This window comes from Gymnoscopelus microlampas (assembly GCF_963454915.1).
Source record: "Gymnoscopelus microlampas genome assembly, chromosome: 1".
NCBI classification, from domain to species: Eukaryota; Metazoa; Chordata; class Actinopteri; order Myctophiformes; family Myctophidae; genus Gymnoscopelus; species Gymnoscopelus microlampas.
The window spans coordinates 7,621,947-7,694,035 of NC_139962.1; the positions used below are offsets into that span (position 1 = coordinate 7,621,947).

The window sequence follows — 72,089 nt, forward strand, 5'->3', positions numbered from 1 at the left end:
CAGGCTGGGATTGTCGGGTCTCTTCTCTACATGTAAAGTGTCTTGAGACAACTTGTTGTGATTTGACACTTTCAATAAAATTGAATTGAATTGAATTGAATGTGTTGACTTGAAGAGGCTGAACGAGTGTGTTGAACGAGAAAAGTTCATCCTGCCTACTATTGATGACCTTCTCCCCAAGCTAGCACCTGCTAGCTTGGGGAGAAGGTCATCAATAGTACAATAGTACAGTGTTCACAAGCCTGGATGCGGCCAGCGGATTCTGGCAGATCCCCTTGAAGGAGGACTGTGCCCTGCTGACTACGTTTATCACCCCGCTGGGTAGATACTGCTTTAAAAGGTTGCCTTTCGGCATCACTTCAGCGCCCGAAATATTTCAGAGGAAAATGTCGGAGCTGCTACAAGGGCATGAAGGCGTAATCGTTTTTGGAGAAACCGCACAGCAGCATGACATGAGACTCAGCAAGGTGATGGAGTCCATAAAAAAGTCTGGCCTCAAGCTCAACAAAGAGAAGTGTAAAATGTCTCAAACTAAATTGGACTTTTTGGGGCAGGTGGTAAGCAAAGATGGCATTAAACCAAACCCAGCTAGAGTTGCTGCTATCAGAGACATGAGCGCCCCAACGAACGTTCCAGAACTCAGACGGTTCCTAGGAATGGTAACCTCCATAGGTCGCTACCTGTCAAACCTGTCCACCTGTCTACAGCCATTGAATGAACTGCTAAAGTCTGACAGAGAATGGGTCTGGGGTCCTCAACAAGAAAGAGCATTCACTGAGGTGAAATCACTGATCTCCTCAGCACCAGCTTTAGTCTACTTTGACCCCCAGAGGCCCACCGTCGTCAGTGCCGATGCAAGCAGCTATGGCCTGGGAGGCTTACTGATGCAGGAGCATGATGGGACACTGAAGCCCGTGGCATTCTGTTCCCGTACTCTATCTGATGCTGAACGACGATACGCCCAGATCGAGAAAGAATGTCTGGCGGGCGTGTGGGCATCAGAACGTTTCTACCAGTACCTGTGTGGCCTAGAGTCATACAAGCTATACACAGACCATAAACCATTGGTCTTATTGACTAATTCAAAAGATCTGGATACGACACCCCTCCGCTGCCAGCGTCTCCTCATCAGACTGATGAAGTTCAACCCTGTAGCTGTGTATGTCCCGGGGAAGAACCTCGTCGCCGCTGACGCGCTGTCGCGGCAACCGCTACAGAGCACAGAACCGGACAGCCTGGAAAAGGAAGTCCAGGCATACGTTAATGCCATAGAGGAGAGAGTAGGAGTCAGGAGGCCGGTCTTGGAAAAGATCAAAGAGCAAACAGAGATGGACAGTGAGCTCCAGTGTGTCCTTAGCTACATAAAGAGCGGCTGGCCAGGTCACATCAAAAGCGTAGCCATATTGGCGAAGCCATACTTCCACGAGCGTGGAACACTGAGTGAGCTAAACGGAGTCCTGAGGCATGGCAACCAGATTGTTGTCCTGTGCAGCATGCGTGACGACATGGTTCAAAAGATCCACCAGGGTCACCAGGGGCTGACAAAATGTAGACAGCGCTACAATGATGCCAGATGGTGGCCAGGTATTGGAAATGATGTGAAAGAACTCATACAGTCATGTCGACACTGCAACATCAACCGACCCAGTCAGCGCAAGGAGCCCTTAATCACTACACCACTGCCGGAGCTGCCTTGGCAGATAATCGCAGCTGATCTCTGTGAGTACAAAGGCCGACAGTACCTTGTCATAATTGACTACTTTTCCAGATGGCTGGAAATTCTCAATCTGCCAAAGACAAACTGTGAAACAGTCATTGGGAAGCTGAAAAGCACCTTCAGCCGCTGGGGGGTCACAACGGAGGTCCGAACGGACAACGGGCCTCAGTTCTCTGCGGAGCTGTTCAAGAGGTTCGCGGCAGAGTTCGATTTCCAACATGTCACGTCCAGTCCCTATTGTCCCCAGTCAAACGGCATGGCTGAACGCGCGGTTCAGGCAGCCAAAGCCATCCTCAAGCAGGATGACCCTCACCTGGCACTCCTGTGCTATCGGTCAACACCAACAGAGCCAACAAAGGAGAGCCCTGCCAAGCTCATGATGGGCCGGAACCTGCGTACAACCCTGCCGACCCTCATAGAGAATCTGAAACCTGCCTGGCCCGACCTGGAAAAGGTCAGGAGCAATGACAAGCAAGCCAAGCGGTCCTGCGATAAGTTTTACAACCGCAGGTACTCAACAAGGCCACTCCCGCCTCTTACCTGTGGTGATCGGGTTCGTCTTAAGATCGACGGAGAGAAGACATGCATCAAAAGACATTTTTGATGCACACGTTGATTTGTATTGAAAAAAGAAAAGAGCTGATGTTAATTTTGATGAAGGTTGAAAAACTGTTTTGAATGTTTTTGAGGAGATATTGCCACCTCCCCTCTTTACTTAAGAGGGGAGGTGTCACGTAAAGTGAATTGTACATGCATATTATACCAAGTCTGCTATGCGCATGCGTACAATTTTTCATTCAAATTATCATTATTTTTTAAATCATGTTGCTATATACTGTTGTCGGGTGGAAACCTTGTATGTCCAAAACCGTTTTTTATTATTATTTTAAAACCAATTTAGAATAGTGAGACATCGCGAGGCGTTGTGTATAGCAGATATAGTAGATCTGCTATTTTCACTACTTTTGTGCAACACTTTGTGATGAAGTAGGACTTTAATTTATGAAAAAAAACATGCAAATTTGAAAATTGGAGATACAAGGTTTCTGCCCGACAGTGACAATATAACAACATAAATGACACAGATGCTTTCCCGGATTGAAAGGTATAACAACATAATAGGCTTTCCAGGTCTAAATGGGTTAAACAGAACCACTCTGCAGTAAAGCAGGAATATGTGGAGTAGCTGCGTCTGAAAGCTTGACAGTGAAATCACTCCTGGGTGATGACCTGATAGCTGGATGGTTAGGGTCTGTACCACATAGGCTCTAATACCTCACAACATCACTGAATTGACCATTAACTTTCACCTGAAGAGTTTATGATGTCATACATGATATTATTGAAATCATTGACATATGTATTATCATTTTTGGTTCAGGACATATGATAACAAACTAGAAAAAAGTGCTCCTCGGCCAGGTCAGGTAGGTTATTCTGGGCCAGCAATGTTAGGAAGTCGCCAATCAGGAAAGAATATAAAAAATCGGACAGGACCGTCTTGACTATAGAGATAATATGTACAGATTTGCATGATGTTTGGACAAAATGTGTAGGAGTAATACAAATAAAATAAAATTCGGCCTCCTGGTGGCACTATAATAAGCCAATGTTAAAAGGGTGGCATTTGTTCCTCAACGTAGCGTGAATGTGAGAATGTGAGTTTCACCGCCATCGGACGCTGCGTTCAAGATTGACATCTGTGCACATGATTTTTTGGACAAAATCGGCCTGCTGGTGGCGTTATAACAGGCCCATGTTAACATTTTGGGGCAGAGGTTCTGAATTGGCATCCAGGGAGTGTGTGTGCACAGTTTTGCTGCGATCAAGCCAGCGGTGCCGGAAATTAGCTGTACACATGACACACGCACGGACGGGCGGACACATGGAAGGACGGACGGACAGGGTGCAAAACATACTATCTCGCCATGCCTTTTGGCCTGGCGGGGACCAAACCACCAGACTATAATGGCTGATAGTGAATTCCCGGTTCAATTCCTGGACGGGATCAGAGCTTCGCTGCGTGTCACTCCCCTACTACTCTCTACTGAATGACGGTCATGCAATAAAGGCAGAAAACTAACAAAAACAAAACAGTGAAATCTCCCCACTTTTTTGGGGTTTTGTTTATTATTATAATTATTATATATATATAATTTAAGTTGTGAGCCATGTCGAACAACATTTGTCATTACATGTACGTCCCCTAGCTGTATGTATTGTCCACCAATTGTTGGGTCAATTTGTGGTAATCTTACAAACCCACTGATCAGCGTCAATTTGCATCCATCATGCTGCCAACAGGTCAGGGAAGCACTCTTTTGGGTGTTTTTTTATCGGTCAACAACTTTCTTTTCTTTTCTAAGAATGTATAATGTGAGTAGATTGGGTGTCCACTACAATAACAACAACAGCTCCAATGAGTCTCGCTCCAGTTAAAACATGTTGATGTCGGGAGCAGAACTTTGCATTGACAACGTGAATCCATGGCTCAAGCTGCCTGCTGTTGATGCAACAGGCAGGCGATGAATGGTGAGGGTTTCTACATCATTGAGCACCACGTCCATCAGTGTTTGAATGTCACACCTCATCTAATCATCTAAACACTGATGCTGACCAGGTGCAGCTCAATACGCGAGGCGATGTGAGCTTGTATATTGGCTTATTTATTATGTATTTGACTTAAATTCATTATTTATTTGACAAAGTAATGTTTGACCAGTTATCATAGTATAGTTTGTTAATTACTTTTGATGCAGTAATAATCCTTTTTATTTTCTTTCCTTCTTTTTTTTAGGTATTAAAAAGGTCTTAAAAGTCCTTAAATTGTCAATTCACTGTCATCTGGGGACCCCCCTACAAAAAATAAATAAATATGGGGACCCACAGGTTGAGAACCACTGCTTTAGAAAACTTTACTCAACTCTAATAGGTCACCAAGATCAGAATGTTTGAATGTTTGTGAACTAACAGGTATTTACGGGTAAAATGTCTATAGATGTTTTCACAATATAAAAAAAGTGTCCAGAACATTAGCTATGTATTTAGTTTGTCAACCTGTGAATATTTAGAACAGAATAATATATTTGTAATAGACAATAACACTATCATAAGTGTCCTGTTCTTCCAGAAATAAGGTAAATTACTGTAATAATACTGCTCCAGTGTGACGCTGCTGGCGTTAAATAAACACATTATAAACAAATGATTGCCCTCTCGTTGTTGGCCGAGGTTATCCAACCATGAAGGGCCGGCGCTGGTGAAACCCTGCCAAAGTTTGGCGACTGTCCAGACATACATTTCCATGGAATAACTATTAAATGAAATATGAACACGTTTAAAGCAATACAATTAGCAATACAGTGGAAGGAGGAGCACAGATGGGAATAGTTAGAGGAGACGAAGTAGAGAGAACATCATTTGGAGGATTTGCCATCAGAGAAGACAGTGACTGTCTGAAGAAGAGACTTCACCATAACACCCGACTCAGAGATCTGAGACTCTCTGCTGGCATCTAAAACGTGAGATCACTTTAACCTTGTGTTCATTGTTCATTAGAATAGTTGTTATTTTCAGAAGAACATTGGGACTAGTTGTGTTATCATTGCTATATTCAGCTAATTGCGCTCAAATCCAACCATTATGTTTTGCTCTTCTGTACAGCACACACACACACAGCCTCAAGATGAACGACACACAGGGAAATGGCACCAACTCCTCCATCCCCTTCATATCCTCAGAGATTGACACCTATCTGACACTACAAACTGCTATCAACTCTATCAACATCATCCTGGGTCTCCCCATCAACAGCTACGTTGTGTGGCTGATACTGAGTGGAGCTGGTGGGACGATAGCCTCAGAGTTCTTTTATCTCAACCTGACTGTTTCTATGATCATCTGTTCCCTGGCCTCTGTCTTTGACTTAGCACGTCTCTTCACACACAACATTATTTTTGTCATTATTTTATCCTTTGTTGTTGATTTTGTCATGTTCTCTGTTCCATGGTTCCAGTGTTGTATCTGTGTGGAGCGTTACATAGCGGTGGTTCACCCTGTGGTGTTTCTCAGGTACAAAGCTCTTCGGTACAGGGTGGCCTGTTGCTGTGTTGTCTGGCTGATGAGTCTTACATTCAGCTCGTTTGATTTTTGGTCAACAACAGTGTTGGGTTACATCTTACTGGGCTTTGACATTGTGTGCATTTCTGTGATGTCTTTCTGCTGCTTCTCGGTCCTCAGAGCTCTGAAACAGCCTGGACCAGGAGAAGGACAGAGGGACAGAGGGGAGGGAAATGACATGAAGAGAAGGGCTTTTAAAATTATTCTGATCAGCTTGATAGTAATGTTAGTGACTACAATGATCTATATTACCTGTGTTCTGAATGATTACATTCCAGTTGATCAGGTCATCACAGGTACACTGGCCATGATGTTTGATGATGTGTTTTACACTGTGTCAGAGAAAAATATTTAAATTATTCAGCTATGTGTTAGGTTGTTGTTTATTGAATTACTCATGGCAGAAAAAAAACATATGTAGAAAAGGACATTGTAATTATACCAATATTGTTCATGTTACGTAGTTTTTTCCTCCCATTTATATATAAAAAGCGCTCCTGCGGCTAAATGCACGTGTTTCTATTAATGATTGTAAAAGTACACCAAAACAAATGTTATAAGTTGAAATGCTCACTCCTCAAGTTGACTCTCGTAGCAGAACATTTGATACCTTGCTTGCTGTAAATCGCTCTGGATTAAGATCTGCCAAATGCTTAAATTGTAAATGATTGTTAGTGCATATTTAACCATCAGATCGTCTCTGTTCGTATTGATCAGAGGTGTGATCAAATGGTTCATAGGTTGCAGGTTAGGGGTGTCACGATTCACTTACCTCACGATTCGATTCAAAATCGATTCCTAGGGTGCCGATTCGATTAAAATTGCGATTCTGCGATTAATTGATATTCGATTCGATTCTGCGATTTATTGCGATTTTCTAGGGTGCCGATTCGATTAAAATTGCGATTCTGCGATTAATTGATATTCGATTCTGCGATTTATTGCGATTTTCTACCCCAAATCACTTTGCTTTAATTATACTAGAACATTTTGATATAATATAAACCATGAAAAGTTGAATCATACACTTCAATGCAGCCAGATCATGTCAGTCAGTCTTTCCGACATTGATTTCAGACAAAGTGCCAGTGAAAAAGGTACTAACTTATAAAAAAAAAAAAAAAAAAAAAAACATTTTTTTTTTTTTTTAATAATTTTTTTTTAAAAAAATCGATTTTAATATTTTTATTCGATTTTTAAAATCGTGGCATTAAGAATCGCGATTTATTCATGAATCGATTTTTTTTGACAGGCCTATTGCAGGTGGTTATGTTCAGAAATGAGTTTGATGTGGTTTAATTACTTCCCTTTATTTAAGGGTTAGTGTAGAGTTTGGTACAGGATCTGGGAAGGGTGTCCATCAAGGCATGCTCTGACACCAATTCATGTAATTTCCTTTATCAATGCTGTCTGATGGATTAATATCCACTGTCTGAATAATTACACAATGTTCATTAATTGCTTGTAATTCATTAAATGTCATGTGATTGTGATGGAACATGTACAATCTATAAACATTATGTTGCTGTGTATTATTGTCTGGGAGAACCAAAAATAGGGTGTTTGTCAGGGCTGAGATTCAAGAAGTATAGGAATTGATCTGGAAAAAAAAATCGACTTTCATGTTAAGCTGGTCTTTTTGACACAAATACACAATAAATATGAACCTATTAAAGGGATATTTCACTTTCAAACATGTTTGGGGTCATTCTAACGTCTACTCTTGCTTTTGAGAGCACCCAGGACAGCTGTTAAGTTGATTGATTTAGTATTTAGATATTTGATATTCATTTTATCTGACACACCACCATCCTATACAAACCCAATTGTAATTCAAACTCCATTTTAACCATGATGGATTCATCGAAAACACCCGTCCTTGGTTCTGGTGACTGATATTGTCCTTCTAATGCATAAGGGGCTGTGTTTTTTCAATTACGTTTTTAAAATGTAAAATATTCCCTGGTTGTAATGGGCTAAATTACGTTGGAAGAATATTTGGTCTGTTGTATACAAATATATAATGAATAGGTTGTTAGTTAACAAGGCTACCTCAAGCCCATGGCTTGTACTGTGTATCAGTGGTGGTAAAAGTACTCACATTTTTTACTTAAGTACAATTATCAATACTGCAACGTAGAAATACTCTGTTACAAGTGCGGAATTCAAAATGTAATTGAGTAAAAGTACAAAAGTGTTGGTATAAAAATGTACTTAGAGTACCAAAAGTAGAAAGTCAAAAGTTTTGCAAATATACAAAATATTTTGAAAATAGCAGATCTACAAGCTCACAATGCGTCGCATCGCGACGCATTGTGAGCTTGTAGATCTGCTATTTTCAAATAGCCAGAGTTTGAATAGGGCTGAAGTGGTTAATTTATGTTTTGTAATAACAGTCAAAATCTACAAAGTAACTAGTAACTCAATGTTTCAAATAATTGTAGTTGAGTAAAAGTACAATATTTGGATCTATGATGTAGTGGAGTAGAAGTAAAAGTATTGGAAATTGGAAATACTCAAGTAAAGTACAAATGCCTCAAAAGTGTACTTAAGTACAGTACTTAAGTAAATGTACTTAGTTACTTTACACCACTGCTGTGCATGCATATTCTCATGTGCAATGTGTTCAAATTGTGAGTAATCATAGTGTGTTTTGCAGTAAAGTCTCATCACACATTGTATTGTTAAAACTTTTGTATTCCGGACTTGTACTTGTAACAGAGTATTTCTACATTGCAGTATTGATACTTTTACTTAAGTAAAACATTTGAGTACTTTTTCCACCACTGACTGTGACAAAACACTCATGTAAACACACACCTCCACTCCACACATATACACAAATGAACCAGCAGGGGGAGCCAACACACCAGTGCAGCTACTTAGTGGCCATTGTATCATAGGGTTTGAACGCTGATCTTTTAGATAGCTTTTGAAAAGGTTTAGCTTTTAGACAACTCTCAGCCTTTTATCATAAATTAACCTGGTGTTGTAAACAACACCAACAATAGTGTTCAGTAAACCTTTGCTGTGAAAATAAGCTAAAGACAACTTTAATACTAATAATTGTTTATTTAATTGAGTCGTGTCTACATGTGATTTTAATTATACCTGTCTGATTTATGAGATCTGTTACAGTTACAGTTACAGTAACAGTTTTTATTGTGGGGAAAAATGAATCCATTTAAAAAAAAATGTGTGTAAAGTAACTAAGTAAATTCACTCAATTACTGTACTTTACCGTACAATGTTGAGGTATTTTTAATTTACTGGAGAATTTCCAATACTTTTACTTCTACTCCACTACATCTCAGAGGCAAATATTGAACTTTTACTCCACTACAATTATTTGAAAACTTGAGTTACTATTTACTTTGTAGATTTTGAATATACAATACATTAACCACTTCAGCGCTAATTATATTTCAGCCATTTAAAAATAGCCGATCTACAAGCTCACAATGCGTCGCTTGGTACATAGAAATTGATCTATTGAAGATTCTGACTTTCACATTTTTTTGTTTTGATTGTATTGCTGTATTGTTGTATTGTCCTTTCTGCTTTGGCAATGTAAACGTATGTTTTCTCATGCCAATAAAGCCCTTTGAATTGAATTGTGAGTTTGTAGATCTTGAGCTTGTAGATCTTGTTACACATTTTGAACTTGTGAAATGGGACATTCTGCACAATGAGTACTTTTACTTTCGGTAATTTAAGTACATTTTGATACCAATACTTTTACTCAAGTCAATTTTGATTTCTGAACTTTTACTTGTAACAGAGTATTTCTACATTGCATTAGTGATACTTTTATTTAAGTACAACATCTTTGTACTTTTTACACCACTGCTAGTTGAACTGATCTATACTTGGACCTCTCCTTTTTCCACTCACCACCACCAGACATGTCCAAAGTCCGGCCCTGGGGCCAACCGTGGCAGACTTTATATGACCCACAGGTTCCTTCCTAAAATGTAGTTTTTTATGGCATGCCAGTATATAGTCATGTGACAGAAATTCAGGAAGTGACACAAAGCAAAGGTCGTCGGGCTCGGGAATCGAACCCGCAACTCGCATTAGAGCCTATATAGACCAGTGGTTTTCAACCTTTTTCATGCCAAGGACCCCTAAATTGATAAACATTTAGCCGCGTACCCCCATCTGAAGAAATGTTGTGCCAGGGACCCCAAGAAGCAAAGATTTGAGTTAAAAAAGTTAACTTTAAAAGAATACGGTGTGCGCTCATAATTCCAACATCCCACAACTCCGACTACGTGGCTTCCGCGTGCGGTTAGGGTTAGGTATAGGGTTAGTAACCGTCGGAAAGGCGACATGTAACCAAAGAATACACATATTCAAAGATATTCAAGATTTTTCAAAAATAGCAGATCTACTGTACAAGCTCATAGCGCGGCACTCGCTGGGGACCCCCTGGTAACCCCCCCAAGGACCACTGGTGGTCACCGGACCACTGGTTGAGAACCACTGCTATAGACGAATCGACAGAACGCTGTCCTGTAGGTGGCGCAGGCATAACTGCGCTGTCAGGCTCCTGTTGCGGTGTGGAAACTGCTTGCTTTACCTGCTATATTACCAATCAAATGCTCTGGCAGATACAAAGTGTCACTGACAGAAAAAAAGTCTGAATTGATTTTTTTGTACTGTTCACAGCACAGGTGACGATGACATTTGGCCACACTACCAACACTAGACTATTGATATTGCACTGTAGTTAAATAATAAAATAAGTTGTAATGCGATGCATTTGTGTGTGACTTTGTCACGGTCCAAAGGTCCAGTATGACAGGAGATGCAGTCGGCCTTAAAAGTAGTTTCAAATATGGCCTCCTTTAAAAAAACATTTGGACACCCTGCTCTAATCTACACCATCAGTGTTCATTTGATTGACCAAGACTAAAAGACTAAGACTACAAATATTTTGATATTTAGTCTAGGGTTGTCCGATATTGGCTTTTTTACCGATAACCGATATACCGATATTGTCCAACTCTTAATTACCGATACGGATATCAACCGATACCGATATATGCGGGGATTATTGTGATTAGGGTAAGCTCAAATTTCATATCACACACACCATATACAGTAAGAACTCCTGTAACTTATTTATAAAGCAAAAAAAGAAAAAAAAAAACGATACCGATATTTTCCCGATATCAATTTTTATGCTAATATCGGCCGATAATATCGGGAGGCCGATAATATCAGACATCCCTAATTTAGTCGACTAAGACTAGACTAAGACTACAAATATTTTGATATTTAGTCGACTAAGACTAGACTAAGACTACAAATATTTTGATATTTAGTCGACTAAGACTAGACTAAGACTACAAATATTTTGATATTTAGTCGACTAAGACTAGACTAAGACTACAAATATTTTGATATTTAGTCGACTAAGACTAGACTAAGACTACAAATATTTTGATATTTAGTCGACTAAGACTAGACTAACGGTGCGTTTTAACAGCGGGCGATTCAGGATAGTATTTTCCGGAAGTGCAATATATGTCTACGAGAGCTGGCAACTACTGGCGATAGGGCGAAGTGGGTGGGGGGGGCGATGAAAAGATGGATTTTCTTTATCTTTTGGACGATGTCGCCCGGCGATCGCCCGAGACTCGCCCGCTGTTAAAACGTACTGTCAGACTACAAATATTTTGATATTTAGTTGACTAGACTAAGACTTAACAATTTCAGATGACTAAAAAAGGACTAAAACTAAATGATGTGTTATTCAAAAGACCAAATCAGAATTTGCTGTCAAAATTAACACTGTACCACGCCTTACATTACATTACAGTCATTTAGCAGACGCTTTTATCCAAAGCGACTTACAATAAGTGCATTCAACATAGGTAGGGAACGAAACTACTAATCACCAGAAGTCTTAAGTGCATTTTCTGCAAAAACAAGTAACCAAGAGTATACCTAGCGCTACGGTAAAAGTGCAATATATCAGCTACCTACTTTCTTAAACAGATGAGACAAAATAGCTAAATCAAATGAGCAGGAGCTAAAAAAAAAGAATTGTATCGACTAAACAAGATCCAATAAAACAATACAACAATAAAACAAGCGTTCGTACAACTAGTACGCTGAAAGTAGCCGATCTACAAGTGCTGTGAGCTTGTAGGTCAGCTACGTACATTCGGCTGTAATAGTGATGCTATAGGGTTCACGATTCTAGGCATGTCATAGACATGCCTAGAATCGTGAACCCTATAGCATCACTATTCTGAGGCGAACGTCCGGCCAAAATAGCAGATCTACAAGACAAAACAAGTGAGCTTGTAGATCAGCTATTTTTCTGCGGAGAGGGGGGAAAAAAGAGTGGACCTAGTTTAGTGCCCTTGGTAATCTCAAGTCATTTTAAGTATGTAGGGTTTAAGACTGGGTTTTCAACAGGGGGTCCGGGACCCCTTGGGGGTCCTCAGAGTTACTACAGGGGGGTCGCCAAATCTTTGTGTGATAGGGGCTTTATTTTTACACTAACCACTTGAAAACTAACCTCAGAAACCCATGCCTTTTTTTTTTGTTACAAAAGGTTACGAAAAGGACATCGATTGGTGAAGCAATGGGAAGCGGCGCTGGAATCCAACCGCCTGGGTTTGGATCCGCCCTTCAAGACCATCGATAGGGCTCGCTCTTTCAGGCTACTTGAACCCTAACATCCCTATTCTGAGGGGAACATTAGCCGAAAATAGCAGATCTACAAGCACACAACGCCTCGCACTGCAAGGCGCTGTGAGCTTGCAGATCAGCTATTTTCGGCAAAGTGGTTTGGTGTAGAAAGAGGAGGAAAACAAAAGAAGACCAAGTAAGAGTAAGTATTGAGGGTTTAAGTGATTACATGTCTGAAAACACACATTTAACATGAATCCAATATGTAGTGGGGGTCCCTGCTTCATGCCCCTCTCTCAGCTAGGGGGTCCTTGGCCTGAAAAAAACATGTACAGTGAACTTTAGTGGCCAGTTATAATAATTGAATTGTTTGGTTTAACCGTTAATATGTCCATGTATTCAATCAATGATTAATTCAGTGGCAATTAGTCATTAATGGGTCCTTTCAATTGATTAAGCTGTGAGAGTTTCGTAAGGCAATTCACAAAACGGTTCAAACTAAACTGAACTGATGGAATACGGCTTTTGGGGAAGGACAAAAAAAAGCCACGTGAAGGTTTATGACTGGTGCGCTTTATTAAGATCAACTGATAACTTAAGATAGAGACACAATTGTACAATTTATCAATCTGTACAAAACATAAAACTCCCCCCTCACATTCAGCCTTCCAAGTTCTTTGAAATGACATCTTTTCACTCTTACATCTTTACACTGGAATTACAGTCGGTTATAATGACAGCATATTTCAATATAGTTTTTTAAAAAAAAGAAAAAGACAAATGAAAACAATAAAAAATAAAATAATAATATAATGGAGGTATGTGAGAAATGATCTTAATTCATTAAAAACACATTTAAAATCTAAAATAAAATAAAAAAGATCACTTCTCTACGTGTCCAGAAACTGCTAGCCAGTGCGTCGGCAGAGCTCAGGCTGGTAATGCCGTCTGTTAGAGAACGCCATTGGCATGGCCAGCCAGGCTCACACACACTTCAAAAAGCTACCCATCTTCTGCCTCTAAACACACATACACACACATAGACGTTCAGGCCCTGTTTATGTATATATATATATATATATATATACACATATACAGTATGTCTGCCTAACACCGTCACACACCGATATAGCTACAGCAGAACCTGGAAGTTCAACAGAACACACTCTGGGACTGGAATAATAGTTTGTTAGCAAGGCTTTAACCCATTAAGACCTGAGGCCGATTAAAAAAAATGTTTTCTAAATCCTAACAGTTTTTTGAAATAAACATATATAAAAAATATTTTTTCACGATTTAACAAAAAATAGCAGATCTACAAGCTCATAGCGCGGCACTCGGTGCCGCGCTATGAGCTTGTATATCTGCTATTTTTGAATAGCCAAAGAAATCTAAAGTGACACAGATGCATTCCAGGTCTTAATGGGTTTAAAGCTCAATCTATACCGTCGCTCGGTTTGGCGTGGCTTTGCCGAAAAGAGCAGAGTTTCAAGACGACAACGCGTCGCATCGGTTTGAAGATCGGTTCTTTTTTTTCGGCAAGCCACGCGGCACCGTGCGAAAAAAAGTACGGATTAGGCGTGTGGCCATACCTCAAGGACTTCACTGGTCACGAGTATCAGCCTACTGATTAAAGACTACTAATTAGTGTGTCATCCTAGCTGGCTATCCCTCACCGCTAGCAGACTGCGTGAAAATAAAATGACCGTGGCGCGTGGAACTACATAAGGCATAATGACACAGAGTTCAGGGGCCGGGTGGGGCCGGGCGGGGCCGGGCGGGGCAGGGCGGGGGGGGGGGGGGGGGGGGGGGGAGCCATGCGTTGTGTTGGAAGTCAAGAGGCAGCTCGGTGTACATAGGCGTTACGTGATCGTGACCCAGGTCTGTTCGCTGCCCCATGGCTGTCGTTTTTTGTTTTTTTAACGTTCAACTAATCGACTAAGTTTAGCCAGTGAAGTTCTCAGAGTGGGATGAGTTGTGAAGTAGGCACTGTGAAAAGAATCTAGCAAGTAGGTACGTTTGTGGGCGGCGACATTTGTTTTTTTTTTGCAACAGCTGCGTACAGAGAGAACTCGCACGAGGAAGACGGGGACTGACTTGAAGCTCGATTTTATACTTCCGTGTCACGGCTCGCCGAAAATACGTGTGTTTTCAAGCTAACCGTTTTTTTCCGGCGAGCGATAGCCGTGTGATGGACGAATTATAAATGAGAAAGTACTGCAAAGCAGAATGCCCGCAACACTCCAGACATTAAAACACAAGTCTCACGGTGCACGGCTTAACAATAACACGGACACGTTTTAAAAAACGCGTCCGTTTCTCTGTCCGCGGAGAGGTAAATAAAACTGTGAAACGGACATGTATTGTGTGCTGGCTGTTTTCTCAGTTTCATGGATTATAAAGGAGGCCTTAAAAAGAGACAGCTTGGCAGAGCTGAGCTAGAAGGGACAAAACAAAAAAAGTTGTGATGTGTGAACTACTGTGGAGCAAACTGCAGGGTTAAATAAAAAAAAAAATTAACAGTGGAAATGTAGCTAGTCTGTTTTTACATCTAAAACAACGTTACTAACGTCATCTAATCCAGTGGTTCTCAAAAGTGAGGTCCAGGGGACCCCTCGGGGTCGCACCAACATGGATTTGGTTCCATTCGTACACTCTCAAGAGTTAAGGGAGTCGCTGAACTTAAAACATTTTGAGAACCACTGATCTAATCTAATGAGAAGAGGTCCAGTTTTATCAAATAAACCTAGACTACAAAAAAGTACGTTCACATCAATGAGGAAAAACAATGCTCAGTGCAGGACTTCACACTCAGGAAATCCACATGACCAACTTCTACATTTCCCATCATGCTCGTTTTCTCAGGCCCTCGTCGTGTCCCATGACCTCTTGTGAAAAGTAAATGATTGCTTAATTCCAAAAAAAGGAACATGTTTGATTGTATGTAAAAACATCATAGGAATGTCCTGTGGGAATACATCACTATGTGAACGGCTCTCTAAATAAAACCCCTACAACATTTTGCTATACAGACGGTTGCCATCTTCTGCATAGTCGTCGTCATTGTGCGTTTGCACCGCAACAGAAACGTATGCATAAAGGTAACGTGGAACAGTTAGAGCTCAGTGAAGCAAAATGTCAAACGTAAAAGGTTTGTCAACACAAGCACTAAATCAGGAGACGGTATCCCGGCCACACTGAGCACGGTTATTAACAGAAAAGGCCAAATCTAGATGGATATTACGTTGGGTTTTCATTGGCATGGCGATGGGATGGTGTACAAATTCAAATCACCCTGTTGGCAACGGTAGTGTTCTCTAGTCTAGTCCGTCCAGATTGGAATCTTTCACCGGATAAAAACATGCAACAATACTGCAGAGTGCCATCTTAAAACAAAACAAACTAAATTAAAACGAACAAAAAAAAAACATGCAAAGCTGGCCCGAACTTGTCACCCACTGTATAAACAAAGTGACAAATGCGTTACAAAGCCGCTCGCCGCATGCTAGTTTACATCGGCCTTTTTTTCCCATGACGCAAATTTGAAGCTTAGCTAATTTTGCAAATGTTTCAATGTTTAGCTAGCACTTATATTCACAGCATTCAGATCTATCGTATTAGACTACGGCGACAGAGCACATTCCTACAACGGTGCTCAAATACATCCAAATGGTTTCCAAAACAGTACATTGCACTAAAGAGGGGGGGAGCTACTTGAAGCCTAACGCTTGATTTATGCTGCGTCGCACAACCGCGTCGCGAGCCGGAAATATCTACCGGAAATATAACTACTAGCTCACGAAGCCGCCGGAGGGTTGACCAGTTTTTTTTCCGGCAACGCGACACCGTCGTACGGCCGAGTATAAACGGGCCTTAAAAAGGGAGCAGATAAGCTTGTATATAGGAATACACTTCAGAGCATCTTCGGTGTGCTTTTAATTCATATATACCTACTAGTAAATATATGATACAATATAGAGAAGAGGTTGATTTAAAAAAGAAATGGAACAAGGAAGGAAATCAACAGGCGAAAATAAAAAGGGGAAAAAAAAAGAAGAGAAAAGAAAGAAGAGAAACAGGAAAATAAATCACATTCGTATATTAAGACGTTCTTGTGACATGTCAGCGCTTCTACAATAATGACTTCTAAAGTGATAAGAAATGCCGCCCTAAACAGGAAGGGGCGGAGCTTTGTTGTTGACGGACCGGCCCATTCAGACGGCTTCCTCGATTGGCGTATTTTTTTTTACCTTGGGGGGAGGGGCGGTGAGGGGGGGCAGGGAGGGGGGGGGGGGGGGGGGCACAGTGGTGCAGAATTGGGGTTCGAGGCTTCTAAGCGGAGCGGGCTCTCTCTCCTCTCCCCAGCATACCGTACACTGAGGCAGTCTTTTTGTTTTTTAATCTTTTCTCTTTTTATTGACACCAAATTGTTTTTGTTTTTTTTAATCTTCTTTTCTTGTTTTTTTGTTTTTTTTCTCCGAGGACGTGAGAGGAGGGCGAGGAGGAGCCGGGGGGATGACGAGGAGAAGAAGAAGAAGAAGAAGAAGAAGAAGAGGGGGAAAGAAGGAGGCGGGGCTTGTGGATCCTGTGGTGTGTATGGGGGAGGAGGGGGCTAGATGTTCTGACAGCACTGCATCTTTGGTTTGTTCTCGGTGGGCTGCACCTGGATGTTGACCACGTTGTTGCTGGGCGACATGTCGCTCTCCTGGCGCTCCGACATCTGCTTCTGGGAGACGATGCGGTAGATCTCTGACGGAGGGGAGGGGGAGGGGAGGGGGAGGGGAGGTCAGAGGAAAGTGAAAATCTAAACTTTGTAGTTTCAAGCACCCCGTTAATAACTAAGTATAACACATGCATTTGCACACTCTCAAGAGTTACAGACCAGCAAGGGTCCATTTACAACCCCCTCAACGAAGGTTCATGGATTGGATTCTCATGCCAATAAAGCCCTTAATAATAATTAGCAAATATAGCTGCAACCAGCGATAATACGGGGCCAGTGAATAGAGAGAGAAAGACATGGAAACGGAATAGATTGAAGAGAGAGAGAGTGACATGGAAACAATAGATTGATGAGAGAGAGAGAGATGGAAACATAATGGTTTGATTGGACATCTCAACCTAATGCCATTAACAGGATTCGAACTCTCAACCTTCAGACTAATAGGCTGCAACACTACCTATAGTGCTATAGCTTTGTCCAGGCTGACATTGTCTGTTGAAGATCATAAACTCTTGCCTTCTTTCATGAACCAAGCCCCTGTTTCACTAACACTAAGATCACTCGTTCACAAACCATTTACCAATGAAGAAATTGTACATCTCCTCAGAACCAAAACTAGTGAAAGTAGCCGATCTACAAGCTCACAAACCATGAAAAGTTGTGAGATTGTAGATCAGCTATTTTCAGATAAAGTATGTCATACGTTGAAAAAACGTACTCTCAAATAAGCATTTCAGGTTATCTTTACGATTTGCACATGTATTCATTGATACAGTCATGTTGTTTGCAATTAAACTTAAATTAAGTCTGCATTAAGTGAGGCTTGAACTGGCGACCTTGAGATTGTGAGGCATTCATTTAAGGGAGACGCCATTGGCCCAACAGACAAGTAACTGTGAAAAAGGAGATCACACAGATGATACAGTTTCACGCAAATAGCTGAAAAATCCTGGGTTTAAGTGTTTTTCAAACTGCTCAAAATTGCGGACAATCTAAGGGCGGAGCTTAATGGTCAAATCGATACGTGTGTTCCTCATGAGTCAAGGCACATGTGTAAGCAAGTTTCACGACTTTCGGCCAAACGAGGCATGACTTATGCCTGTTTAAAGTCTGCCTTTTCAAAAAATTGCTATAGCGCCCCCTTTTGGCCAATTGGAGTGAGATTGGTTTCAGTGATATTTGGAATGACCCTGTACATTTCTGCAAAGTTTCAAAGAAATGTGAGTCTGCATGTATGTTTTAGGCACAGATGAATAATTTTCATAAAACTGTAATAGTTAAAATCTATCTCCTCCTGGGATTTTTGAGCAATCTGCACGAAACGTTTAACACTTGAACTTTGGACCACTGCCTACAAAAATTTCCAACGGATTTTCCATAAGTGAAAAAATGCAGAAGTTAGGAGCCAATGACTGTTTTACATATAATTCAAAATGGTGGGCGATCTAAAGGTCAGAGGTCAAAAGTCAGACGACAAAAGTTGTCGGGAATGAAGAGACGCATGTGTGTATCGAAGTTTCATGGTTGTAGGTCAAACAGGGCATGAGTTGTACCTGTTCAAAGTTGGCACTTTCAATTGAGTGCTATAGCGCCACCCTTTGACGAATGAGTGTGAGAATTATTTCTTGGTAGTTTTTCATGAGCATCTACCATATGGCCGAGTTTCGTAAAAAGCGTATGCACGGTTAAGCCAGAACTGGCAAAAACAAGTATTTTTCAAACTGCTCAAAATTGCGGAAAATCTAAGGGCGGAGCTTAATGGTCAAATCGATACGTGTGTTCCTCATGAGTCAAGGCACATGTTTAAGCAAGTTTCACGACTTTCGGCCAAACGAGGCATGACTTATGCCTGTTTAAAGTCTGCCTTTTCAAAAAATTGCTATAGCGCCCCCTTTTGGCCAATTGGAGTAAGATTGGTTTCAGTGATATTTGGAATGACCCTGTACATTTCTGCAAAGTTTCAAAGAAATGTGAGTCTGCATGTATGTTTTAGGCACAGATTAATAATTTTCATAAAACTGTAATAGTTAAAATCTATCTCCTCCTGGGATTTTTGAGCAATCTGCACGAAACGTTTGACACTTGAACTTTGGACTACTGCCTACAAAAATTTCCAACAGATTTTTCATAAGTGAAAAAATGCAGAAGTTAGGAGCCAATGACTGTTTTTCATATAATTCAAAATGGTGGGAGATCTAAAGGTCAGAGGTCAAAAGTCAGAGGGTGAAAGTTGTTCAGCATGAGGAGACGCATATGTGTATCCAAGTTTCATGGCTGTAGGTCAAACAGGGCATGAGTTGTACCTGTTCAAAGTTGCCATTTTCAATTGAGTGCTATAGCACGAAAGATTGTGAGAATTATTTCTTGATCGTTTTTCATGACCATCTACCATATGTCCGAGTTTCGTAAAAAGCGACAGCGCGGTTCAGCCAGAACTGCGAAAAGTGGCAGAAGTGACAGAATAAAGCGAATAATAAAACAGGTCCAGAGCTGAGCTCTGGCCCCGTAATAAAGCGTTCCAAAGATTTTTGGAACGCATCTGTGTCACTTTAGATTTCTTTGGGCTATTCAAAAATAGCAGATCTACAAGCTCATAGCGCGGCACTCGGTGCCGCGCTATGAGCTTGTATATCTGCTATTTTTGAAAAATCTTGAAAACATTTTTTATAAATTATTTTTCAAAAAACTGTTAGGATTTAGAAAACATTGTTAACTCATTCAGTGCCCAGCTTATTTATGGAATTTGGCTCTGAGTGCCACAGCCAAAATTCATTGTAAAAAAAAAAAGTGCTTAGGAGCCGAGATACAGCATTTTTAAGTTTGAAGTTAAACAAAGAGTGAATGGAGCAGCAAATCTTCAAATCATCATATCTTGGGTTCTGAACATGTTTTTCCAAAATGACGTGACGTTTTAGACGTCATGTGGCGCTCAGGGCGTCAGGCCACGTGATGTCTTAGACGTCATGTGGCACTGAATGAGTTAAGAATTGCCTCAGGCCTTAATGGGTTAAGGTAAAATAAAATAACTGAAAGATTGTGCCCTAATGTGCGATTTGTGAAACCACACACACACACACACACACTCGCGCGCGCTGATTCCTAAACAATTCACAGAATATGTAAAATAAAGAGGTTTTAGTCATATTGTTCCTGCTGTTCTACATACTGCCAACCAGTTGAATAAGTCACTGATTGAAACTTTAACTTTCTCTTTCATGACATATCCGAGACCATTACGTTTTTTATGGAGGATGCTTCTGAATATATTGCTAGTTTTACCACTTTAAATGCTCTCATCTTAAAATAATAACCGTACATAGCCTATCTATATGCGCATTGAGAGCTTGTGGATGGGCTGTTTTCTCTGTGCCCATATGCTTCCATAGAAGACATACTGGCTTCTATGGAAATCAGTCGTGGCGACTGAGAACTTCAATCCATGAATGTTGCATATTAAAGTCCCTATAACATTGGTTCTCAAAGTGGGGTCCGGGGAACCCCCGGGGTCCTTGGGAGGGGTACCAGGGGGTCCCCAGTAAAATTAGTTAATACACCGTCATCATGTCAACCCCTTTATAATATACACACCATAAACACTTATATACAGTATGTTATACTTTGGCTATTCAAACATAGCAGATATACATGCTCATCTGCTATTATTATTTTTTTAATCTGGAACATTTTAGCAAATCTTTGAATATGCATTTTTAAAGCGAACATTTGTAACTAAAATCTTTGCTTCTGGGGGGTACCTGGAACAAAATATTGTGTGTGTGTGTGTGTGTGTGTGTGTGTGTGTGTGTGTGTGTGTGTGTGTGTGTGGTCGAAGTTAAGATGTCAGAAAAGAGAATAATGGAAGCCGTTACATGCTTGAGAGAACACAAACCTGTAAGGATAGTCTGGAATGCTGTCTCAACGTTGGTAGAATCGAGGGCCGACGTCTCCAGGAAAGATAAACCATTCTTTTCTGCAGGGCAGAAGCAACCAGGCAGCACTTTTTAATCAGTATATCACATATCTAGAATTCCACAGATGTCAGGTGAGTGTAAATCACGACACAAAAATACACAAAAAAAAACCTGCACCCACACAACATGACTGCCAGAGCTTCTTCAGTGCATTACACCATGAATTAACACTGAATGCAGCATAATATACAGTAGTTGTTCTTCTTCGCATGTTCCACAGTTTGTGCTTCAGATTAGAGGACGTTGAATTGCCATTGAGTATGAAACAAGATATGCAAATAAATATGTCTTTAACCCATTCAATCCGGGAATCAATCATTCTAGATTTTTTTTGTTGCTATAACCATTATTTCATACTTTTGAACTATTAAAAAAATAGCAGATCTACAAGCTCAGAGTGCCGCGCTACTAGCTTGTAGAGCTTGTAGATGCGAGCTTGTAGATGCTATATAAATATGAGCTGTTATTAATAGGCTATATGCACAGCAGCGAATGAATTGGGCCCCTTCCTTACTTCCTTCACAGGTGTTACCAATGATACTAATTAAGGCTCTGTGTGGCATAGTGGTTGTCTTATTTTCAAGGACCCCCATAACTCTGAGAGTGTACAAATGGAACCAAATGGACCCTTACGGGTCCATTTGGTTCCATTTGTACACTCTTAAGAGTTACACACCCACCATAAGGGGCCATTTGGGAACCAAAATGGAGTGTTTCTAGTGAGCCAACATGCACGATATCAGCACCCTGACCAGAATGGAACAGAGCCTTCATTAGTATCATTGGTAACACCTGTGAAGGAAGTAGGAAGAGGCCCAATTTCTTTCCAATATGGCTGCTGCTGTGACCCTATTGAATAATCATAACATAATCAACAGATTAATTGATAACTGATATTTATAAAATCGTTAGCTGAAACTCTGCTTCAGGTCTGGCCTTTGCTCCAGACTAATCTGCCATTGGAACAAAAGAAAAGGTTTGCCCTCAGCAGTGATATAGTCTGTGATATAGTGATACAGTCTGGCCAGGCTACTTCAGGTCTGCCACGGCAGCCAAACACATTTTTTCCACCTAAACAACAACACGGGTCGTTTCATGATGATCTCACCGGCGAATGCCCGCGCCTCGTCGGTGGGCACGGCCCTGAGGTGGCGCAGGTCGCTCTTGTTGCCCACCAGCATGATGACGATGTTGCTGTCGGCGTGGTCCCTGAGCTCCTTCAGCCAGCGCTCCACGTTCTCGTAGGTCAGGTGCTTGGCGATGTCGTAGACCAAGAGAGCCCCCACCGCCCCGCGGTAGTACCTGCATGGAGGACGAGGAAGGAACGTTATGCGCTGGATTAGGGCAGTGGTTTTCGCATCAAGGACCCCCAAATTGACAAATATTAGCCCAGGGACCCCCATTTGAAAAGATATGCCAGGGACTCAACCATTTACATTTCTTGGGGGTCCCAATCTACACTGTATCATCATCATCAGTGTTCATTTCACTCTGAGAGTGTACAAATGGAACCAAATGGACCCGGGTCCATTTGGTTCCATTTGTACACTCTCAGAGTTACAGACATATAAGGGTCCATTTGGTTGCTAACTATTAATTTGGCTGGGGACCCCCTAGAACCCCCTCAAGGACCAATGGTGGTCCCCGGACCACTGGTTAAAAACCCCTGGATTAGGGAACAAGGGTTCCAAACTTTTCAGGCCCAAAATAATCATATTTGAACTGGGGATCAGTGTTGATTTCGTAGACTAAAACTATGACGAAAAATGTTCGTCGACTACCTTTTTTCACTGACGAAAACGGAATAAAAACAAAATAAAAACTAAGCTACGATGACGAAAACTAAAAAATAAATATATTGACAATTTCATCAACAAATAAAAACTAGACTAAAGTTAGTGAGGGATCTAGTGGAGAAGAGATCCAGTAGAACTAAAAGACAAGTCATTTGATTTTATGTTTGGTTGCGCTCGGGTGTTGTGCTCTGAAAATAGCAGATCTACAAGCTCACCAGGTGTCGCAGTTATGTGCTTATAGATCGGCTATTTTCAGCATGCAACCAAGTGTAAAATCAGCCATCACGAAGCAATTCGTGGCCCACCAAAATACATTTTAGTCGACTAAATCAACTGTAGATTTAGTTGATTATAATTTATCTTATCTAGTGGACTAAAACTAGACAAAATGTAAAACATTTCAGATGACTAAAGTATGACTAAAACTAAATAGAATTTTATTCAAAAGACTAAAATATGACTAAAACTAAATAGAATTTTATTCAAAAGACTAAAATATGACTAAAACTAAATGGAATTTTATTCAAAAGACTATGACTAAATCAAAATTTGCTGTCAAAATCAACACTGCTGAGGACCCCCCCAACCCGCCAAGCACTTGGAATTGCAGGCATTACATTTAGTTTGACTCGGTTCCACAAATGCACATACATTCCAGAGGGCTAAGGTGTTTAAAATCTTTAATTTTAGTTATATAGAGGGCAATTATAATGCACTAAGGCATATAAGGCTTATTAGCCAGGGATACTTTTAATGTGCAATTAGCCTAGATTAAACACATTCAGTAGCAAATGACCTTGTGCCATGTGTAAATAAAAAGGCATACTACTACCACTGCACTCCAGGAGACTAACTAATAAGCCTTTTATTCATCTAAATGTTCAATTTATCACAAAATTGAAAACTGTATCAGCCTTTCAAATTAACTAGTTTTACTAGTCTTAATCTCATATTCAGATCTATAAGTCAAAACCAGCCTAACTTTGTTGATTTCACCATCGTGGGTCTGATCGTGCATTGCATGCCACAGCATCAGGTGTTTCATCAAATTACAAATTAGTGGCTTCAAGTACTGTCAAATGGTGCAGTTTTTATTGGTGCAGTTCTGGAAATAAATTGACGTGAACATTTCAGCATTCTAGAGGTTGATTCTAGCATTCAGTTCTAGCACTGATCTCCACTCATGTTTTATTGATACAACATTATTGACAGCAATGTTTAGCTGTAAATGACATTGTGTGTTTGTTTACATGGTTGCCGTGTTGGATACGGCCACATGTGCCTGTGGCACTTGTGACAGTGGTCTGTTATTGAGTTCAGCTCTCATTATTAAAAAAGAACACGCTGCTGAATTCAGTGATTGACCAATCAGAATCAAGCATTCAACCAAGCCGTGTAATAATAGCTTGAATCTGTCCACGGCTATGTTTGTGTGGATGAGCCCTGCATGGCCTTTACAAAAGAGAAGAGTTGTGTAATTCCCCTCTTCAAAGCCAAGACAAAAATCTAGGCATTCTTTGTTTTTGCCCTTTGCCAACACTATAGAGGATATGCGCATGCTTAAAGTGAATGGCACATCGAGTGGCAAAGAAACATGCAAAATTAGTTTAACATTGTTTAATGTTGTTTAATGCAATCAGATATGACTTTTCTGTTTGGATGCATGGGCTGTCAAGGCCAGAAAGTATTTTTTTGACACTCAGTAGGCATTCCTGCATAACTTCCGGGTTTGATGATGATGTCACACGCATATCCTCTATTTACCTACACTGTTAGGAGCAGAATGCTTTTTTGTCTGCGAGTAGATGACAACTCTAGTCTTGAATGCATAGTGGACAGTATTGTATAGGCTGACGGGAAGAAATGGTTTGAGAGTTGGATGAGGACCCACAAGAATTCAAGTGTTTCCTTTCTTTTAATTCAAGTTAAAGTGGAAATGGAACTTATAAGATGGTGACATATGAAGCAAGCAAAGCGTGGTAAAGCAAGTGATGTGTATCACACATTTCAACGAGCCAATTCAACACAACAATATTGACATTAAAAGGTCTCCCCTTCTCGCAGCTCTTTAATAACAGAAAATAAATGTTGCATCAATTTCATTCAATCAGTAGAGAGAACCAATATTTTTATATTTAGGGCGGGTGGGGAAAAGTGTTGATTTCGTCGACTAAAACTATAACGAAACATTTTCGTCGACTACCTTTTTTTCCACTGACGAAAACTAAATTAAAACTAAACTATGATGACTAAAACTAAGACTAAATTTATAGAAAATTCTGTAAACAAATAAAAACTAGACTAAAATGTTAGTGAGGGACTAGTGGAGAAGAGATATAGTAGAACTAAAAGACAAGTCATTTTATGTTTGGTTGCGCTCAGGTGTTGCGCTCTGAAAATAGCCGATCTACAAGCTCACAACGTGTCGCGCTGCGACACGTTGTGAGCTTGTAGATCGGTTATTTTCAGCACGCAACCAAGTGTAAAATCAAGGTCTAAAATACATTGTAGTCGACTAAATCAACAGTAGATGTAGTCGACTACAATCTTATGATATTTAGTCGACTACAATCTTATGATATTTAGTCGACTAAAACTATTTCAGATTACTAAAATATGACTAAAACTAAATGGCATTTTATTCAGAGGACTATGACTAAAACTAAATCAAAATGTGTTGTCAAAATCAACACTGGTGGGGAAGTACAAATGGAACCAAATGATTTGGTTCCATTTGACCTCGACATTAAAACAAAAGGTTAGAGAACCAGTGTCCCTTCCCCTCCAGTCTAGTATACTCACGCTGACGTGATGGCGCGGTAGCGCTCCTGTCCGGCGGTGTCCCAGATCTGAGCCTTGACCGTCTTGCCGTCCACCTGGATGCTGCGCGTGGCGAACTCCACTCCGATGGTGCTTTTGCTCTCCAGGTTGAACTCATTGCGGGTGAAACGTGACAGCAGGTTACTCTTGCCCACACCCGAGTCACCGATCAAAACCACTGAAAACACACACAAATGGATGCCAAGTTAGTTAAGTTAGCGCCACAGCCAGCACACGTCTTGACTGGAATCCCCAGTTCCGTTGGGTTATTACAGTAAAGCAGGGCAGTAGAACAGGGCAGTGGCACACTCAATGTTTCACTGACATTGGGCTGGGAAACAGCAGAAGTACAAGCGTGCCGCGATATGAGCTTGTAGATCTGCCATTTTTTATAATATCAGTGGTGCTCAAACTTGTTCATGTCAAGGACCTCCCAAAATGATATGCATTTGGCCGCGGACCCCCGTCTGAAAACATTTTGTTCCAGGGACCCCCCTTTTTATAAAACAATCGCACTTAATCCTGTGTATTATACTTTGTTGCACAATGGTGGCGTGCAAAAATAGTGAAATTAGCAGATTTACAAGCTCACTTAGATTGGGTATTGTCACTATTAAAAAAAGAAAAAAAAGTGAATTACCCCATTAAGACCTGGAACGCATCTGTGTCACTTTTTGATTTGAGCTAAAAAGCATTATTTTACACTTTTGGGCTATTCAAAAATAGCAGATCTACAAGCTCATAGCACGGCACCGAGTGCCGCGCTACGAGCTTGTAGATCTGCTATTTTTTGAAAAATCACGAAAATGTGTGCAAATCTTTGAATATATATATATATTTTAAAGCAAACATTTTTATCTCAAATCTTTGCTTCTGGGTTTGTTCCAGGGGGGTCCCTGGAAAAAAACATTTTGAGATGGGGGTCGGCGGCCAAATACATATAATTTTGGGGGTCCTTCACATGAAAAACGTTTGAGCACCACTGAAAGAGAAACATACGTTTTTTTCAGAAAACTGTTGGGATTTAGAAGACATTTGTAGAATCGGCTTCAGGTCTTAATGGGTTAATCGCAATCGAGGTTGCAAAGTCATCTCGCCCAGCCCTCCACTGACCTATGAAATACACCGTAATGTGAGTTTCATACTGCGCTGTTTGCATAAACATGGTTGGTGGAGCCGTTTCTAATCTTAACTCCCAACACTATGGACAGGAACTAAGCCCGTTCCTGTTACCTGTTCATAGGACACAGCAGAGACCTGTGTAGGTAACCGGAAGAGTGGGGACATAAAGGGCTGTCACCATTACAAATTTAACCCATTAAGACCTGAGGCCGATTCTACAGTTTTTTGAAAAAAACATTAAAGAAAATAATAATAATAATATTAATAATAATACAGAGAATACAACATGATGTAAGATCACAATGGGAATGCAAAACAGGTACACTCTTTACGTAATACCTTGTCGACAAGAACCTTAAAAGACTCTATGGAAATCAGATTATCCAGTTTCAGAGAGTCCTGGAGTTTATTCCATTTGCTAGGGGCATAAAATGAAAAAGCAGATATTCCTTGTTCACTATTCATTCGAGGAAATTTAAGAGAAATGTAAGCTTGTGAGCGCGTGTGATAACCCGTAGGATTGGTGTTTAAAAAATAAGATAAATATAATGGGAGCTTGCCACACAGGGCCTTATAAACAAATACAACACAATGTTGTTCTCTACGAGTGGCGAGAGAAGACCAACCTAGTTTTTCATATAAAGTACAGTGTTGAGTATAAAAACCATCGCCGGTGATGAAGCGTAATGCGCTATGGTACACTGCATCGAGAGGTTTTAGTATGGATAATGAGGTATGCATGTACAGCACATCTCCATAGTCAAATACAGACATAACAACAGCTTGAACAATCATCCTTCTGTTAGAGAGAGAGAGGCAAGCCTTATTTCTGTATAGGAAACCAATTTTCCCCTGTAGTTTTATTATTAGTTGTTCGATACGAATCTTGTAAGAAAGAACATGGATGAATATCGGAACATACGAATAAAACAATATATATTTCTGTTTGCCTTTTAGGCTTCATAATAAAAGAAATTGCACAGGGAAGATAAGACAAATAACATAAATATACCAATACATTATTTATTTGATAATTTGATACATGTAAAAAAGCATTAATAGCTGATCTACAGGCTTACAACGCGTCTCAAAGTGGCGCGTTGTAAGCTTGTAGATCTGCTATTTCTGCTTTTTTTATATTTGAAAATGTGTGAACATTTTTTCAACATGGTAGCTGAGTGGTTAGTGAGTGCGCCTAGGGAGCCAGAGGCCCTGGTTGCCGCAGGTTCGATTCCAGGCCACGCCAGCATATGTGTCGATGAAATGAAATTTGTCCCTGAGCAAGACTCTTAACCCCTAATTGCTCACAGGTTCTCATTGGAAACAAGACCGCAAGGACTTTCATGAACGACCTGTTAAAAGGAATTATCCTTATCCTTATGGAAACAGTTATGACGATTATGCAAACATAATTGCGATTATCTCAAATAATTGTGATTAGACGATTATGTAATAATTGTGACAGGCCTAGCCCAATGTGAAATTTGCTATTTTTCCCAAATATATATATTTTTCTTTGAATTGTAAAATGGTCTAAAGTCACGTTAAAGGACAACTTTGTTTTTTTTTTTACAACCAAGGTTTATGTCTAAGCTTGTAATTAAAGTAAATAAATGATGAGTATACTTCTTTTTTCATTTACTGCTTTCTATAGTTATAGCAATCTTTGTGATCTCTTTTACAGTGGGTGGGGGCATTCTTATATTGTTTTAAACAATAACCCGGTGATTTATTTATTATTATTTACAGTAGCTCTTCTAGCCCCCAACATCTGGCCATCAAAGCCCACGGGACCTTTTTTTATTGTGTAAAAAATACATATTTAGCCACCTGCCCAAATGCCCCCACCCACTGTAAAAAATATCACAAAAATTGCTAAAACTATAGAAAGCAGTAAATGAAAAAAATGTAACACTCATCTTTTAATTACTTCAATTACAAGCTAAAACATAAACCTTGGTTGTAAAAAAAAAACAAAGTTGTCCTTTAAGTATACATGGTTTGAACACGCTTGAACATTTGTCATTGAAGGCCTAATATATCAACTGCTGCTAAAAACTGCTACAAAACCTGTGGCTAGCAACTCATTAGGGTCATAAAGGAGAAGTTGAAGGGTACGCTACACTTTAGGTCTGATAATGATGTTTGCACTGTGCATGTTCAAATCATGTATACTTTACATTACTTCAGACCATTTTCCAAAGTCCTTCTCATTTTACATTTTATCATTGAGGTGTAGGAGGCCACTTTTCCTCAATCCACTGTGGATAGTGGCACAAACAGCCCTAACTGTTGTGTGAAATTTAAGACAGTATAAGGACAAATCAAATTTCCCTCGATGCTCAGAATCAACTTAATTCCCAATCCATCTCATTTGATAACTTGTTAACAAAATAAAACACCCGAAACATTATTATTATTTTTTATTTTTTACACACGCCTGTCACTAAACTATCTCAGGAAATGGCAGGGTTTTTTTTGTTAGGTTTTAGGTCTAGACTGTACTTCCCTGTTTTGCACTAAGATTGCTGGCACTCTAAAATGAAGCATGATTTACATGTATTTGAATATCGAACTGTTGAATATATTGTTTTCAATTTAATATATATATATTTTAAGTGAGCATAGTATGCAAACTACATCACTCAATTATACAATTTCTAACTACTACACTTAATAATAATAAACTTTATCTATAAAGCTTTATTAACCACTTAAAGTCCAGGGGTGATGCAACTTTGATGATGCAGAGGGACTATATTTCCACACTCACTCCAGAGGATCACATTTCATATACTGATGGGCAGAAACCTCGTATCTCTGTATTTTCACTTTTTTCGTAATTAATGCTCTACTTCGTCATTCACACAAAAGTAGCAAAAATAGCCAATCTACAAGCGCGTCGCAGATGAGTTTTGAGCTTATAGATCTGCTATTTTAGCAATTTTTTTATTGGAATCCAGAATTATTTTTTGCTATTTTCAAATGGAATCCTGAAAAGTGACATTTTTATTTAATTTGAACGCATTTAAATATAAATATATTGGACATAAAAAAGACGATAAATGTTTGATACTAGTCATTAAGCTACTAACATAGACTAATTGAAGCGGGTCATGTTTGCATGTTTGAGATTCTAACAGCTGAAATCAATAATATATCAGTATTCCGATATTAACCTGCGGGCCGCATTAAGTGAAGGTGGGGGCCGCCAGTTGCCCATGTATGACTTAAACCCTAGTAAACTAAGTATTAGTTAATGGGGGTCAGCTCTGTACTCGGTCGCTCCGTTTTGCCGAAAATAGACGATCTATAAGCTCACAACTCGTCAAGTTTGCAAGGCGCTGTAACAACAAAGCGAAGGATTTCATTGCTTACGATAATGAAAGTATCGCATTAATTTATGCCAGGTGTGTCCAGTGCAACGTGGTCGCCTGAAAGGTGTTGGTAAAATAGAATACATTTTTGGTTACAGCATTACAGCATTGTCTATTTCTCGATAGCCACGCCCCTGAAGAAGACATTGTTTTGTCGAAACCGGTCGGCGTCTAGTGGCATCGTATTGTTTGTAATATGTAGTAGCCCTGTCGTCATAGTAAAGTCCTGGCTTGAGTGTGCTTGAAGTTTGCCCGTTTTGACTGGACTGGAGTCGTCACCCAGTGAACTCTTAAAGGAGGAGTTCACCCCAAAAATGACTTATTTTCTATCAATTGCACACCCCATGAAGCCTTGAATTCATGGATTTATTTTAGTTTTTGTGGCATTCCTAAGCCCATAATTTGATGACCGGGTGTGTATCCGGTAGGAGACACAAATAATATACTTTGTGTCTCCTACCGGATACATTAGCCGGTAGGAGACGGGAATCAAATTATTAGCTTAGGAATGCGACAAAAACTAAAATAAATCCATGGATTCAAGGCTTCATGGGGTGTGCAATTGATAGAAAATAAGTCATTGGGTGAACTACTCCTTTAACACATTGGGTGCCAAAACCGTATATATACGGTTTTGGGAATTCAATTTATTTTATTTTTTTGCCTTCACAGCACCAGGAGATATCATTTTCCGAAGATTTAGACTCCAATCCACTTCCTGGTTAACTTACGACTTCAAAAGCCTGTATCTCGGCTCCTCAAAAATGGTTAAAAATCCTGGCACTCAGTGTACTCTGTTTTTAAAAAAACCTGGCACCCCATGTGTTAAGAAGCACTCGGCTTGCCTTTGTGCATTGTCTATTTCTCGCTTTAAATGTTTTCAAAAAAACATTATTGACCGCAATGTGTAGCTGTAAATGACATTGTGTGTTTGTTTACATGGTTGCCGTGTTGGATACGGCACAAAATCAAGCAGCGCAGCAGGTGCTCTGAGTCCGTGATTAGACAGAGGTCTGTTATTGAGCTCAGCTCTCATTATTCAAATATAACACTCTGCTGACTTCAGTGTGACTGACCAATCAGAATCAGGCATTCGACCAAGCCGTGCGATAATAATGTATTATCAAACTGGAGGTTGTTGGATTAACCCATTGAGACACGGAACGCATCTGTGTAATTTTTTGATTTTGAGCTAAAAAAAAAAGCATTATTATACAGTTTGGCTATTCAAAAATAGCAGATATACAAGCTCGTACACATTAGCTAAGAATCGCCCTCAGTTATACCGCATTAGAATTCAGCAGGCCTTAAATATTAAAGCATCAAAGTCTGGTCAGCCACTCCTTTCAGCCAACATGCTAAATCCTACAGCTTATGACTGACTTAATTTAGCACGTCATCTCTGTCCTGATGGAAACCTCACATGTCCAAAACTGTTACTTTTAAGGATTCAAATACAGAAACAGCAAAAGCAGCAGATCGACAAGCTCACAATACGTCGCTTCGCGCCACGTTTCGAGCTTGCAGATCTGCTACTTTTGATACTTTTGTGTGACGCTGTAGTATGATCTTAATTCATGAAGAAAAACACAAAAAATGATATAGGACAGTGGTTTTCAACCTTTTTCATGCCAAGTAAATTGATATACATTTGGCCGCGGACCCCCATCGGAAAATGTTGTGCCAGGGACCCCCAGAAGCAAAGATTTGAGTTAAAATGTTTCGCTTTAAATATATATATATATATGTTCAAAGATATGCACACATTTTCAAGATTTTTCAAAAATATTTGCTATTTTTTGCTATTTTTGAATAGCCAAAGCTAAGTGGTTAAAAAGATTGTGACGCTACGTTAACACATTTTCGCTGGGGACCCCCTGGTAACCCCTCAAGGACCACTTGGTGGTCCCCGGACCACTGGTTGACAACCACTGATATATAGGAGGTTTCTAATGTAAAGTATGATATTGTCCCTGTCGGGCAGAAACCTTGTATGTCCAAAAGACTGTTCATTTTCAGGACATGTGGGGAAAAAAGAGAACCCGCGTTCCTAATGGATCCAATGTAGTTATTATTTAGTAACAAACTCCTGTTATTACTTTTCCATTGGTTCAATATTTATAAACCCCACAGACACACTTGACCACTTTCTTTTCCAAAAATAGCTAAATATATTTTTTTGCTACCTTTGTGTCACACTTTGTGTCATGCCAGCCAGTAGGGCAGGGGTCTTCAACAGGGGGTCCTGGACCCCTAGGGGGTCCTCAGAGTTACTACAGGGGGTCCGCCAAATCTTTGTGTGATATGATTTTCTTTTTTTACATTAACCACTTGAACCCTAGCATCCCTTTTCTGAGGAGAACTTTGGCCAAAAATAGCAGATCTACAAGCTCACAACGCCTAAAGAGGTGTTTGGTGTAGAGGGAAAAAAGAGCAGACCAAGTAAACAAAAAAAGTTAAATCTGAAACGCAATTTTATACAATATAGAGTAAGGGGTCGCTGCTTCATCTCTCTCTCAGCTAGGGGGTCCTTGGCCTGAAAACGTTGAAGACCCCTGCAGTAGGGAATTCATTTATATCAGTGGTTTGTTTTCTACCTTCTTTGCGTCAAGGACCCCCACATTGACACATATTAGCCCAGGGACCCCCATTTGAAAAGATATGCCAGGGACTCAACCATGTTGATTTCTTGAGGGGTCCCCAATCTACACTGTAGTATCATCATCAGTGTTCATTTAACTCTGAGAGTGTACAAATGGAACCAAATGCTAGCGGGTCCATTTGGTTCTATTTGTACACTCTCAGAGTTACAGACACACATGGGTCAATTTGGTTCCTAACTATTAATTTGTCTGGGGACCGACTAGAACCCCCTCAAGGACCACTGGTGGTCCCCGGACCACTGGTTGAGAACCACTGATTTATATGAAAAGAAAATATATACAGGTAAATGTATTTGATTAATATGCATCAGTAATGACTATGTAATAACTAAGTGGATAAAGGATAATAATACAACAGTTAGAATAGTGAGGTCAATTCAGCAAATGACCTCACTGTATTGTAATGCACCCTTTAAATCTAGGAAAAGGCAACACTTATGATTTATGATATACCATATTTATATCACAATATAAATATAATAGAATTGATATATAACTCCCAGCCTTAAACCAAATAAGCATAAGTTAATAAACAATAATAATAAATAAATAAACGTATGTTAAGTTATAGTACCTAAACAGTAACCCCTAACTGTCACATAGACATATTACATGTATCCAAACACCAAGACAATAAGAAATACAATATCAATAGTATAATATTGATATATATCTCCCAGCTTTATACCAAATAACCAAAAAGGTTAGGAATGCAATACAAAAATAAAAAAGTAAACTGTTACACTTGCTAACCAGTAACCACTAACTGTCACATGGACATATTACACTTATCCAAACTATATATATATACATATATATACATATATATATATATATATATATATATATATATATATATATATATATATATATATATATATATATTAATATATATATATATCCCAGCTTTAAACCAAATAATCATAAGGTGAGGAATGCCATAAACTAATTTAACAATAAACTGTTACAGTAGCTGAGCAGTAAACCACTTAAACTGCCACATAAACAGTTACATAAAACTGTTGCTTGTCCAACAAAGAGAAAGCAGATCTACAAGCTACATTACAACAGTCATTTATGTTATCGTGTTAGCAAACCATCAGCAAACACTAACCATCCAGGTCATTAACATTACTATTAACCCAACACTGCAATAATAACAACAATGACTTCAACACAGTGTTGACGTCATGTTATTATAGTTGGCATCGTTCAGTTAAGACACGTGACGTCACAATAACTCATTAACGTGTTAAATAATACAACTGACAGCTAGCTGTTAGCCGTTAGCCAGGATGCTAACGCTAACTAGCAAACAAACTCAACCGTTAGCCACCCCAGCTAGCCCTGAAGCTAACGGGACTAAAACGCTGAGGTTCTGACGTTTTAAAGGGGTTTTTATTTTCATTTTTTGTACCTTTGAACAAATAGTCGTATTCGTCATCTCTGGTTCCCATCGTGTCCCCGAGGAGGAATTAAAAGAGCTAGGATTATAATGATAAAGTAATGTTTTTGTGTTGCAGTGAGACAGAGTTGTGTTCTGCTGCTTCCAGCCTAACGGTCTTCTGTTTGGAGACTGAACCCCAGCTCACTTACTTCCGCGTTGTGTTGCCAGGTTCGGGCGAGAGGAACAAGCAAAGCCAGGGTCTATGAAAACAAGCCGGATTCCTCTGCATACACTAGGTCTTCAACGTTTTCAGGCCAAGGAGGACCCTAGCTGAGAGAGAGAGATGAAGCAGGGACCCCTCTATATTATAGCTGTAGTATACAACCCTCGTAGATGTATTTATGTTTCTGACGTTTTCAATCTACGAGAGTTGTAGGGTTCACGCCCCATGGAGACATGGACTTTCTTGCCCTTGCACTATGCCCCTCAGATACTCCAAACGTGTACAAATTGAAAATAAAGGTGCTTACCCCAAAGCCCCAAATGTTAACTGTATCTACGGGGTAGTAGTTTAATGTAATAATCCATATATTTCAATAAAGAAGTGTTTTAATGCCGTCTGTGACCGAACGCCATTTTTTCACCCTCGTTTACTTCCTGTTTACATTGAGTGTAATTCCGGGTTTCACCGGATGCGCCCCTTCACTACTCGTCACTACCGCCCATTGGGAACTTCCAACAGAATCGGCCATAGACGGCATTAAAACACTTCTTTATTGAAAGATATGGATTATTACATTAAACTACTAACCCGTAGAAGTAGTTAACATTTGGGGCTTGGGGGTAAGCACCTCTTCACGTTTGGAGACTGAGTATCTGAGGGGCATAGTGCCCTACAACTCGTAGATTGAAAACGTCAGAATCATAAATACGTCTACGAGGGTTTGATTGATTGATTGATTGATTGATTGATTGATTGATTGATTGATTGACTGATGTACTTTATTTAGTAAGACATGAGAACAGTTACATGACAGTACATAACAGTACATGGAAGTACAAATTCGCAATACAAGGTCTACTAAACTGGATAGCTCATTAAGCACTTAGCTTGTTTAAGATGAGATCCCCATGCACACAAATCATGATGACATATAAGAGACAGACAGATATACACACTACTATACAGAATGTCATACAATCAGTTTATAGGTTACTGGTATGAAGAGTGAAAAATATGTACAAAAGAAGAAAGAGAGAGGGGGGGGGGGGTAGGTTAGGTTAGGACATGGGGTAAAAACAAAAACTAGCAGATCTACAAGCTCGGTGCCGCGCTATGAGCTTGTATATCTGCTATTTTTGAATAGCCAAATAAATCTAAAATGACACAGATACTTTCCAGGATTGAATGTGTTTAAGCTATAACTAGGCTAAGTTTAAACTTAGTGTGAGGTGGTGCAACTGGCCCCTGAGCTTTACAGCATGAAATATGTAAAACAAAACTTTTGTTTGTAAAAGGTTAAAGCAGTGCACTATATTCTGATAGTACTCATTGTCATAGAGTGTTTGTTCAGTAACAGGAGTCTCCACGTCTCTCCAGCTCTTTAATAAGCATAAATACATTTTCGGGTGGATTGGATGAATACTATCAGAATGTAAAGCTATTTATCACAAACATATCACTCACAGTAGCCTCCATGTACCTTTAAAAATGTTACTTTAATTGTAATAAACAAAATATAGACGTATAGTATCGAAAGTAAATGTAGGGTAAGGCTAGGCCATTATGCAGGATATCCCACTTCACAAGTTCATTCAAACAAGCCGATCTACAAGCTCACAACGACAAATGACATACAAAGTACATTATCTTTTTTAATATTGATGCATTACTATGTTGAAATGTAGAACATAAAAAATCAGGGGGAAAAGTCAGGAATTTTCAAATAGTGACAATAGCAGATCTACAAGCTCACAATGTGTCGCACCGTGCCACATTGTGAGATTGTAGATCTTCTATTTTCTAGTTTAGAGATGCTAATTATTTTGTGTTCTAAATATAGTGAAGTCAAAAGTTCTGTAGTGAAAGTAGCCTAGGCTAATGAACTTGCATAAAAAAGCACCAAACTGCAGTACTCTTACAGTAGTGGACAGTAGTTTACTGTCCACTTCTGTGTTTGGCTCCCGGTCAAACACAAAATAAACTCCAAAATCCTCATCACCACCTACAAAGCCCTCAACCACCAGGCACCCCAATACATCTCCGACCTCCTTCACAACCACATTCCCACCCGTTCGCTCAGATCCAGCGATGCCAACCTCCTCAAATTCCCCACCAAAAAAACAAAGCGCACCTGGGGTGATAGGGCATTCTCCGTTGCAGCACCCACCCTCTGGAACTCACTTCCACCTCACATCAAAACCGCCCCCACCCTTGCCGTGTTCAAAACCTCCCTCAAAACCCACCTCTTCAGAACCGCTTTCCCCACCTAACTGTTCTTCTACCACCCTAGTCTCAACTTGTGTTTTTTCCCTGGCCTTCTGTAGCCTTTTAACTTTTTAATCTCTGTATTTTCTCATTAAAGTTGTTTTGTTTTGATTTTATTCCACTTAGTTTAGCCTTGTAAAGCGACTTTGAGTACTCAGAAACGCGCTATATAAATCCCAGGTATTATTATTATTATTACTGTCCACCACTGCTGGAAATAGCCTACCTACAACAATTATTTTTAAAGGTGTTGATGTGTGCATTGAAACCATGAACTCGCAAGACAAATAATTGAGTACAAGAGTGTTTAATAGCAGTGGATGATGTGTATTCACCAAACATCAGCTGTACAATACAGCCTGTATTGACAGTGAAATGCTCCTTCAAGGAAAAAAAGAATACATACAGAAGTAACATTCTATAACTAACTGGCATTGCTGTCATAACATTATGACTACTGTACATCTGGGTTGAGATTGACTTCTTATTTAGGATTTGAGCTACCTGTTTATATTATATTATTATATTATATTATTCTGTTTTGTTGACTGAATGTACATATTCATCTATACCAGGGGCCTTCAACAGGGGGTCCTCAGAGTTACTACAGGGGGTCCGCTAAATCTTTGTGTGATATCATTTTCTTCTTTTACCTTAACCACTTGAACCCTAGCATCCCTTTTCTGAGGAGAACTTTAGCCAAAAATAGCAGATCTACAAGCTCACAACGCCTCGCGCTGCGAGGCGTTGTGAGCTTGTAAAGGGCAGACCAAGTAAACAAAAGATGTTGAATCTGAAACAAAATTTTATACAATATAGAGTAGGGGGTCCCTACTTCATCTCTGTCTCAGCTAGGGGGCCTTGGCCTGAAAACGTTGAAGACCCCTGATCTATACCAGTAGTTCTCAACCCTTTTCCGTATCAGGGCCCACTTGACGAGGGGGGGGGGGTGCTTTTTCAGAGCCTGTTCACATGAATTTCAGAAACTTAAAGAAATAGTAAAATAGCACGTACAAGCTTGTAGATCCGCTATTTTCACTAATCCCGCTTAAGTGGTTAATTCATGATATAGTTGTATAAGTTAGACTAGAGACACCACGCCACTTTTATCTTTTGGGTCTCGAGCTGATGTACAGTTATGTCTTCATACACCTACAGTATCTGTATCTGTCCTGAGTTTGGCTGAGAGAGAAAGACAGTTTTTGTGTGTGTGCGCGTGTGCGTACGTGCGTACGTGTGCGTGTGCGTGTGCGTGTGCGTGTGCGTGTGTGCGTGTGTGCGTGTGTGTGTGGGGAGGGGGGGGGGGGTTGTGCTTTCATTTCTTCTTGCTTTCAGGAAGGAATTTCCACCACCTGCACATATTCTGTAAAGACAATAGTAGAGAAAGGAAAATGAACAGCAGGTCCGCAGCCAAGTACATTTTTACATTTTTGGGGTCTTTGACTTGAAAACGTTAGAGAACCGGTGGTTTTGGACCTATACGTACATTCTTCCCCACCAGGGACTTGGATTGCTTGGTCTTGGTGTCGCCCAGGGTTTCGTAGGTGTTGTCCTGGACGGCGGGGATGGGCTCGTAGGTGTCATCGACCGCCTGGCGGTCAGGGACCATGTCGTTTGGGACCTCTGCGTACATGCTGTCACCCTGCGCTGGCCCTGCTCCGCTGTCACCCCCCCGGTCACACCACTGGTACAGCGGGTTGTACTGGTCCAGTCTGTCACCACCTGGGTGGCATGGGTTGTGGAAGATGGACACAGATTTGTATTTGTTTTACTTCAGTAAAAGTGGTGATACCACAAATATAAAAATACTCTGTTACAAGTTTTAAAACAAAAAAGCATGTACAGCTATATTCAAAGATTTGCACACATTTTCACGATTTGAGCTTGCATATCTGCTATTTTCGAATAGCCAAAGAAATCAAAAAATGACTTGATTCTTTCCCAAATGTCTGCTAAATCCGAACAGTTTTCTGAAAAACTTATGTTTCTATATCAGTGGTGCTCAAACTTTTTCATGTCAAGGACCCCCAAAATGATGAGTATTTGGCCACCGACCCCCATCTCAAAATAGTTTTTCCAGGGACCCCCAGAAGCAAAAATTTGAGATAGAAATGTTTGCTTTAAAAGAATATATATTCAAAGATTTGCACACATTTTCTCGATTTTTCAAAAATAGCAGATCTACAAGCTCATAGCCCGGCACTCGGTGCCGTGTTATGAGCTTGTATATCTGCTATTTTTGAATAGCCAAAGTGTAAAATAATGTGTTTTTTAGCTCAAATCTAAAAATGACACCGATGCGTCCCAGGTCTTAATGGGTTAAGTACAGTACTCGATTAAATGTAGGCTATACTTAGTTACTTTCCACCACCGCTTGGTGGCCTGCTGCTGGTGACGTGGCGGGAAAGTGTCGCATGGCGTCCCGGGGGTCGTGGAGGGAGTACGTTTGGCAGGTGACGGGCTTTTTGGGCGAAGAAGAACGGGACGTCGTGGATTCCGTGACGCAACTGGCGTACAAGCTGAGTTGAGCGGAGGAGGAGCTCCCTTCCGATTCGTTTTGATCCAGCTGCGGCAGAGACCTGCTTCTATTGTCCGTCACGTTGAGATCCGAGTACGTGACGTGGTTGGATGTGCCGGCGGTGCGATCGAGATGGCCGTGAAAAGCGCTGTTGTTGTTGTTATTGTGATGATGCAGTGATGGCGGTGGTGATGATGATGATGGCGGGTGGTGGTCCACTCTCTCCGGGGCGGGACGTCCCGACGTGGCCGTCCTGCTGTGGTCCACCAGGGCGTACAGGGTTCGCTCGGGGGGTTGATACGAGGTCTTATCGGGCAGCGTTCCACTCATGGTGTGGCTCAGGGGGAGGCCTCTCTTTGGCACTGGAGGCAGCGCCTAGGATGTGACAATACAACACAAAATATTAAGGAAATATGTTTTTGTTTTTTGATCCATTACATCAATGGTTCTCAACAAGTGGTCCGGGGACCACCAGTGGTCCTTGAGGGGGTTCCAGGTGGTCCCCAGCTAAATGATGGAGAGTTGGTAACCAAATGGACCCTTATAGATCTTTAACTCTGGTTGAGTACTTTTTCCACCACTGGTGGTGATGGCAGGTTTGGAACTGGCGAGGGATTGATGTATTTTTCAGTGCACGTGGTGACACCTGCTGGTTGGTCACAGTAGTGCCTGTTCAGCATGTTCAACCTCTGTGTACTGTACAATAATTACAACACTGGTTCTCAAAGTGTGGTCTGGGGACCACCAGAGTCCTTGAGAGGGTTCTCCAGCTAAATGATTGATTGTTAGGAACCAAGTGGACCCTTAGGTGGCTGTAACACGTGAGAGTGTACAAATGGAACCAAATGTTTCTTGTGACTCTGTATGTATCGGAGGAGGCACATAGGCCTACTCCCCAGGACATAATAATTTGGGGTGGGGGCGGGAGGGGGGGAGGGGGGGGGGGTTGGCAGTCCCAGTCAGGAACCATAACACATCGGGGAACTGGCAGTGCCTAAATTGAGAGAAAACAAACAAACACATAAACAAACAAACAGTAGTAGGAATGATAGTTCTCACAATACCTGTGAAGTGGATATTGTGTCTACAGAGACTGTTACTTTCAGCTTTCTGCTTTTCTCTTTAAGTGGCAACGCAGGTGGAAATGCAGGTGGCATTGGAGGTGGCATTACAGGTGGCATTGGAGGTGGCATTGGAGGTGGCATTGGAGGTGGCATTGGAGGTGGCATTGCAGGTGGCATTGCAGGTGGCATTGGAGGTGGGATTGGAGGTGGAAATGCAGGTGGCATTGGAGGTGACAGTACAGGTGACAATGTAAAGGGGTTCTCCATTTGCTGCTGGATTCTTTTATGATCAAACTGGTCACTCCTGTGGTCAGCGGTGTGGTCGGTCTTCTGGTCCCATAAATGCCTCAGAGCTTGGACACTCACACCAGTCTTCTCCTTCGGCTCACATTTCACCACGTCATACAACTCTACTGAGTTGCTCTGAAACAATACAATTATAGATTGTCAACTTTATTTTAAAGCCCCATTATGCTGTATTTTCCCCTATATACGTATATTTTAGTCAAAAGTTGGTAAATGGTGCCTTTCTTCAGAGTGCTTTACAATGTGTTTTACATTCACACACCGACGGCAGAGGAAACCATTCAAGGCACCAACCTGCTCATCAGGAGCAGTTCGGGGTTCAGTGTCTTGCTCAAGGACACTTCAACACTAAGCCCCAGGGGCTGTCGGGGATTGAAACGGGAACCTTCTGATTCCCAATCAACCACTCTGCCTCCTGAGCCACTGTCATCCTCAAGGGTGAGGTAAGGGTTAGTAGCATCCTTATTCTGGGCATGTCATAACAGGCCAAACCTGGAATATGTGAACATTCGGCATAGTAGTAGATCTATATGCTCACACAACACATCGCATTTTGCGATTGCGAGGCCTAATAGACCATATTCACATGGCGGCCATGTTGCTATTAAGTCAATGAAGTGCCACCCCGATTGCCACGGAAATGGGTTAGCACTTTCAATGTTAAATTCCAAAATGGCCGCCGTGTGAATATGGTCTATACAGATGTTTACAGTCACACAAAGAGGCTTGAATGGTGGCTAGTCCTGTATACAGGAGGGCAGACTAAGACCAATGATTGCAAACTATGTAAAAGTAAAAGTTGAAAAAAGTTAAAAGCAACGAACAAAAAACAAAAAATCGTGGCAGAGGCTGTGAAACTGTACATATTTACGTACCGTAATATGACATAAATGCAAGGTGCTATAAAGTAACTGTAATTCAGGGGTGCCGTGGATGAAAAACTTATTTACACGGGTTCCATGAGCCAAACGAGTTGGAGAACCACTAGTCTTGCGTCGCCAGACAACTCTGAGTCTGGAACTACACCTCCCGAAAGCCGAGAAAGGAAGCGGGTCATGTTTGCATGTTTGGAATTGTAACAGCTGAAATCAATAGTAGATCAGTATTCTGATATTAACCTGTGGACCGCATTAAGTGAAGGTGGGGGCATGTGGCCCCCGGGCCGCCCGTTGCCCATGTATGCTCCAGACTGCATGGCAGAAGCATTTGAAAATTGTGGGAGGCAGCAGTCTGGCTCGCAAGACTATAGAGAACCCCTGGTCTGAAAACCCCTCAGTCAGTCAGGTCTCTAGCTGCATTACCTCATTGTTCCAGCAGGAGGTGAGACATTCTCCAAAGGGCTGAATGGGGCTGATCCTGTAGTGCTCTATGAGCTCAGAGAGGCTGCGGTGGGCCTGACAGTCTCCTGTGATGATGAACCGTCCCACCGGGTTCTGGTTGATCACAAAATGGCGGCATCTGTCCTGCCCCCTTCACAGGAATTACAAGGGCAGTGAAATGAGGGACAAGGTTAATAATATTATTCTACTTTTTTATTATTATTCTGAAGTGAGGAATACTTGTCTCAACTTTTAGTTCAATGAATGCAAATGTCTTGGTATTGTAGTTACACTGAATTGAGTTGAGTTTTCAATACTTTAAAAAGCAATTAATATGTGAAATCTTAAGCAGTTGTAATGCTGACAGAGTTTACTTGTATTCATTTAACCACTTAAACCCCAGCATCTGTATTTTGGGAAATTTTCAGCGAAAGCTTTCCCCACAATAACAGAAAACAGAAAAGACCCTAGTATAGAGTAAGTGGTTAATGCAGGGGTAAGCTTTTCAGTCACATGATCAGTTAGCTGTTTTCCAATTGGCTGGTGTGATCATCACCCAGTACCAAGACACTGACTTTCATGTCTTATTATATATAGGCTGCTAATAATAATACAAGCATAGAATAAGCCAATAATAAAACCTAAGAATGAGTCAGTAATTTAACATGAATAATTAAAGGTAAGATAAATTGTGGGGATATGTGGGGAGAAAAGTGTTATGTATATCAAACAATAATGGTTAAAGGACCACTTCACCCATTTTGAACCATATCTTCATATAATTGGTACTCACTAATGCTCTTTATAATTCTGTCTACTCACTCAGACTCAGAGGAGGACTGCGGACAGTCCAGAAACATACCTACCAGTGACATCATCGGTAGGTATGTGTTGTAATTTCAAACAAGAAATCAAACGAAAGAAAAAAATTAAAATTCAAGAACAATGGCTTCTATATCAGCGTGCTAACTTTCCAGGAAGACAAAAGTTGTATTTTTTATTAGCTTGGAATCCCCATCGATGATGTCACTAGGAGGCAGGTTTGTGAACTCTGAACAGCCCACCAATGAGACACAGAGTAAATAGAATAGACAGAAATGGTTCCATATCCATTCGTTAATAATGTTTTTTCTTTTCTTTTTGATCAGCTCAATTGATCGCCTCAGTAGCCCAATGTGATCGGCTGGTGGATCAAAGAGAGGTGGTTGCCCACCCCTGCTGTAATGTAACTGTAAGAGGGCTCACCCAGACCCATAGAGAGAGAGAGTTATGACACGCTCTGATGGGCTATAGTTCCAAACATTGGAACTATCTCATTGAGCATTTCTAGATTACATTCTTACAATGGGAGTCAACGACGCTAGTGTCGTCACTCCCATATTAGATCACGGTGGGCTCACCTGTAGGACAGAATGTATCCAATGGCTTTATCACTGAGACGGATGAGAAAACAGCCCAGGCTCCTGTCTCTCAAAAGCTCCTCTGCATCCCTGCACCAACCAACACACACACACGCACGCACGCACGCACGCACGCACGCACGCACGCACGCACGCACGCACGCACGCACGCACGCACGCACGCACGCACGCACGCACGCACGCACGCACGCACGCACACAGAGACACAGACAGACACAGCCATTTACATGATGGCACAGGCAGGCAAATGTGCTTTACAAATAAAATGACCCCCCTTTCTGTTTGTCTGTGTGTGTGTGTGTGTGTGTGTGTGTGTGTGTGTGTGTGTGTGTGTGTGTGTGTGTGTGTGTGTGTGTGTGTGTGTGTGTGTGTGTGTGTGTGTGTGTGTGTGTAGTCTCGCGCAGCCAGACAACTATTCCACTATCTCTGAGGGAAGCGTTTGAAAATTGTGGGAGGCAACAGTCTGGCTCGTGAGACTTGTCTGTCTGTCTGTCTGTCTGTCTGTCTGTCAGTCAGTCAGTGAGTCAGTCAATTTTGCATGCGCGCGCACACACTAGATCAGATTTTAGTCTTTACTAAGGGTGCAACAGTTAATCAGACTCATTTATTTAATGTATTAAAAATATATCAATAATCTATAATGTTAAAAAATAATCCATTAAGAATATATCCCTATATGTTTGTGGGGCATGTCATTATAGAAGCGAAAGGAGAGTAATCTATCTAAAAATAGATAAATAGTGAAAATAGCAAATGTAAAAGCTCACACTGTGATGTACTGTGAGCTTGTAGATCTGCTATTTTCAATTTTTTTGGCATGACACCGTTGTGTGACAAAGTATAACACAAGGCTTAAGTTGTTGACCGGTTGCTGATATTTGACAAACAAATCTATAAAAAATGCCCTTTCTTGATTAATCGAAGAAAAAGAAGTAACCATGATCGCACAACAACAAAAATAAATCAATAGTCGCAGCCTTATAAGTATATACTTTTCCACACTTTTGGTTAAGGGGTTAGGGTCCACACGTCCTTTATAGCGGTGAATCTTTCTCTCTTACTTTCTGGAGGTGAATCCTTGGAACCAGTCGGGGACGGAGCCGTCACGCAGGACGCGCGACGCCTGCGTGTCCGTGAACCACCGGTGGACTTTGTCCCTCGTCACGTGGCCCTCCGGAGGTGGCTCCATCACTCTGTCCCTCATCACGTCTCCGTCCGGAGGTCCCATCAGCTGTATGTCCTCCTCCATCATCATCATCATCCTCCTCCTCCTGCTCACTGCTGTACTGTCAGCGTACAGAATGAGCACACACACACACACACACACACACACACACACACACACACACACACACACACACACACACACACCTCACCGTCCCTTTTCCTTCCCATACAGAATGAGCACACACACACACACACCTCACAGTCCCTTACACCAGTGGTTCTCAACCTGTGGGTCGGGACCCCCAGGTGGGTCCCGACATGATTTTTTTTTTTGGGGGGGGGTCCCCAGATGACAGTGAAGTGACAGTTTAAGGACTTTTAAGACCTTTTTAATACCTAAAAGAAAATGAGAAAAGAAAAAAGACCATTACTGCATCAAAAGTAATCAACAAACTAGGCTATACAAACTGGTCAAACATTGGCCAAATTATCAAATGATATAAGAAAGAGGAAAACATTGTGAAAATAGCCGATCTACAAGCTCACAATGCCTCGCAACGCGAGGCATTGTGAGCTTGTAGATCGGCTATTTTCACAATATTTATCTGTAGAACCGAATCAAACACAATGTTAAGCCTCAACTCCTACAATTCCAAGTGCAGTCTCAGACCTTATTTGATGTGTTTTCCTTATGCCCACCCCCAAAAAAACAAAACAAAAAATCTGACAGTGCACAAACGTACACACAACTGACCCGTAAGGGTCCATCTGGGACCCAGTGGCGGTCCCCGGGCCCTAGGTTGAGAAGCAGTGGTTTTTATCTCACCTGGAAGAGCAGTAGGGCTCCTCATTTGACTGTTTCCGTTGTATTTGGTGTGCTGTGAACAGTGGCTGCTGTGTGTCAGTTTATCTGCATGCCAACCATGAACACTCACTGCACTTCATTTTCATATCTCTCTTCCTCGTCCCACATTCTGCTGTGAGAACCACAGTCTCTTAACAATAACACACAGCCGACACAAAACGCATTGTGACAGGTTTATTACTCTGTTGTGTAAAAGCAGACTGTCACTAAATAAATATGTTCACTGTGCTTCTATAATAATAATAATAATATTAATATATATAATATATTAAAAAATATATATATATTTTTAGAAAAACGTTCAGTTAGTTTTAAACTTTTAAACTTTTTTTTTTTTTTTCATTTTAAAATGTTTGTAAAACATTTATTGAAATAATTAAAAACTAAATGCAGGAAACAAAACATAAAGGGTTATTTACTCGCGACCCTTAAAAATTGGTCCGCGACCCACATATGGGTCCCGACCCAGGGGCCTCATACTGGGGAATGCCTAGGGCCTCCTGATCCCTAAGCACGGCCCTGGCTGAAGTGGTTACTTTATGTTTTGTAATAATAATCTAAATCTACAAAGTAACTAGTAACTAAAAAGTTTTCAAATAATTGTAGTGGAGTAAAAGTACAATATTTGCCTCTGAGATGTATAGTGGAGTAGAAGTAAAAGTACTGAAAATTGGAAATACTCCAGTAAAGTAAAAAATACCTCAACATTGTACTTAAGTACAGTACTTGAGTAAATGCACTTAGTTACTTTACACCACTGCTGTCTGTATGCACAGTTAAAACACAACCAATCCGAAAAAATATAACCCCCACTCCCAAACAAAAACCCCGGCAACATCAAAACTATTCCCAATGTGTGATCCCACAGATGGTCGGGTCTTTCATAAACTGCGGGTGTTTGTGGGTCACTGACATGAAACCCATTGCTCTGGCCTGTTTAACAGCTTTAGCGACCTTCCGTTGTTTTCTGGCACACAGGCCCGTTATGTGGCGGCCAAACAGTCTACCTGTATGAGGGGACGTGAACTGGGACAGCAGCTGAACGTTTTTATAATCCACTGGGATATGATGAAGAACACAGACTCTGGGCGGCTGCTTGAATGGATCTTCGATCTTTACGGGCATGTCGTCGTTGTGTTGTCGACTCACACTGGACAGACTCTTTAGATTTGAGAGTCTGGGTATAAAAACACAGTGTTTTTGTATGTATCCTCGGAGAAGGGACATTTCGACCTGAACTGAACGCCACCTGTTCCTCTAAAGGTATAGGTATAGTAGGTATAGTAGTAAGGTAAGGTATAGTTGCCGACCCACATGGCCATCATATAATGGTCATATTAATATGATGTCATATTGGTGACATCACAGATCTCCACATATGGGCATAACAGGCAGTGTGTCGACTACCTTTTTACACTGACGAAAACAAAATAAAAACGAAATAAAAGCTAAGCTACGGACGGGATGACTAAAACTAAGATTCAATATATTGACAATTTCGTCAACAAATAAAAACTAGACCAAAATGTTAGTGAGGGACTAGTGGAGAAGAGATCCAGTAGAACTAAAAGACAAGTCATTTTATGTTTGGTTGCGCTAGGGGGGTGTCGCGCTCGGGTGTTGCGCTCTGAAAATAGCAGATCTACAAGCTCACAACTGTGACCTTGTAGATCGCAACGAAGTGTAAAATCAGCCATTACGACGCCATCAAGGCACCACCAAAATACATTTTAGTCGACTAAATCAACTTTAGATTTAGTCGATAGTTGATAATCTTATGATATTTAGTCGACTAAAACTAGACTAAAAACTGAAAAACTTTTCAGATTACTAAAATATGACCAAAACGAATTGGAATTGTATTCACATGATTAAAACTAATCAAAATTTGCTGTCAAAAACAACACTGGGCATAACAGGGACACCATATTGTATCAGCCTCTTTGACCCAACCGGCATATAGGTAGCCTATACCACATAAGCTCCATATATGGTCAAGTGAATGCGTGGTGACATCAGCTGTACGTGGCATCTCTCAAGGAAAGGATATAATATAAGACGACTGGAGCAGCAACAGTGATAGACCTTCCTCTTGTTAGGCAATGGTTTGTGTTTGTGTCTGACATCAGTGCATGTTGTCCGTCCGCTCACCCACCCACCCGTGGACACAAGTCAATGAAGTAAACAATAATGGTACAGATTCTGTCATTTTACCTTTACAGCAAAAGTTGGACACATTTGCTGTTGTTGTTGTTGTTGTTGTTGTTGTTATTTACAGTGGTGTAAAGTAACTAAGTACATTTACTCAAGTACTGTATTTAAGTAAAATGTTGAGGTATTTTTTACATGAGTATTTCCAGTTTTCAAATATTGTACTTTTACTCCACTACAATTATTTGAAAACGTTAGTTACTAGTTACTTTGCAGATATACATTATTACATTATAAAACATATATTAACCACTTTAGCCTTATTTTATACCTAGGCTATTTGAAAATAGCAGATCTACAAGCTCACAACACGTCGCGATGCGACGGGTCGTGAAATTTCACGGAAATCGCAAGCTGCGTTCATGATTTGAGGCATTGTGTTCAAAACGGACCAATCCTGCAAACTTTGGAAGCCATTCTTAGCCAATCAGGATGGAATATGGACAGTCGGACAGATCCATGTTGATCACATGACTAGAGATACTGTGTACCGATTTGTGTGATGTTTGGATAAAATCTGTAGGAGTAATATAAAAAAGGTTTTGCACAAATCAGCCTCCTGGTGGCGCTATAACAGCAAAAGACATTGGGCAGAGGTTCTGAATTGGCATTGAGGGAGTGTGCGTGCACAGTTTCGCAACAACCAGGCCAACGGTGCCCGAGATTAGCTGCTAACCAATCTGGGAACCCATCGTCAAATAAAAAGGGAAAAAAGCGCCCTCTGCTGTTTTTCACTTGTTCATTTGACTCTGGGCGGAGCTGTACGGAAGACCCGTGCTCAGGGAAACCGGAGTTTTGGTCTGCCTTCAGCCTTCCACTTCCGGTGGTGCGATAATGTTTTCATTCCCACTAACAATATTTCTCCACGGAACACTAACACCATTTCTCCCAAAGAACATGGATCGTTTAGGTTATAAGCCCACTTGTTTCTATGATGAAAGAGCAAGTTAAAATGTTTCTAACTTTCCGTGGTTTTGTCGGCTCCGAGGACCCTATGGTTAAATGAGTTTCGGTTTGTTTCCAGTGGGGAACGAGCCGCACACATGTAAATCCCGCCCACTACATTTGATTGGGTAAAGCGCAGCCTGCTTCCTGATCTAATGGCATGCCCACTTGTAGCCAATGTGCATGGGTTGTCAACATGGCTACTGACAGATTCAAGCGCAGCGATGGATCTGTTCTTGAGAGATTAGCTGCTAACGGACGGACAGGACACACACACACACACACACACACACACACACACACACACACACACACACACGGACGGAGGGACGGACGGGGTGCAAAACATACTCTCACAATAAGGTTCCAGTTTCTTACACAACCTGAGTTATTCTAAAAAACACAATGAAACCATGGCCTCTAAGCAGCTGCACTGGTGTGTTGGCTCCCCCTACTGGTGCATCTGTTCATTATGTGAAGGTGTGTGTTTACTTGAGTGTTTTGTCAGTGTTTATATGGGTGTTTTAACTTTGTGTTTTCCCTAATGTCAACCCCATGAAAATGTGAAGAATAAAGCAATATGCAATGTGATAAAACCTTTGGTTCTCACACACACACACACGCACGCACGCACGCACGCACGCACGCACACATGCACACACACACGCACGCGCGCACACACACACACACACACACACACACACACACACACACACACACACACACACACAGACAGACAGACAGACGGTGCTGACACAGAGAGAGCGAGATGCAGGAGGAGAACTAGCCCTGGTCTCAAAGTTGTTAACGTTACAAAACGTCTCAGACAGAGGACTGGAATAATAACTGATCATCATACATCTCAAATATACTAACCTTTGTTGCTGTTGTCATCTCAAATTGACCAGCCAAACTAAAATCCACGATTTTAGAGTGTTGCTCTACTAGCAGGTTAACCTGGCTCTGGCCACGTAGGCAATCAACAGCACTAATTAATGGCAGCTGTTAACGCTTGTCTTCAATGTGTCTGTGTCTGTGTCTTGTGTTTGTGTGTATATATCCAACTGAATGTTTTCTTTAGCATAGATCTATCATGTAATTCCCTGTAGAGCAGGGGTCTTAACAGGGGGTCCTCAGTTACTACAGGGGGGTCTCCAAATCTTTGTGTGATAGGACCTTTTTATTTTATTTACATTAACCACTTATACTTATTACCCTAATATCCCCATCCCCAGGATCCCATATTCTGAGGGGAACTTTAGAAGAAGTAGAGTAGAGTGTAGAGGGAAAAAGAGCAGACCAAGTACAGAGCCTAGTGTCAACTTTACTAAGTAGAGTACACTGACTATGTATGCAGTGGTGATCCCTGCTTCATCTCTCCCTAAAGGGTCCTTGACCTGAAAACCCCCCCCCAGAGTAGACCTCTCCCTCATGCTAAACTTAAATGACAACTTAAAGGACAACTTTATTATTGCATTTTGGCTACGTGCAATAAATGCAAGCATGTTCCCAGAGGCATTGTCAGTATTTGTCTTAATTCCTTTAATTCATATTTCTTTTGTTGGCAATAATTCAACTGTCAGCCAGTGTTTTGAGACTGTTTTATTGCTCCAAAATAAATGATAAAAAGAAATTACACGTGCATGCATAATACAAAATTAAAATAAATCGGTTGGTGATCGGTCCCAAAAAACCTGATCGGACCATCTCTACCTCTACAACAGTACTCATTATCATACACAACTACAACACATAAATATGATAGTTAGCCTACAGTAGCCTACTCACAAACAAGCAGAGTGTGTTGCTCTTATGAGGAGGATGCTGGCTAAAGCACATCATGGCACTGGCAGCAAGCTACCCTACTTTTAATAATAACTGTATAACCTGTGATAATGCTAAAACTGAAAGGCCAATAAACAATACACTGTGATTGAAAACAATAATGTAGCCTAGTACTGTACATACAGTATTTATTTCGTTTGATCAATGTCCTTTAAGCCCATATGCACTACACTCCCCCCACCAGCCTAGGGAGGCCAGGGCCGAGCTCATGCCTCCTTCAATGCATGAGAGCCAACTGACCTTCTTGTCACCTGACAGGGGAGAGTTTCCCTGGTAGGACGTAGCGGAAGGTGGAAGGAACACGTTATTCCAACCAGTTCCTTTGCCCTCCATCAGGCGCCCCGGCTGACCAGGGGGAGGCAGTATAGTGACCAGGATTACTACATGTTTTTGTGAGGGTATTAACTACCCTATGAGACACGGGGAGAACATGCAAACTCCACACAGAGTAGGCCCTTTCGCCAACCCCACCTAGGGTATGGGCGCTGATGACGCGGAGGAGAAGACACGCCCCCAGCGCCCACAGCGTCCCCGGCGGGAATCGAACTCAGGACCTTCTAGCTGTGAGGCGACAGTGCTACCGACTGCGCCACCGTGCCCCTGCCCCTTGGACCCTCCATGGTTACCACATCACCATCTCCTCCTTCAGGTGATGGCGGCAAGCCTTCCTCAAGAAGTATTATTGGATGTTTTGGTCTCCTTCTCAATTTGTGTAACTCTGTATTTGTTTCTCTCTCTCTCTCTCTCTCTCTCTCTCTCTCTCTCTCTCTCTCTCTCTCTCTCTCTCTCTCTCTGTCTCTCTCTCTCCTAAAACGGGGTCACTGGTCGGCCCACCTTTGCATTATAACCTGCTGGCCACTGCATCACTGGTCGGCCCACCTGCCATTTGCTCGCTGTCTCAAACGACCAACCCGTCGCTGCTGAGGGTACAGCCTGATGGTTCATGGCTGCTGTCGGCCTGGTGGTGCCTGGCTGCTGTGGGCCTAGTGGCGTCTGCTTTCTTCTGGCCTGCTGGTTCCTGGCTTCTAATGGCCTGGTTACGCCTGTTGGTTCCTGGCTGCTGCTGACCCGGTCACGCCTGGCGGTGTCTGGCTTCTGCTGGCCTGGTGAAGCCTGGTGGTCCATGGCTTCTGCTGGCCTGGTGACGCCTGATGATGCCTGGCTGCTGTTGGCCTGGTGAAGCCTGGTGGTTCCTGGCATCTGCTGGCCTGGTGAAGCCTGGTGGTCCATGGCTTCTGCTGGCCTGGTGACGCCTGATGATGCCTGGCTGCTGTTGGCCTGGTGAAGCCTGGTGGTTCCTGGCTTCTGCTGGCCTGGTGAAGCCTGGTGGTTCCTGGCATCTGCTGGCCTGGTGAAGCCTGGTGGTTCCTGGCTTCTGCTGGCCTGGTGAAGCCTGGTGGTTCCTGGCTGCTGCTGGCCTGGTGATGACTGGTGGTGCCTGGCTGCTGCTGGCATGCTGGTATGCTGCTGCGTTGCTGGCATGTTGGTAGGCTGCTGCATTGCTGGCCGTGTCTGGCTGCTGCTGGCCTGGTGGTGCCTGGCTGCTGCTGGCATGCTGGTAGGCTGCTGCATTGCTGGCCGTGTCTGGCTGCTGCTGGCCTGGTGGTGCCTGGCTGCTGCTGGCATGCTGGTATGCTGCTGCGTTGCTGGCATGTTGGTAGGCTGCTGCATTGCTGGCCGTGTCTGGCTGCTGCTGGCCTGGTGGTGCCTGGCTGCTGCTGGCATGCTGGTAGTCTGCTGCGTTGCTGGCATGCTGGTAGTCTGCTGCGTTGCTGGCATGCTGGTAGGCTGCTGCATTGCTGGCCGTGCCTGGCTGCTGCTGGCCTGGTGGTGCCTGGCTGCTGCTGGCATGCTGGTATGCTGCTGCGTTGCTGGAATGCTGGTAGGCTGCTGCATTGCTGGCCGTGTCTGGCTGCTGCTGGCCTGGTGGTGCCTGGCTGCTGCTGGCATGCTGGTAGCTGGCTGCTGCGATGCTGGCGGTGCCTGGCTGCTGCTGGCCTGGTGGTGCCTGGCTGCTGCTGGCATGCTGACGTCGTCATTAATCGTAACTACTCTCTTGTACTTCTCACTCAGGTCTTCTGTCACAACGGTGCCTTCAAAAAAACAAAACAGACACAAAGTTGATTCAGCTGCTCAGACCAAGCCCCCGGGGCTGCGGTGGAAGACTGAACCTTTTTGGTCAAATATGGAAGGAGAGTGTAATTCTTTGCAGTTCATTCCTAGATACTACTACTACTACTTCTAAACTTCAGAAAAATAATAAGAAGATTAAGAATAATGTATAATATCAAATCAAGCATTGAACTGCACAAGGACAATAAAAGCTCACCATTTCTTCTTTTCAAGGAGCCAGGGCCATCCTGTTGAACACCATCCTGTTGAACAAAGTCATGTTATTGCATTTCAACAACATGTACAGTATGGTATTGTACAGTACTAGATTTTCAGGCCGTCATGCAGCTTTCAAACCTAGTCCTGTTCCATGTTGCGCTGATAAGAGCAATGGTCACCGAAGTATGGCCATTTGAAGTGTTAAACAGAAAATAGTTTCAGCACATATACAAAATGGTAACATAATTGTTTTTAAAGTGAGCGAATGAGTTTAGAATGTATCATGTATTCTATTGTTTAAAGTGAATAAATGCTGTTAGGATACATCATGTATTCAATAGTTTTAAAGTGAGTGAATGAGTTTAGAATGCATCATGTGCTCTATTGTTTTAAAGTGAGTGAATAAGTTGAGAATGCATCATGTATTCTTTACCAGCTCGTTTTGCACTTGGCTGACGGCGTCATGAATCCCATTCTTGTACTTCGCATACAGGCCTTCTGTCACAGCGGCACATTCTGGGAACAACACGGACACAAAGTTGATTCAGCTAGTCCAGGGGTGATGCAACTTTGATGATGTAGAGGGCCACTATTTCCACACATTCACTCCAGAGGGCCACATTGCATATACTGTCGGGCAGACACCTCTTATCTCCGTATTTTAACATTTTCAGTAAATTAATGCCGTACTTCACCCATTCTATGTCACACCAAAGTAGCAAAAGTAGCCGATCTACAAGCTTGTAGATCTGCTATTTTTGCTATTTTTCAATTGGAATCCAGATTTTTTTTTTGCTATTTTTGAATTAAAATCCTGAAAAGTAACATTTTTATTTTATTTCAAATGCATTTAGTTATACTTATGTTAACTTTATGAACTTAAATACAAATACATTGGACATAAAAAAGACATTAAGCTACTACTATAGACTGAAGTAATTAAAGCGGGTCATGTTTGCATGTTTGGAATTGTAACAGCTGAAATCAATAATATAATATCAGTAATCCGATATTAACCTGCGGACCGCATTAAGTGAAGGTGGGGGGCGCATGTGGCCCCCGGGCCGCCAGTTGCCCATGTATGAGCTAGTCAGTACTGTGCATGTTTCTGTGGTCTGAAACCTAGTGCGTACTGTATGCAGCTTGGAAACAAACCAGGCAGTGGGCCTGCTCTGTAAACAAAACCTTTTTGGTCAAATACGGAAGGAGAGTGACCGTTCCTAAACTCATAATATATATTAATATTTCTCCCAATGGTGAACAGTTCACCAGTATCTAGGTGGGAGGTAAGAAAAACATTAAACTTTAAGTGACGCTTGTTCCAGGACAGTCTTCTCACCTCTAGAATTTGGTCTATGTTTGGGATTTTCGTTCCAGCACATCTCCATGAGTTTAAACAGCTCCTCCATCCCTGGGGCCTTCATTCTTTTAACTTCCTTTTGGGATGGCCTTTCTCCCTTGGAAACATCACACCCTGCAATGGGATGGGAAGTAGAGAAGAAAACCCTTAGTAATACACAGAACTCGTACTTGTGTTTCTAATTATTCTTATTGTTGAATTAACATTATAGGTCAAATAATTTAATCTGTGAGGCTAAGACAATGAGTGATTAAGGGACTGTGTCCACCAAGATTATTATCATTATTTACATACAAAACATACACTGAGCACAGTGTATGTTTTGAATCCTTTACGAGCACTCCAGCAACATGATGAGGCGCTGAGCATTATTTTGCTCAGATAATTTTATATTATCAACTCGGGCGTTTTGAGGCATTTTTAGGTTTTCAGCCAAAAAAACAAAACCTAGTGGTGGACACTGCCCCTAAAGGAGGGAAAGATTGATGGAGAGAAACATAAAATGAGAAAGCAAGAAAAAATAAAGAAGATGAGAGAGATAATTACTCACGTAAAATGCTGCACAGCAGCATAGCGTAACTAAAAGAAAATGAAACATTGATCAGCAATTAGTTTACATATCCACATATCACATATGGGGCAGACAGCATTAGCAACTCATTCTCAGCATCAGTGTTATAGTCTACGGAATAACAACACTATCAAAGAATAGCTAAATAGCAACAGGATAAAACCTATACCTAATCCTGGATAAAAAAAATATACGTTTTTGTTTTGGGGGCATTTATCACATAATGTACATCTACAAATTATGTAAAATGCATTTAGTTTGCACATAAGTACTTCCTGTAAAACAAAACATCCAACGAAACAGAAAGATCAACATGACTATTGAACGTTCTACTACTTGAATGTTCTACAGCTAAGCAGCCGTCAAAGCATTATGTTGGATGTTCACAGGGCTTTGCAGTGACACACAGCTGACTTGTTGAATTCCAGTCACACAGAAAATGGCACAGGGAATGGTGAATACCTGTAGACATCATGGGCACATGTGGTTGACCGTGATGAGGCCACCGGAGGCAAGTAGAAGGGTCCCCGCAACAGTTGGTGTTGCTCACCATGTGTCACAGTGTAGAGAAACTTGGCGAGGCCAGCATCAACGATCTGGATGAATAAGAGAGAGAGAGAGAGAGAGAGAGAGAGAGAGAGAGAGAGAGAGAGAGAGAGAGAGAAAAGACAGACAGACCGACAGACAGACAGACAGACAGACAGACAGACAGAGAGAGAGAGACATAGATGAAGGAAGAGATAAAGAATGATGTTGCAATGCTACTGCGACAACATCCAGGCAAGCTCAACCACAGAATCAAATGCCTGAAAACCCGACTTCTGAACAAGGCCTGAACACCAGCCAGTCACCAGGCTGGCCTGTCACACTGGAATAGTCTTCCTATGCCGGATAGTCTTCCTGTGAATTACACTTACATGTCCTGGACTCCTTATGCAAATTTACTTTGTATCGTTTTGCTACACCTGAGGTAGACTATGAATGAGTCTAGTTAGTATATCAAAATAGGCTTATGGGTGGAACGTAATATCCAGATCTGATAGGCCAAGAGGTGATCACAAACATAACATCCAGATTGTATTGGCCTCGAGGAGATCACAAACATATTATTGTCACAGTGGATATCAATAATTGTCTAATCAATTGAACTTGTTCTGTATCTCAAGGCGACAGACACAAATACAAACCCCCCATCAGTCTCAGCCCCTCCTCCCCGCATTAAACTGCTTACTTTCAGTTTCACCACAAAATAAAGCCATTCAGGGGTGATGTTAACTTAACAAATACAAAATATAAATAAAACGAATATAATACTACTAAAAATTAAAATTAAAATTAAAATAAAGCATTGCTGTAATCCCTGCAATGAACCCAAGGTACAGTATGCATCACATAACTGTGCTATAGTGGTAATGTGTTTTTGTCCCCAGCCCTGTACAGGGCACATCATCATTTGAAGGCTTATGGCCCAACTGACAGGCACAACTGACATGGCCATCTTGGCCACCAAGACATTCCTGACCTGGTTCATGGAAGATTTCCACAGTGATACAAGGGAGCTGGACGAGTAGCCTACCACATACCCGTTTTCTTTTTTTTTGCTTCATACAATAACAGAATGGATTAGCATGAACAGTGCCAGAAGAGGGACATGCTCATCATTGGTGGTCATCCCCACCAAAAAGGGACTCACCTTGACATTTAGGTTGGAGTCCAGCAGTATGTTGTCAGGCTTCAGGTCCTTGTGGATGAGAGGAGGTGTGAGATTGTGAAGGTACTTCATGCCCAGAGCCACTTGGTGAGCCAGTCGAAAGACCAGAGGCCAGGGTAGCAGGTTCTTTAGTTTTTTCTGGTGAGGGCAAACAGAAACGTTTCATTCACAATCTCAGAGACACAAATTCAAATAAAGGCTCATTTAAAGCTATAATCCTTCAAGGAGCACTTCACACATTTTCAACCTTATCTTTTTTATTATTTATTTGTATTTCTTTTTTTTTATTTTACACATTTTTATCCCACGATTTTGTAACCCTATTTTTTTCACCCAGTGCCAATGACTAGGCTTTTAATCCTGGGCGCTACTCCCTCTGCCAGCCTGGGGAGAGCCCCGAACTGAGCTCATGTTTCCTTCAACGCATGAGGAGTTAGCACACCGCTCCTTATCATCTGACAGGGGGTCAGGTGAGGACGTAGCGTGTGGAAGGAACACGTTTTTCCAACCAGTTCTTTTCCCCTCCATCAGGCGCCCCGGCTGACCAGGGGGAGGCAGTATAGACACCAGGATTACTGCATGTTTTTGTGAGGGTACGCACTGATGACGCAGAGGAGAGAACGCGCCCCCAGCGGCCACAGCGTCCCCGGCGGGAATTGAACCCATGGACCTTCTAGCTGTGAGGCGACAGCGCTACCGACTGCGCCACCGTGCCCCCCCCTAACCTTATCTTCATATGATCGGTCCTCTCTAATGGTCATTACAAGATGCCACCATTTCTGTTGACTCACTCTGTGCCGAGGAGGGACGTTTTGTTGAGCGCTTTATATACAGTAACTGACCTTTACGGTACCTTAAGAGGTAAAGAATAAATGTAGAATCTAGAGGGACAGAATAGGACAGATCATTGAATTAATTTAGTATGGATTCTAAGATTTCACTATTAACTTCCTCATAGGTTGGTGACCAAGGGTGACCGGGCCTTTGCCATCAATGCTCCTAGATGGAATAGCCTGCCAGAAGACCTCAGGTTAACTAGCTCACTATAGCCACATTTAAATCTCTCTTTTTTTCTCTCTTGTTTATCCCCCTAAGGAACCAAGCAATGCCTCGAATTATGTCTGTTTAATATGTTATTGTTATTGGTTATTTGTTTCATTTTTTTTTTAATGATGTATATTTTTGGGGGGTATTTTTTTGCATTTATTGATAGGAACAGTAGACTGACAGGAGACGGGGAGAGAGATGGGGGGGTGACAGGCAGGGCCGGATTTATAGGAGTTGAGGCCCCTGGGCTAGAGAAGTTTTTGCTGCGCGCAGGGGGGGCCTTATTCGGTTAATTCGGTAGGGTTACTTTACATTTGATCATAAAAAATAATAATAATACTTTTTTTTCTCTTTTCTTTTTTTGAGGCCCCCCCCAGTTGGGGGCCCCTGGGCTGCAGCCCACCCTCGCCCAACGGTAAGTCCGGCCCTGGTGACAGGTAGCAGAGGTCCTCGGGATTATTATTATTATTATATAAACCAATGAATCTGTGAAGAGGGAAGAAAGCTGACCTGCATGGTGAAGAGGGATCCTCCATCCATCGGCTCCATGACCAGACCCAAGTATATGAAGGGGGAAGTGGGTTTACTGCCCCTGAAGACCCCCATGGGGCTCATGACATAGGGGCTCTCTGTACGTAGTATCAGCCTAGCATGACGAACAAAATCTGCATCTCTGCACGATCTGAAGATGAGACATGACATCATTATATACAGTATATCACTCTTAGGGCTGTCCCATCATTGGATGATAAAACCCCTTATTGAACTGATAAGGGAGACAATGTGTTCCTTATTTCTGGGAATCAATCAATAACAACCCTCTAGACTTGTGAGCTTGTAGATCTGCTACTTTCACTATGCATAATTTGTTTTAACCTGCAACATGTCACAATGTCAATACGGCAATGCATTGATATGAAAAAGAAAATATAATATACTTAAATACACTTCCAAATACGAAGAGTATTTAGGCTGGCTAGACTGATAAGCAAAGTGAGAAAAATAAATCAGCCGAACATAGTGGATCAGGCTGGATCCCAGGCTAGCTTTTGTGTGCATCCCAGACAGTTCTTAAGTTGCTTGATTCAGTGTTTAGATATTTGATATTAATTTAATCAGACACGCCCCTTTCCTATAAAAACCCATAACCATTGTAACTTCAAACTCCATTTTAACCAGGTTAGATTAATTGAAAACACCCGTCCTTGGTTCTGGTGACTGATATTGTCATTCTAATGTGTGAGGGGGCTGTGCTTTTTCAAATACTTAAAAAAAAAAAGAATTAATAACAATTCAAATTAAATCGATGAATAAAGTAATTCAAAAAGTAATTGAAAAAATAAGAACATTTCAGGACCCCCTTAGAAGGACAGTATCAGTCACCAGAACCAAGTACGGGTGTTTTCAATTAATCTATCATGGTTGATATGGAGTTTGAAGTTGCAATAGGAAGAGAGTGTGTCTGATAAAATGAATATCAAATATCTAAATACTGAATAAATCTACTTAAAAACTGTCTGGGGTGCTCACACAAGCCTGAGATGTTAAAATGACCCCAGACATGTTTGAAAGTGAAATATCCCAAGTATTAAAAACAAAACAAACAAAAAAGTACTCCAGTACATTAACAAATGTGTTCAAGCAACTCCCGCGTGCTGTTGAGTAATATTTGACTAGTAGTATATTATACTGACTCAAGTAGGCTACAGGAGTTGAGTACTTTGTCCACCACTGGCTTTTCCACTTACCCGTCATCTAAAGTAAATATTTTAATGGCCACGTCTCGTCCCAACTGACGATGCCTGGCCTTGTAGACATGACCAAATCCAAATCCACCGGCACCAATCACCTCCCAGCTCTTCTCAAAACTGTTCTGATCCATCAGTCCTAGATTGACTGCCATTGTTCACTGAAGAGAGGGAGAGAGGATTGTAATGGCAGCTCATTCATGTATCACACAAGAATGAGTATGTGTGTGTGTGTGTGTGTGTGTGTGTGTGTGCGTGCGTGCGTGCGTGCGTGCGTGCGTGCGTGCGTGCGTGCGTGCGTGCGTGCGTGCGTGCGTGCGCGCGTGTGTGTGTGAGATTCATGTGTGTCAATGTGTACTCAAATGTTTTACTGAAGTATCAATACTGCAATGTAGAAGTACTCTGTTACAGAGTAAAGGTCCGGAATTCAAAATTTACTTTACAGTAAAAGTACAAAAGTATTGGTATCAAAATGAACTTAAAGTACCAAAAGTAAAAGTTCTCAAATGTCAGAAAATAGCAGATCTACAAGCTGACACGTTGTGAGCTTGTAGATCGGCTATTTTCAAATAGCCTAGGTATAAAATAGGGCTAAAGTGGTTAATGTATGTTTTATAATGTAATATATCTATATCTGTAAAGTAACTAAAATGTTCAAATACATTAATTGTAGTGGAGTAAAAGTACAATATTTCCCTCTGAGATGTAGTGGAGTAGAAGTAAAAGTATAGCCAATTGGAAACACTCTGGTAAAGTAAAAGTACCTCGATATTGTACTTAAGTACAGTACTTGAGTAAATGTACTTGGTAACTTTACACCACTGGTCATTATAGAATTAGATATAGAAAATAGAAACTGTTACTTTTAAGGATTCAAAATCCTCAAATCCCCCATGAGTTATTTAGGAGTTATTTTGAATAATAAATACATGAATAATAACAATTGAAAAATACGTGTTTATTATTATTTAGAAATCATTCCCACGTAAATACGATGCTTTTTGAAGGATATATTTTCACAATACGGATTGGGGAAAAAAATAATAAATCTGACTCTAGATACTCTAGATACCTCTAGATATAGGTACTGTACTTGGTGGCATTGAAATTACATATTTACACCTGTGATTTATCTTTCTTTCTTTTTTTCTTCTTTTTTACTGTGTATGATAGTTATTTCAACTCTACTTATTGATAGATTATTTAACATTTCCTATCTGGCAACATTGAACACAATCAATTGTTTGTTTGGTTTACTGCCAATTCAATTCAATTCAATTCAATTCAATATGATCCTATACAAAGTGCTTACCTGTCAAAAGTCCTGATGATTCCAATGTCCTCGTCTGTAAAAATGCCAATGTATTTGAATGGAATGTAATTTAAATGTAATTGTTCAATGTCTTGCAGTTGCAGTCAGTCACAGTGTCAGCTATGGGCTGATACTTGATTTTATACACAGAGATCATGTGGGTGGAGCTGTGGGTGTGGGTGTGTGTGTGTGTGTGTGTGTGTGTGTGTGTGTGTGTGTGTGTGTGTGTGTGTGTGTGTGTGTGTGTGTGTGTGTGTGTGTGTGTGTGTGTGTGTGTGTGATCAAAGGATTGTTGGATCCTTTGATCATGAGTTCTGTCCATCATTCTGTATTGGATGATGATGTCATTCTAAACTGATTGATTGGCTGTGTGTGTGTGTGTGTGTGTGTGTGTGTGTGTGTGTGTGTGTGTGTGTGTGTGTGTGTGTGTGTGTGTGTGTGTGTGTGTGTGTGTGTGTGTGGACACGGACCCCCATCAAAATATTTTGTTCCAGGGACCCCCCAGAAGCAAAGATTTGAGTTAAAAAATGTTCGCTTTAAAAGTATTTATATTCAAAGATTTGCACACATTTTCACATTTTTGAATAGCCAAAGGGTAAAATAATGCTTTTTAGTTCAAATCTAAAAATGACACAGTTCCAGGTCTTAATGACAGAATAAGATCAAGTACTCATGCAGCGTGCAAGACTGGAACTCATCAGTGGTGGAAAAAAAATACTCAAATGTTTAAGTAAAAGTATCAACACTGTGATACTGTGTTCCCCTCCAGGCACACATACTGCAATGTAGAAATACTCCGTTACAAGTAAACGTTGAGAACTTGAGTAAAAGTACAAAAGTGATGTTATCAAAATGTACTTAAAGACAAGTGCCAGAGGTAAAAGTACGCATTTCCCATTTCACAAGTTTTCAAATGTTTAGAAATAGCAGATCTACAAGCTCACACCGCGTCGCATCGTTCAAAGTGCTTCACAGAGTTCACTACTCTAGATCGCGTGTCTCTATCGCAGATCAATGTGAAAGAGGTCACACTTCCCCATGCAATCTGAGTCACATGTTTTTCCTCTGTCTCACACTCAATACATTCTGTTGTGATTATTTAGCTATCCTGTCAAAGGTTTCTAGGCCAGAGGTCTTCAACAGGGGGTCCTCAGAGTTACTACTACAGGGGGTCTGCCAAATCTTTGTGTGATTTTTACATTAACCACTTCAACCAAGCATCCCTATTCTGAGAACTTTAGCCAGACATAGCAGATCTACAAGCGCACAACGCCTCGCACTCAGGGCCGTGTTTATGCACAGGCAATGTAGGCACATGCCTATGTCTTGTCGGGGGGGGGGGGCAAAAAATGCCCCCCAAAAAAAATAAATAACATAACGTCTAATACACCCAAAGAACGACACACACGGATACTATCAACCACTATCAACCACAATAATAAACATTTGAATCATATTACAATGTCACAGATGCAAATAAACATAGAGTTACATGAAACAAATGCAATCACTATGTAGTGTGTCCTCGACAAGCACCCTAAATGTCTCAATTGAGACCAATCGCACCAGTTTCAGAGAATCCTGAAGTTTGTTCCATTTGTGTGGAGCATAATACATGAAAGCAGTCTTTCCTTGTTCACTGCTCTTACGAGGACTGGTATATGTGGGTTTGTGAACGTGTTGAATGACCTGTAACCTTAGGTTTCAGAAGCGAGGATAGGTACAAAGGAAGCTTTCCACACAAGGCCTTATAAATAAATAAAATAACAATGTTGCTCTCTACGCACTGCGAGAGATGGCCAACCACTTTATCATATAAAATACAGTGATGGGTGTGATACTCATCGCCAGTAATAAAACACAGGGCGCTGTGGTAGACTGCATCAAGAGGCTTCAGTGTGGAGAGTGAAGCATGCATAATACAATATATCCCCATAGTCAAAAACAGACATTATTACAGATTGAATTATAGTCTTTCTGTTGGAAAAAGAAAAACAGGACCTGTTTCTATAGAGGAAACCTATTTGTCCTCTTAGTTTTTTGATTACCGGTAGGTTCTCGATATGAACCTTAAATGAGAGCTTGGCATCTAGCCAAATGCCCAGGCATTTATAAGAAGTGACCAGCTCAATTAGTTCACCTTTCAGAGTATAAATACCAGTAAAGGGATTTATATCTGGAGACCTAGTAAAAACCATGCATTTTGTTTTATTGGAGTTCAAAACAAGCTTGAGGTCAATTAGAGCCTGTTGAAACCTATTGAAGGCGGTCTGCAAATTTGCAGTGGCCACTTCCAATGTTGACCCAATACTGTATAAAATTGTGTCATCTGCGTAGAAATGGACATGACAGTGCGGAGAAGGGAGTGCAATATTATTCACATACAGAGTGAATAAAAGGGGGCCCAAAATTGAACCCTGCGGGACACCTTTCCCAATTGCCAAAGAACTGGAACTAAAACCATCTGCAACAACAGCTTGAGTTCTACCCGTTAGTTGGAAAACCATCTGACAGAGCAATTATCCAAGCCAATGGAGGCTAGCTTCTGTAATAAAATATAATGGTCCACAGTGTCAAACGCTTTAGAAAGATCAATAAAAATGGCTGCACAGTGATGGTGATTATCTAGAGCAGTTAGTATGTTATTTGTGAGAAGGTTGTAGCTGTCACCGTACTATGACCTGGTCTGAATCCTGACTGTTGGGGTTGGAGTATGTTATGTGTATTCAGAAAATAACGTAACTGGGAACTGACTAGGGATTCAAGGATCTTGGCTAGACAGCACAATTTTGAGATTGGGCGGTAATTATTTCAATCAGATTGATCACCACCTTTATGAAGTGGGATAACCTGAGCTTCTTTCCAGACTGTGGGAATTGCGCCTAAGGTAAGTAAGTGATAAATTAAAAATGTGGACAAGTGGTGCAAAAAATTATAAAAGCACTAAGACGCATATAGATATGGGTTAAGATCATCTGCACCCTTAGACTATCTGATTTATTTAAAACAACCCCACTTTCACTGCTGATCTGTGTCGGGAGAGAGGAGGCAGGCCTAGCTTTTAATGATTTTACGACCTTCCAGAAACTAGCCGTATTACCTTGTGCCTTGTTGAAACTAGCTAAATAAAAATCAGATTTAGCCTTTCTGACCATACTGATACCTTTGTTTCGCAAAGTTCTAAAAGATAACCAGTCAGCTGGTTCACCAGAATTTCTGGCCTTTGACCAGGCCACATCTCTGTGGCGGATGGCCTCTTTGAGATCTGCTGAGAACCAGGGACTCGATCGATTTTTCACTCTAAGATTCTTGTAGGGGCATGTTTCTCAGTAATAGAATTAGAAATAGTAGAAAATAAATTAAAAGCTAAGTCAGCTCCTAATCAGTCTGCTGTCGTTTCTTTCTTCTTTTCGTTTTTTTTAAATATTATGAATCACATTTTGTTTGTATAATTTCTCCATGTATACAGAGATATGCCAACAGAGAGAGACAGAGAGAGAGAGAGAGAGAGAGAGAGAGAGAGAGAGAGAGAGAGAGAGAGAGAGAGAGAGAGAGACTCAGGGTTTTGTCATTTGGTTATGTACATGTGTTTATTAACATACTATTATTTGCTGTGGTTGGTTCATACTCTTGATTATTCATTGTGTTCATTCCATTTATACCTGCTGAGGAAATTGTGGAGCATACGTGTGAAGCTACATTAAAACCATTATTTTCTGATTTCAATTCTTATTGAAATGAGGTCATTAATCAGTGGTGGAAAGTAACTAAGTATGTTTACTTAAGTACTGTACTTAAGTCAAATTTTGAGGTATTTGTACTTTCCAATACTTTTACTTCTATTCCACTACATCTCAGAGGCAAATATTGTATTTTTACTCCATTATTTGAAAACGTAGTTACTTTTCAAATATAAATAAATGATATTATAAAACATACATTAACCACTTTAGCCCTATTTTATACCTAGGCTATTTGAAAATAGCCGATCTACAAGCTTTTGTGAGCTTATAGATCTGCTATTTTCAACTAATTTTACTTTTGGTACTTTAAGTACATTTTTATGCCAATACTTTTGTACTTTTACTCAAGTAAATCTTGATTTCTGGACTTTTACTTGTAACAGAGTATTTCTATATTGCAGTATTGGTACTTTTACTCAAGTAAAGAATGTGAGTACTTTTTCCACCACTGTCGTTAATTAGCAGAACATAGAGGGGGGTTGAGCAGCTGACTGTGTGGGGGAAGAGAGCTTAATTTGTAGCTTAACCAGCTTATGTTAATTGTATACATTACATCCCTCGTTGGCATTGCTCTCCTTCCTTCTCTTGAAATAGACACACTTTTAGGCAGTGGTGGAGAAAGTACTCAAAGTTTTATTTAAGTAAAAATATCAATACTGCAATGTAGAAATACTCTGATACAAGTAAAAGTCCGTAATTCAAAATGTACTTGCGTAAAAGTACAAAAGTATTGGTATCGAAATGTACTTAATGTACCAGAAGTAGAAAGTACTCATTAAAATTATGTTCCGTTTCACTCATTTTCAAATTATCTTTCGAAAATAGGCGATCTACAAGCTCACAATGCATTGTGAGCTTGTAGATCAGCTATTTTCAAATAGCCAAACTATATACAGGGCTGAAGTGGTTAAAGTATGTTTTGTAATAATAATCAGAATCTACAAAGTAACTAGTAACTAAAGTTTTCAAATAATTGTAGTGTAGTAGAAGTAAAAGTACTGACGATCAGCTATAGGCCTATACAGTTCAGCTAATTTTCTGAAATTGAGCTTATTTGATCAATGAAAAGCTTTTAGAGTGAAGTCATTAATTAGCATGTAAATGCACATTGTCCTGTCAAGCTAAAGATACCTGTGTTTACAGATGGCTTACCTGAAAGCATGCCGACAAAGAAAAAAATAAATGGATCATCTTTGACAAGATTCAGACAGTGATGACAATGTGATGGCTATTGGCGAACTGTTAAGCCAAAGGTATTAGATTATTAGAAACTAGAAAAAGTGCTCCTCGGAGCACAGGTCTCCGCCAGGTCAGGTACGTTATTCTGGCCTTCTGGTGGCGCTATAATAGGCTTATGTGAAAAGGGTGCCATTTATTCTTAGGTCTTTCACGGCAATCGGACACTGCATTTATGATTTGAGGCATTTTGTTCCAAAAATGTGTTTTGCTAAATTAGACCTGCTGGTGGCGCTATAACAGGCCAATGTGAAAAGGGTGGCATTTCTTCCTCGGCCTAGTGGAAATGTGCGTGTGAAATTCCACAGAAATCGCAAGCTGCGTGCATAGTTTGAGGCTTTTTGTTCAAAACGGACCAATCCTGCAAACTTTGGAAGCCAACCATAGGCAATGAGGATGGAATATGGGAAATAGGACAGATCCGTGTTGATCACATGACTATAGAGATACTGTGTACCGATTTGCATGCCGTTTGGAGAAAATCTGTAGGAGTAATGTAAAAAAATGGGTTTTGCACTAATCGGCCTCCTGGTGGCGCTATAACAGGCCCATGTGAAAACATTGGGGCAGAGGTTCTGAATTGGCATCCAGGGAGTGTGTGTGCACAGTTTGGGAGCGAACGGGCCAACGGTGCCAGAGATTAGCTGGTAACACACAGACAGGACGGACGGACGGACACACACACACACGGACGGACGGACGGGGTGGAAAACATACTCTCTCGCCATGCCTTTCGGCCTGGCGGAGACAATAACAATTTCCTAAGGCAGTGGTTCTCAAACTTTTTCATGTGAAGGACCCCCACAATGATATGTAATTGGCCGTGGACCCCCATCTCAAAATGTTTTGTTCCAGGGACCCCCAGAAGAAAAGATTTGAGTTACAAATGTTCGCTATATTCAAAGATTTGCACAAGTTTTTACAATTTAAAAACAATATCAGATCTACAAGCTCATAGCGCGGCACTCAGTGATGCGCTATGAGCTTGTAGATCTGCTATTTTTGAATAGCCAAACTATAAAATATAATTAAAGTGGTTAAAATGATTGTGACACTATATTAACTAATTTTGCTGGGGACCCTCTGGTACCCCTCCAACCCCATTTTGAGAACCAATGTCCTAGGGCGCAATCCCCTAGGTGGCGTAGCCCTATTTTAAACATAGGCTATTTGAGAATAGCCGATGCGACGCATTGTGAGCTTGTAGATCTGATATTTTAGCGAAAATCTTATATTAGCAGAATATTTTTTAGAACATATTAGCAGAACATTTGAGTACTTTTACTTTTGGTAAGTAATATATCTGAGTACTTGTTCCACCACTGTCCATGACTGACACAACCCTGGTTAGGCCACCAACCCTGGCGAAGTAGACCTTTTCTGTGATTCATATGACGGGAAGCTCCAAGCACTGTTTCTCTTCAAAGACAATTACGGCCGTGTTGATAATTGAAGTTTTCTTCTAACTAGTGAGCAAGTTTGATGTTGGTTGTCTTGTGCTATTTTTGGTTCTCTGTACATTGTAGACAATACACAGCAACATAAAGTTCATACAATTTTATTTGACACTCATGCTGCTCACTATCACTACCCCCCCCCCGCCCCCCCCCCCCCCCCACACACACACACACACACACACACACACACACACACACACACACACACACACTTGTATGAAATGTTATCGCTAATTAAAAAAAGGCTTACATTTTGTTTCTTTACACATTATATTTTCTATGAATATGTTGGATTCATTTAACCAATACTGTACTAATCTGTAATTGTATTCTTGCTCTGTAAAGCATTTTGAGCTGCATTTCATGTCATGAAAGGTGCTATACAAATAAAGTTTATTATTATTAGTCTGGTCTTTTTTTCCCTCTACACCAAACCATTTCACCGAACATAGACAATCTATAGCGTGTTGTGAGCTTATAGATTGTCTATCTTCGGTGAATGTTCCCCCCAGAATAGGGATGATAGGGTTCATACTATTTATGTAAACATTTTTAGCGGTGCCAGCCGCTCTACTCTTGACTATGTCCGTCCGTATGTCCGTTTGTCCGTTTGTCCGTTTGAGCCCGGATGTCCGTTTGAGCACGGGCTTTAAACAGCTATAACTCCAGTTCGCAGCATGCCAGCAAGTCCAAATTTGGTATGTGGACTTACACCACCAATTGGGACGAGCATTGATTGCTGAAGCCCCGCCCCGCCCTATTATAGCGCCACCAGGAGGCCACTGTGTCCGTTTGAGCACGGGCTTTAAACAGCTATAACTCCAGTTCGCAGCATGCCAGCAAGTCCAAATTTGGTATGTGGACTTACACCACCAATTGGGACGAGCATTGATTGCTGAAGCCCCGCCCGCCCTATTATAGCGCCACCAGGAGGCCACTGGCTTTAAACAGCGCTTTACACAGCTATAACTCCAGTTTGCAGCATGCCAGCAAGTCCCAATTTGGTATGTGGACTTAGACCACCAATAGGGACGAGCATTGATTGCTGAAGCCCCGCCCCGCCCTATTATAGCGCCACCAGGAGGCCACTGGCTTTAAACAGCTATAACTCCAGCTTGCAGCATATGCCACCAAGTCCAACTAATACCACCAATAGGGACCAACTGTAATTACATAAGCCCCGCCCCCTCTGTCTTCCCATTGGCTGGGCTTTAAACAGCCATAACTCCAGTTCACAGCATGCTACTGAGTACAAATTTGGTACGTGGACTCAGACCACCAATAGGGACGAACTGAAATGTAGTAAGCCCCGCCCCCTCTGTCTTCCTATTGGCTGGGCTTTAAACAGCCATAAGTCCACTTTGCAGCATGCTACCAAATACACATTTACCACGTGAACTTAGACCACCAATAGGGACAAGCTGTAATTGCTGAAGCCCCGCCCCCTCTGTATTGTCATTGGCTGGGCTACAAACAGCCATAACTCCAGTTTGCAGCATGCCACCAAGTCCACATTTGGTATGTGGACTTACACCACCAATAGGGACGAGCATTAATTGCTGAAGCCCCGCCCCGCCCTATTATAGCGCCACCAGGAGGCCACTCATCAAAGGCACCGCTTCCTTCACACAGGGTGGGATTTTTTAATTAAGTCTTTATCCCACAAAGATTTGGCGGCCCCCCCTGTCATAACTCTGAGGACCCCCTACGAGTCCCGGACCCCTGTTTGAAGACCCCATGTCTAGATTATACTTTCATAGAAAAAGAGTTGTTGACATATTTTAAAAAAAGTTTCCAGGGGATTTCTGGGGACCCCCTGGAACCCCCTCAAGAAACCCTGGCGTTCCCCAGACCCCACTTTGAGAACCACTGGCCCATATGATACGACCTGAACACAGATAATCTGATGGTTACAGTAACATTCACTACCAATCATTTCAGATTTCAGAAAGTACCAAACTACTATAAGAGTGAACTTGAGGAGGGATCAATATGCTTTTACAAAGTAATAGGCTTACAAGCATTTAGCCTTAGATGTTTTTTATTTTTCATACATGGGGAAAAAAACTATGTATGATGACGATAATGCTATAATTACAGTGTCATTTTCAGAATACAATTTCCTCTACCATGAGTATTTCAATAAACAACAACATAACAAGTAGCTGAAACAACTTTCTGTGACACAGGAATATTTAGAATAGATTTTAAACATAATATTATAAGAGATCTATCCTGCTTTCAGAAACCCTTGAAGCATGGCAGTTTTCCAGCTTTGTAGATGTAGAGCAAAGGATGAGCAAACACTGCCATCATGGTTATTGTACTTGTGGTGACGTGAGCAACTGGAATGGAATAATTCAGTATTATAGTCAGAACAAAGGCAATACAGCTCATTGTAGTCAGTAACATTATTATAAGGCTGATCAGAATAATTTTAAAAGCTCTTCTCTTCATGTAATTTCCCTCCCCTCTGTCCCTCTGTCCTTCTCCTGGTCCAGGCTGTTTCAGAGCTCTGAGGACCGAGAAGCAGCAGAAAGACATCACAGAAATGATCACAATGTCAAAGCCCAGTAAGATGTAACCCAACACTGTTGGTGCCCAAAAATAAAATGAGCTGAATGCAAGACAGATCAGCCAAACAACACAGCAACAGGCCACCCTGTACCGAAGAGCTTTGTGCCTGAGAAATACCACAGGGTGAACCACCGCTATGTAACGCTCCACACAGATACAACACTGGAACCATGGAACAGAGAAGAAGACACAAACACCAACAAAGGAACTAATCATGCCAAAAATAATGTTGTGTGTGAAGAGACGTGCTAAGTCGAAGACAGAGGCCAGGGAAGAGATGATCACAGATGCAGTCAGGTTGAGATAAAAGAACTCTGAGGCTATCGTCCCACCAGCTCCACTCAGTATCAGCCAAACAACATAGCTGTTGATGGGGAGACCCAGGATGATGTTGATAGAGTTCATAGCAGTTCCTATTACCACATTGGTGTCGATGGGGAGGAGTTCGTGCGATTTCCCTGTGTGTCGTTCATCATAAGGCTCTGTGTGTGCGCTGCAACGGGTTCAGGAGAGAAAAACATATTGTCTGAATTTGAGTTCAGTTAACTGAATATGACAATAATAAAACTAAATATTTTTGAACAACTCTTTTTAAAGTTCTACTGAAAACAACAACTATTCTAATGAACAATGAACACAAGGTTAAAGTGATCTCACGTTTTAGATGCCAGCAGAGTCTCAGATCTCTGAGTCGGGTGTTTTGGTGAAGTCTCTTCAGTCACAGTCTTCTTGACGGCAAATCCTCCAAATGATGTTCTCTCTACTTTGCCTCCTCTAACTATTCCCTTTCCTCCTCCTCCTTCCTCTATATTGCTTTGTGTACACCTGCACACATGAGCATTCTATGGAAATGTATATTTAATCACCCATACAGTCGTTAAGCAAACTGTAGGGTTTCAACAGCACCGGCCCTGTTTGGATAACCTCGGGCAACAACGACGTGACAATAATTTGTTTATCCCATACACATGTAGCCTGTATTTGCCCCCTTAAGAGATGATGAATGAACAGTGCCAGCTTAACGGAAGTGCTTTAGGTGCTGAATTACAGGGCACAAAACATTGTTTTATTGTTTATTGTTTATTGTTTATTAGGATCCCCATTAGCTTATGCCATGACAAAAGCTAGTCTTCCTAGGGTCCGACACAGACAAACATTTTAACAGAGACATTCCTTACATCAACGTTACAATCACTATAATCTAAATAAAAATAGAAAATAAAAAACAAAAAGTACAATCAAGTAGTACATTTAAAATAAAACGAAATCACTTATTACACATTGAACTTTGTGCGTCTGGGGATTAGTACAGGCATGTTTTCATCAGATGTTCTTTTAACTTTTTCTTAAAGGTGAATTTTGTTTTTGTATTAATTATGTACTTAGGCAATGAGTTCCATCCTATTACAGCTCTATAGATAGTAGAAGATTTGAGAAGATCTGTTCTTGGTTTAAGTGTTACCATATCACTTGAACTGGCTTGTCTAGTCATATGGGTATGTTCATCTCTTCTGTATCCTACTTGGATGGGGGGGCATCCAAGTAGGATACAGAAGCCCCCCAGAAACCCCCCCCCCCCCCCCCCCCCCCGACACATCAAAAACAAGATACACACTTGCCTGCAGAGCTACTAAAAACATAAGGATATAAATAATATAGCATAAAAGTTCACTTATTGCATCTAGGGATCATATCAATTCAATCTACCTTTATGGCAAATAAACCATATTCCTATCAGTCATTTAATCAGTACAATTGTTTTCATAAACATTGTGGTCCTACTGTATGTATTCAATTCATCAACATAGCATTAACAATTTGCACAATAATACGTGTCATCACGTAGGGAAATTACTTGTATCTCCCCTTGTGGTCTTCCTGATAGATTGACAATCTTTTCCAATTTATTAAACAATAATGTAGGCCTATAGCAGCTGTCTGTCCTTTTACCTTGTTTTATCCAGCAATAGGCTCTACGCATAGCAGCCATATTGGAAAGAAATTGGGCCTCTTCTTACTTCCTTCACAGGTGTTACCAATGGTACTAATGAAGGCTATGTTCCATTCTGGTCAGGGTGCTGATATCGTGCATGTTGGCTCACTAGAAACCCCTTATGGTGGGTGTGTAACTCTGAGAGTGTACAAATGGAACCAAATGGACCCGTAAGGGTTCATTTGGTTCCATTTGTACACTCTCAGAGTTATGGGGGTCCTTGAAAATAAGGCAACCACTATGCCACACTAAATGGAACAGAGCCTTAATTAGTATTATTGGTAACACCTGTAAAGGAAGTAAGGCAGGGGCCCAATTCATTCCCAATATGGCTGCTGTGCATAGAGCCTATTGTTTACTGAACATTTCTTATGCTTTTACCACTTTGGGAACCACTCTGGGGTCGAGTAGTTGGCTCCTCCCCTTTTTTAGTCCACTTCCTCCCGGGCGCTTCTGTTTTGGCTATTCAAAAAATAGCAGATCTACAAGCTCATAGCGCGGCACTCGAGCT

At 41.2% G+C, this 72,089-nt stretch overlaps 3 protein-coding genes across 4 annotated transcripts; all 3 read right to left on the reverse strand.

The window, feature by feature from the left end:
- Positions 1-13,037: 13,037 nt before the first annotated feature.
- On the reverse strand, positions 13,038-34,519 carry LOC311048294 (ras-related protein Rab-11A). The gene is made up of 5 exons (XM_084061468.1): positions 34,374-34,519; positions 25,777-25,972; positions 22,287-22,480; positions 21,097-21,177; positions 13,038-17,233 (listed from the first exon to the last, which is right to left on the reverse strand). Exons 1-5 carry the CDS (start codon positions 34,411-34,413, stop codon positions 17,097-17,099), a joined length of 648 nt encoding a protein of 215 aa, XP_083917594.1. The 5' UTR covers positions 34,414-34,519; the 3' UTR covers positions 13,038-17,096.
- Positions 34,520-38,093: 3,574 nt separating this feature from the next.
- On the reverse strand, positions 38,094-44,719 carry LOC311048206 (uncharacterized protein). 2 transcript variants are annotated; one of them, XM_084061310.1, is made up of 7 exons: positions 44,521-44,719; positions 43,439-43,528; positions 42,021-42,189; positions 40,414-40,836; positions 39,193-39,724; positions 38,318-38,553; positions 38,094-38,194 (listed from the first exon to the last, which is right to left on the reverse strand). In XM_084061310.1, the coding sequence occupies exons 1-7, from the start codon at positions 44,715-44,717 to the stop codon at positions 38,147-38,149; spliced, it is 1,695 nt and encodes a 564-aa protein (XP_083917436.1). In that variant the 5' UTR covers positions 44,718-44,719; the 3' UTR covers positions 38,094-38,146. The 2 variants fall into 2 exon arrangements, with proteins under 2 accessions (XP_083917436.1, XP_083917437.1); XM_084061311.1 differs by lacking the exon at positions 43,439-43,528.
- Positions 44,720-46,334: 1,615 nt separating this feature from the next.
- LOC311042574 (small ribosomal subunit protein bS18m-like) lies at positions 46,335-51,112 on the reverse strand (the record flags this gene model as incomplete). Its single annotated transcript, XM_084053379.1, has 2 exons — positions 46,335-46,652; positions 51,074-51,112. The coding sequence occupies 2 exons, from the start codon at positions 51,110-51,112 to the stop codon at positions 46,335-46,337; spliced, it is 357 nt and encodes a 118-aa protein (XP_083909505.1).
- Between the last annotated feature and the right edge of the window lie 20,977 nt (positions 51,113-72,089).

Bases quoted from the DNA above. Each gene is read 5' to 3' on its own strand.
- LOC311048294 (XM_084061468.1), bottom strand. From the start codon at position 34,413: ATGGGAACCAGAGATGACGAATACGACTATTTGTTCAAAG. The intron at 22,481-25,776 runs GTGAGTATACTA...TCCTCCATGCAG, and splicing joins TACCGCGCCATCACGTCAGC to GTACTACCGCGGGGCGGTGG. The intron at 21,178-22,286 runs GTGAGATCATCA...TCTGCCCTGCAG, and splicing joins CGAGGCGCGGGCATTCGCCG to AAAAGAATGGTTTATCTTTC.
- LOC311048206 (XM_084061310.1), bottom strand. From the start codon at position 44,717: ATGATGATGATGGAGGAGGACATACAGCTGATGGGACCTCCGGACGGA. The intron at 43,529-44,520 runs GTAAGAGAGAAA...TGGTTGGTGCAG, and splicing joins CAAGGATTCACCTCCAGAAA to GGATGCAGAGGAGCTTTTGA. The intron at 38,195-38,317 runs GTACGTATAGGT...TTGTCTTTACAG, and splicing joins AGTCCCTGGTGGGGAAGAAT to AATATGTGCAGGTGGTGGAA.